This window comes from Phocoena phocoena, chromosome 2 (genome assembly GCF_963924675.1).
Source record: "Phocoena phocoena chromosome 2, mPhoPho1.1, whole genome shotgun sequence".
Taxonomy (NCBI): domain Eukaryota; kingdom Metazoa; phylum Chordata; class Mammalia; order Artiodactyla; family Phocoenidae; genus Phocoena; species Phocoena phocoena.
This window is the reverse complement of record NC_089220.1, coordinates 85,504,937-85,560,154: the sequence shown is the minus strand read 5'-3', so window position 1 is coordinate 85,560,154 and position 55,218 is coordinate 85,504,937. Positions and strand designations below refer to the sequence as shown.

Sequence of the window (55,218 nt, the reverse complement as noted above, 5' to 3'; positions counted from 1 at the left end):
CCTTTACCCTAATGCAGTGGTTTTCAGTGATGGTTTGGGAATCATCCCTCAGGGAGGTTTGGAAATTTGCAGGGGTGTTTTTGGTTTCAAAATAATTGGGAGGGTGACACTGAGTTTAGTGGATGGAGATCAGGGGTGTTAGACATCCTGCAGTGTAAGGGACATCCATGTATAGTAAAAAGTTATTCCACATCTTGTGTCACTTTAAAATGTCCCAGAGGGTTTTTCACGTAGGTGAAAAATGTGTTTATGATTATCTGAGCCTAGAATCAAATTCATTTTACATATAAACACACATTATTATTATTATTTTGCGTAGAGCATAGTTATCATGTAAATCAAGAGACTGGTTTCTTTGTTTCAGAAAGTTTATCAAGAGTTGGTCACTATTTTTGGAAGGTCATATCACAGACAGCAATGTTATTCATAGTATTTTTATCAACAATAAAATACCTATATCTGTCTATATTTGTAATTGTCACACTTGTAGTCTTATTTAATATCATGCCAAAGCATTTATATGTTGAAATACATATTGTTTTATGATAAATTTTCTTTTTTATTATAGCTAGCACATTATTTTAAAATTTACATGGGTAAGTTACAGTAGCTCTGAATTTCATTTCAGGAAGGATAAGGAGGTGTTATAAAATATTTACAATAAAAAGAAGGTATAAAAAATCTTTAAAGAAAAAAATTGTATGGTGACAATTGGGAAAGGTGACTGAGGAGCACACTGGGGATTCTTATAATAATCCCTCATATTTATGTATGAATGAAAGTTCCCATAATGTTTTAGAAAAAAGAGTATTGGGTCTGATATGGTTGAGAACTGCTGCTCTACTGTCTGCCTCAGAAATAGTCATAGTTGTGATAAGTGGTATAAAGAAGGTACTGGATTTTAGGGGAGTAGCATATAGTGAGGAAATACCTAGTCTGGGAGATCAGGGAGTGCTTCCTCAGGCAACTGACATTTGGACTGAGATTTGAAGGGTGAATAGTTAACTAGATGGAAAGGAGTAAGAGCATTCTAAAGAGAGGGATCAGCATAAGAAAAAGCCCTGTGGGAGGAGCATGTTAGGTGGGAAAAACTGAAAATACCATTTTGTCTGGTGCACAGAGATCAAGGGGGAAAGTAGCTAAAACGTGTAGTACACATAAGCAAGGATCATATCAGTGGGCCTTGTAAGACTTGTTATATATTTTGGTATATGTCTTAAATAATTGGATGTCATTGAAGGGCCTTTAAAAGTGAGGGACTGAGGCATGAAAACATAAGTGTGTGTGAGAAAGGCATTTTCTTTGTACGGTTGAGGGACTTATAAATTTCATGTTTAGATGGAGGTGAAATTGAAGTAGACTGGAATGCTGAGCCACCTCATGAAAGACAACTGCCATTCAAGAGTCACTCAAACCCCGGCAGACTTCATCACTAAGCCTAGGGCCTCTTACTCCATCACAGGATTGAGGAGTATGTCTTCTTTGATCAGCCCCACCTGCTTGACCATTGCCTGGAGTTATTCAAACACAGTGAGGGCTCTTAAAAGTGCAAGCATGGGAATCCAGTTCTGGTCATGACTAAGCTCCTCCTGCAGATAACAACTGTTAAATCTGGACAGAAATACATAAAGCAACTAAAATCACTGTAGAGTTACCAAAAGCAAACAGATTCTGGAAGGTAATTGACACTTGGGGAACAGAACTACGTGATTTCTCATTTTCATGGCCTCAATTTGTGCCAAGTAGGATCGTTAAAATTCTGATAGTAAACTGCTAGACTTTGTGATCTAAAGAACCAAAAATAAGGCTCAAGACAGTCACAGGTGTTGGAAAGTAAGAGGAGAATCCTGGAAAATAGAAACATCAAATTCTGTGAATAAACTCTTCCCAAATCTTGGCACACTGTTGAGAACTATGTGTGCGTGGAGCAGACTCCAGGAAGCCCAGCTCAAGATAAAAGAACTGAATCAAGATCTCATCTACCTGAGGAACAGAGTTTTCAGTTTGAGTCAACCAATTTAGATACTTACTAGAACAAAAATAAATAAAAATTAAAATCAACACTCTTCAAAGGAATATAAAGGAATCCAGAGTCTCCACAAATAACAGTTATGTTTGTTATTTAATTTAACAATTAAATATTTACAATAGTCAGGATATATTCCAAAATTACTCATGTATAGAGAATCAGGAAAATGTAACCTATTCTCAAGTTAAAAGACAATCTACAGAGACGGACTGTAAAGTATCCAAATGTTGGGATTAGCAGGAAAAGATTTAAAACTTTTATAACTATTTATTAGTGAAGGAAAGGAAAATGATGCAAAGGAATTGTGCTCATAAAGAATGAGTATGAGATTAAGAAAAGACCAAATAGAGATTCTAGGACTGAAAAATATAATTTTGGAAATAAATTAAACTAGGTGGGCTAAGCAGCAGAATGGAGATGACTGAGGAAAGAATCCATGAAATTGAAGGTCAATAGAAATTCAATGCGAGGAGCAGAAAAAGAGTAGGAGGAAAAAAGGGCCTGAGAACAATATCAAAAAATCCATCACACATAATTGGGATCCCAGAATAGGAGGAGAAAAAGTGGGGAAGAAAAAAAAAATACTTGAAAATATAATGGCTGAAAATTTCCCAAATTTAGTGAAAGGCATATATTGACGTATTCAATAAGTTCAGCAAAACCAAGAAAAGTAAAGACAAGAAAACCTCTAGTTTATAAATGAAGAAAACCGTGACTGGATTTTTCATAGACTGCTAAAAGCCAAAAATAAAAGGAAAAATCTAGAAAGTGGCCAAAAAACCCCAACGTGTTATATACAGGGGAGTAATCATGGAGGCCAGAGTGAATAGAGAATATTTAAAATGCTGAAAGAAAAACCTGAGAACCCAGAATTCCAGATTCAGTAGAATAGCCTTCAAGAATGAAAGCAAAATAAAAATACTGTCACATAAAACCAAGATAATTTGTTTCCAGCAGATCTGCATTACAAGAAATGCTAGAGGAAGTTCTTCAGGCTGAAGGGAAATGAAACCAGATGGAAACCTGAATCTTTGTTAAGGGAATGAAGAGCATCAGAAATGGTAAATATCTGGATAAATAGAAACTGGTTTTTTTCTTTTAATTTCCTAATACTGTCTATGATTATTTTTTTAAAAAAGCATCATCTTGTGGAGTTCATCATGTTTGTAGATATAAAACATATACCATAGATCATGGAATGGGAAGTGGGGGTAAATGAACCTGTATTGTTGCCAGGTTTCTACAGATTACGTGAAGTGGCATGTTACTAACACTGAGTACAGTGTGAAAATGATAAGGATGTATATTCTCTATCCTAGAGCAACCACTGTGGAAAGAAAATGATGCAAAGAAGTATTGCTAAAAATCTAGCAGAAAAATTGAAGTGAATAATGCAAAAGAAGACAGAAACAGAGGTACAGCCAAACAAAAAAATAGGAGATTAAAAATAATAAAATGGTAGACATAATCCACCCACATCAGTAATTTCATTTACTTTAGCAGAATAAACGTTGATTCAGTGCATAAAGACAGATTGACCAAAAGTAAATGCCAAAAGATATACCTTTCAAACAGCATAAGAAGGCTGGAGTGGCTATATTCATATTAGATAAAGTAGATTTCAAGTTAAAGTACATTGCCAGAATTAAGGCAGTTCTTTCATAATAATAAGAGGGTCGGTTCATCAGGAAGACAGTCATAAATATATATGTGCCTAATATCAGAGCTTCAAAATACATGAAACAAAAATGGATACAATTAAAGGAAGAAAGAGACAACAATCACAGTGATTTTAATAATTTTCTCAACAATTGATAGACATCTAAACAGGCAAAAAAATCAGTATAGATGATGATTTCCACCCAACAACTACAGAATACATTTTGTTCCCCAAAGGTATGTATAGGCCAGATGCTTGTCTGTAAATCAAATCTTAATAAATTTAAAAGGGTTGAAATACTACAGAATATTTTCTTTGACCATAATGGGATTAAAGTAGAAATCAAGATGTCAAACAGAACCCTGCAAATATTTGGAAATTCAGTGAAACTGGTAAATCGATGAGTCAAGGAAGAAATTGTAAGAGAAATCAGTAAATATTTTGAACTGGATGATGAAAATACAACATCTAAATCTGTGGGATAACTGTTATAGCCAAGAAGAACCTAAGGAGACATGATGATTAAACGTATGTGGGATCCTTGTTGAAATTCTGGAAGAGAAAAAGAATACTAGGTGAAAAAAGAGGAAACAAAGTATGGACTTAAATTAATAATAATATATCAATATTGATTTATTAATTGTGACAAATTATACTAATATGAGATGTAAATAATACAGGAAAAGGGGTGGGCTATATGGATACTCTCCTGTTTTTTGCAACTTTTCTGTAAATTTAAAACTATTATAGTTTATTTAAAAGCGCTAAAATGTTTGTAGGACACAGCTAATGCAGTTCTTAGAGGGAAACTTAAACACCTTTAGAAAAGTAAGGTTTAAAGATAATGAATGAGCTAAATAAAGTTCTACCTTAAGCTAGTAGATGAAGAGCAAGGTAAACCCAAAGTAGATAGAAGGGAAGAGATAATAAAGACAATAGAAGAAATCAGTGAAATAGAAAAAGACAACCAATAGACAAAATTACAAAGCCAGGGTTGGTTCATTGAAAAAATTCAACAATATTGATGAACCACTTGATAGACTGATAATGAAAAACAGAGATAACACAGATTAGTAGTATCAGAAATGAAAGGGATCACTACAGATCCTGTAGGATAATAAGGGGATATTATAAACAACTTTATGCCAACAAATTTGACACTATAAATGGACAGTTCTTAAATGTCAATGTACTAAAAATGTCAATGTGCTATAATCTGAATAAGCCTATATTAAAGAAATAGAATTAATGAAAAAATAGAATTTTTTCTATATTAAAGAAATTATTATATATTAAAGAAATAGAATTAATGAAAAAAAAAGAAGGGTTTCACTGATGAATTTTATCAAGTATTTAAAGAAGAAATAACATCAGTCTTACATAAACTTTCAGAAAATAGACAAAAGGGAAACACTCATTTCACGAGGCCAAAACCTGATAAAGGTATTACAGATTGAAAAGAAAATTACAGGGACTTCCCTGGTGGCTCAGTGGTTAAGAATCCACCTGCCAGTGCAGGGGACACGGGTTTGAGCCCTGGTCCGGGAAGATCCCACATGACTCAGAGCAGCTAAGCCCGTGCGCCACAATTACTGAGCCTGCGCTCTAGAGCCCGCGAGCCACAACTGCTGAAGCCCGTATGCTTAGAGCTGGAGCTCTGCAACAAGAGAAGCCACCACAATGAGAAGAAGCCCGTGCACCGCAACAAAGAGTAGCCCCCGCTCGCTGCAACTAGAGAAAGCCCACACGTAGCAATGAAGACCCAACGCAGCCAAGTAAAAATAACAAATTATAAAAAAAAAAAAAATTACAGAACAGTATGTCTTATGAACATAGACCCAAAAAATTCTAGGCAAAATATTAACAAATCATAATATATCATGACTAAGTGACCAAAGATAGATGGATAGGTATCTGATAAAGCAAGTACTGTAGAGTAAAATGGTAACCATAGAATCAAGGTGGTGGGTATATGTATATATGGTAAACTGGGTGTGGGACATTCACTATAAAATTCTTTAAATATTTCTGTTTGAAATTTTGCAAAATACAATATAGGGAGAAAAATCAAGGGAATATTATGATCAGGTTTGCATTTTAAAGAGATTACTTCTGCTGTTGTATAAGGAATTAGGAAAGTACAGGATTACCTGAGAGTAGTTTGAGAAGGGGGTGCTGAGACCACTTAGGAGGATATTATATAGGTATACTTTTTAGGCTGATAATTTCAAGGTGAGTTTGAGCCCTGGGAAGTTTTTCAAGCTCTTGGAATACTGTACTTTTGAACAACAGCTAATTTTGTCTAAGCATATTTTTTACTGTATTGCTGGGATTTGGGATACATCATTGCCACATGTACAGTTTGCATGTGAGCTTTTGACTTTTGACATTTACAAGGATATGAGATTTTTGCAAATTCCAAAATTTGCAAATACCACTACTTTAGTAGCACATAAATTCCTTCTTAAAATCTAATAAAATATATGGTGACCTTTTCAGAGACTTAATGATTTTTTAAATACAGGACAAAGGCATTTAGAAAGCTGTTAACATAAATTAAAACTGCTAAAATAAATGCTTTACTGTAATACTGTGGTATGGTCACCCATGAACTTAAAAGATTCTATAAAAAGAAGAAATAGTGAAAATGATTGTTATTATAGTCATACTTGTATAAAGTGGATGAAGATTATTGAATGTACTGTTAGCAATAAGATGCACGGAGAACAGCAAAGCTTTTTGAGAAGAATAGTGAGCAGTTAGTAAGGCTCACTCAGCTTGCATTGATTGTAATTCATGTCATAGAATTTTACATTACTATGTGGATCTTTGGGGTTGCTTGGAAATATATATAAATGATATGTTGAATACAGGAATGCCAACTTTTTCAACTGTTAAATAAATGCAACAAGCTACCCAGTTAAACTTTTAAAACAGTGTTTGTATAAGCTATCTTTGGGCTTATGACTTACTCTGTTATATGATGACAACTTTTGCTAGTATTTTTATTACCTTGTTAGAGTTGGCATTATCCCAGTTTCTTTCTCAGTTATTTTCCCCTCTAGGACATAATGCTTCCAAGTTCCAGAAGTGAGTAAAGTATTGGGACCTGACCATAGTTCTGATTCTGAGGTAAGGAATCAGATTGTGGTCTGCCCTGTCCATTTCCTTGCCTGGTGATGGGCAATATGAACAGCTTCATCTGTTGGATGCTTGACTTTTGATCCCTTTTCCTGAGTTGCAGCCTTAACTTCCTGTCTTCGTTTTAGCCCTATGCTTACTAATAAAGAATAAAGAGTGGTGTGTGTGTGTGTGTGTGTGTGTGCGCGCGCATGTGTGTATACACATACATATATGATACTGGTGAGTGTTATGTTAGGGCAGATAATATAAAAAGTAGGAATGCTAGTGAGTAAAATGCTTATGAACTTATGCTCCATCAGAGATAGTGGATGGATGCAGGAAACCACCAATCACTTGCCTTGGGAAACAAGAGCCAGCCAGAATTTAGACCTAGTAAATAGGACAGGTACCCAGAATAAGCCTTTGAAAGTTGTGATTACAGGTTCATATGCCCCAAAATACTTCTTGACCTCTGTTGTCAGCTTACTAAAACTCCTTCCTTAGCTAGGAGCCTTGAAACTTTCTGGGGAGTCCCACTCAGCAAAGTGAGGACTTTTCGGAAGTGCCAGTCATATCTTTGTTCCATAACCTGGGCAACCTAGGGGTAGTGACAAAAACTTGTTGTATCACTGAACTGTCTCTCTGTTGCCCTGTCTTGCTCACCAGAAATCCATTAGTTTTTTGTCAGGATTAAAGTGGACAAGTTACCTGTGGAATTCAGAAAAGGGATACTAATCTGAGTACCACTTCCCCCACCCCAACAAACCAATAATTATGCTTTTTTTCTTCAGTGTTTTACAATATATTATCATATAGAGTCTCAATTGGTTTTAATTATGTCAGAGTTCAAATATCTTAAGTACTATGTGCTTATTGTAACCAGTGTTATAGGTATATGAAAAGACAGATCCCTTCCTCATGGTAAGGTCAGTGAGACCAGACATACCTACCATCAAACAGCCTTCAAAGCATGGTGAAGTACAGAATGGGGTGTCTGGGGACTAATGCAATAGTTCTACTCTGCCCACACAACTGTATTTCTTTTTATTAGTAAGCTGTGTGGGTGATTCTGATGTACTGCTTGGATTTAGAACTTGTTCATTTATTGGGAGCAGGAGTCAAGGCAGGAAACATTAGTGAGTATAACAGTTGGGTGAAGGGAGAAGAATACATATAAAGTCATGCAGGTTTATCACACTAAAGAGTAAATAATTGTTTTTCCTCTTTTTAAAAAACTTTTTTATTTTATTGAATTACTGTTGATTTACAATGTTATGTTAATTTATACTGTACAGCGAGCATAAATAACAATTTAAAAATTGAAATCTGTCAGGACTTCGTGACTAAATATGAGAATCTGAAAGAAAAGAATCAGTAATATAGTTTTGCCTATGAGAATGATAATTGTATTAATAGGATAGTAATTAAGATATTGAGAAAAGGTACTTATTGTAGGATTTTTTAGACTTATGACTAAGAAATATCACAGATATTTCTCACAGTTATTTGGGAAAAATTTGAAAGATTTCATAATGGGTATATTTAAATGATATGGGGGAAAATGTAAGGTGGTTAAAGTGAGGACAGCAGTAGTTGAATTGACTTACTTGGCTTGTATAATGTAACCTCTCAAGCATTTTGAGGTTGCAAAGTTGGATGGTTTCTATTTCCTTGACTTCTAATCCTTGTTAAGACCTTTAAAGAAGGCTGTGAGCTAATTTCAGTATTTCAGAAAGCTTAATGGAAATTATATTTTTACCCAGTTTAAGGATGTACAAATTAAAGTTCTTTTGTCTTTAGCTGTAATCATATCAACTCAGTATTTTTATTTTTTATTTATTTATTTTATTTATTTATTTATTTTTGTGGTACGCGGGCCTCTCACTGCCGTGGCCTCTCCCGTTGCGGAGCACAGGCTCCGGACGCGCAGGCTCAGTGGCCATGGCTCACAGGCCCAGCCGCTCCGCGGCATGTGGGATCTTCTCAGACTGGGGCACAAACCCGTGTCCCCTGCATTGGCAGGCGGACTCTCAACCACTGCGCCACCAGGGAAGCCCTCAACTCAGTATTTTTAAATACTAGGTCTTTCTTGATTAAATACTTTGCTAGCAGTTTACACTTTTTATGAAAGTGAAAATTTTTACAGAAATGAAACTTAATATATGCAGATTAGAAACATGGAGCCCGTGAAAAGAAAAAATAAAAAGAGGGAGTCTTTGGTTAAAAGGTTGATAGAGAGTATTTTTATTATATGACTTTCTTTATCCATTTACTACAAGTTGATGGCTTTATTAAATAGAAACACAGTTGGTATTTTAGTACTTAGTTTTCAATTGAGTAAATATATAAAAACCCCACAGCAACTGCTGTTGCTTGTGCCAGGAAGTCTCACTTCTTCATTGCTTTCAAGTTTTTTGTTCCTGTTTTGCTTTAATGGGTAATCATTTGAAGCAGTATTAAAAGCGTTTCTGGATATATCATCTTTATCACTGATTTTGCAGCTCTTAGAACGATGCTTGCTGAATGAAATAACAAAATACTGCTTGCAAATAGTAATTAAAGTTAATGTTAAGAGATAAGGGAATTAAAAGAATAATTGTGCTTTGACACTTAGCACCACAGTGGTTTGTGTTAATTTTGAGATTTAGGATAGGTTAGTAATACTAGAAGCATAAATAATACTATACCTATCCATAAAGGTATATTTCTTTGTTTTATTAGCTAGTTAACATTCAGCTTTCTCAAATGGTCAAAATTTTACCCACAATCTTGTTTTGGTGCTTTGTAATTTGTTATTGAATAGAATTATTTCAGACGTTTAGTAGTGGTATGGAGTGGGTTGCAATAGCAAGGAAACTGAGTGACAAGAGAGGTAGAGAACCTTAGGCTTCTTTCTCATTGGTTTTTCCACCATGTTGTGTAAGGGTTAAAGATTAAATTAGGGCAGCTTATAACTTCATTACATCACAATTTTAAGTCCCATAAGGAACAAGCCCAGGCAAGGAAGCAGATAAATCTATTAGAGTCTGGTGTGTGTGTGGAGGAAAAATAATTTTGCCTGGGGAATGGAATTAAATTCTCAGATAGGGCATCCTTGCAGGGATGCAGGAGGAAAGTATGGTAGTGCTAGAGGATTGTAGAATAGAGACCCTTCTGGTCTTAACCCAAACCTCAGTATTTATCCAGTTATCTCTGTCTTACATTTAATAACCTAAGATAGTTCTATTTGGAACAATTCAACAAATAATTATGGAGTGCCTACAGTATGCCAGACACTGTTCTCAGTGCTAGACCTATACTAGTGAACAAAATATACAGTCTCTGTTCTTGTGAAGCTTAATTTTTAATTGGGGAAACAAAGAATAACAAATATATACTATGTTAGGTAGTAAAGGATGCTTGTTTCAGATATTTCTTGCTGTTTAACAAGCTGTCCCAGTATTTACTGGCTTAAAACAGCTATGTTGTTTCTTACAATTCTGTGGGTTGAAAAAGGCTCATTTGCATGGTTCTTTAACTGGTCCCACTTAGGATCCCTCATTGGCTGTTGTTTGGGTGCTCAGCTGGGGCCTCAGTTTTTTTCCCCTTGGCCTCTCCATGTGGCTGGGTTCTAAGAGGGAGTGTTCTAAGCGTGCAAAGGTTGAACTGCAAAGTTTTTAAGGCCCGGCCTCAGAAATTGCATCGTCACTTCCATTGCATTTTATTGGTCAAAACAGGTCACAGGGAGGGAAAATAGACTCTATACCTTTTGATGGGTGGTGATGACAACGTCACACTGCAAAAGAGCGCTTGGGGTGGGAGATAATGTTGTGGCCATCTGTGGAAACAATCTACCATAGTACTATTAAAAAGTAAAAAATTAAGCAGGTTATTAGGGGGATAGAAGAAACGGAGGGCAGGAAATACAGTATTTTATAGGGGGTCAGGGAAGGCCTCCCTGATGAGGCAGCATGAGAGAGTGAGCCTTGAAACCCATAAATACATTTTTTTTTGTCTGAAGGATTTATTTAAATATTTTAAATGTCAGCATAACACAGAGAAAAGGCTCTTAAACCAGAAATAAGAGATGTGGGGTCAACTCTCTGCTGTGCCATAGGTACATCCTAAGGAAGAATATTCCAGGCAGAGAGAACAGGAAATATAGAAACCCTAAGGTGGGAGAATCCCTGGTGTGATCAAGGAATAGCAGGGAGGACAGTGTAACTTGAATGGAGCAATACAGGGAGAGTGATAGGGCGTGGAGTCAGAGAATGAGAGAGAAACAGATTTTGTAGCCCGTGACAAAGGACTTTGGATTTTCTGTGAGTGAGATGGGATTCTGTTGGAAGATTCTGAGCAGAGGAGTTAAATGATCAGACTTAAATTTTAAAAGAATCCTGTTCTGAGAATCTTTGGTTGCTAATTTGAGAATAGACCATGAGAGGACAGACAAGAGTGGAAATAGGGAGTCAGGTCAGTAGGCTGGTGCCATGTGAGATGGTAGATATGCTAAGCAGTGAGGGGTGGTTGGATTTCAGATGTACTTCAAGGTGGGACTGGCAGGATTTGCTGATGAGGGTGGATATGGGGTGAGAAAGAGGGATCAAGGATGACTCCCAAAGTTTTTGCCCTAGGTACCTGGAAACTTGGAATTTTCCTTTACCAAGATGGGAAGACTGGGGGAGCAGGGTGGAGGTGAGGGAGTTGCAGGATTTGTATTTCGGGCTATGTTAAGATGAATCTAAAAAGACATCTGGGAAGAAAAGGTTACTAAATGTTACTTCCTCATTGCAGGTATGACGTTGAGTGCTTCAGATCTGGTCACTATGGCACGAGAACGAAAATGCATATTGTGCCACATTGTGTACAGCTCAAAAAAGGTAATAATAGAAGAGGGAGAATCTGAGGCTTTTATGACTGATCATTTTTTCAGAGACATCATGTGGAATTTATAGATGGGTAAAAACTTTTAACATCTTACTTATGCTTCTTTCCTAAACCTTAGTCTTATTTCACTGGTTTTTTTCTCATTACTGCCTCATAAAACCAGTAACTATATTATTAAACCTCTACCTGGAATTTGAGGATACTCAACAGTATGATAAAGAGATATTCAGTTAGTAACCAGTTATAGAGAAAAGACATTAAAATTCAGGTTGAGATTATAACAACTTTCTGATTAGCTAAGGTAACAGCATTGATACGTAGCAGAGTTCTCTTTCTGCATATTCTTGTGAAAAGTGCAGCACGGCAGCAATGGTACTAACTATATTCTTAGACGTCCACAAGGTGGGGATGTTGCTCAAAGAAAAACACATTTTTAAGAACTAAAAGAATTTACCTTTGCTTTATAGAAATTGGCTGCAGTTTGTCTCACATTTTGCTTTTCTTTTTTTTTTCTTCTTTATTCTTGCTTTCCAAGAGTGCTGCTAGCTTAAATACTGAGGAATTTTTTCTCCGTGTTTTTAAGATGTTCTTGATTGTCATTGGAAGTTCAGAGAACTGGGAAGATTATCATGAGTGAGGTTAGCCAGCGAAGTCTGAGTAAACCTTGAAAGACGTTTGGGTGTAAAATGGCTTAAAAGAAATGGAGAAGAGATATTTTAGGTGAGAGAAAAATACATACAAAGGTATAGCGGTAGAATGGAGTATAACAGTTCTAGGAGTTGGTAAGAAGGCTTACCTGATTAGAACAGTTTCATCTTGGGAGTAGCGGGACCACAATTTAATTTGTAATTTAAGTGAAGATAGTTAATAAACAGTGTTGAGTGCTAGACTGAGGGGTTTGATTGTGATCCATCTAGTAGGCTGGGGTGAGGAATGTTTTTTTTCCTATTTAGGATTTCTGTTAGTGATGGAAAAATCAGCTGAGATTTTTAAATCATGTTTAGTAATATACTTGCTGCCTTTTACAAAAGGCTCTTCCAATTAAAAAAATTTAGACCAGGGTTAACTCAAATTTTCAATAAGGCTACTTTCAGATTAGAGGGAAATTGAGAAGGTATGAGATGGGTACTCAGAGGTGTGGTGTCAGATCTTCATGGAGTAGCAGGCCTATCTTGTTATATTCCCATAATTTTGCTACTTTAAGTCTTTTTGGCATTTCTTCTCTGGATTAAAACATGTTTCGTCTCTTCATACTTTTCCATGGGTCACAACAAAGTTAAATAAGGACTGGGGTTATTTACTCCTGCCTTAGGGACAGCCACCTATAGGTTTTTAAGCAAGGGAATGGCGTGATTTAAGTGTTAAGATATGGGGTAAGAAATTAACGGAATGGGTTAACTGAAAGGGATAAACTCAGACACTTATTTTTAGATAGACTATGAACAACTTATGTTGATGTGCTTTCCTCTAGTTTCCCCAACTAGTATTACCTTGGTTTCTCCAAATACACTGTGAAGGAGAAAAGAATCTAGGGTGACTGTGTATTATATCCCTGAGTATCCTGATGCTTATTAACTTATGAAAATCTGAGAAGCCCTGGAATTAAAAAATATTAAAATTTTTTTCTGTTACTCAGTGTTTTCCAAATCTGTTCAACCCCAAATCCTTTTTTTCTCCCTTTTTCCCCCTCCTTTTAACAACATAATACTGACGTAAGGGACTAAATAGAAGCTTGGTAACTCTGCAGGTATGCATTTGGAACTGTGCCTGTGGATCTTTCTCAGTTATTTTGAAAACTCAGTTGTCTCATTATTTGCATTCATTCCTTATAGAAGGATGGAAGAGGATTTCACATTGTAAATTTAGAGACAGATTATTGAAGTATTTTAAATAATCAGAAGTCACATTAAGGGAATTCCCTCGCGGTCCAGTGGTTAGGACTCTGTGCTTCCCCCGCAGGGGGCACGACTTCGATCTCTGGTCAGGGAGCTAAGATCCCGCAAGCCATGTGGAAAAAAAAAAAAAATCACATTAAAACTAGTTTTGAATGATAACATTTTTTATAACTGAAATAGAATACAGAATTGGTTTTTACATCAGAGAGAGTAACCTATTTCAATGAATACTCCCTTGGTTAGGAATAGTTTCATTGCAAGAAACAGTCCCACTTAAATTTAGCTCAAGAAAAGGAGATTTGGCATATGTTAAATCTAATCCAAGGAAAAACTGAGCAACAGGAAACAAAAACTGAACAACAGGAAGCATAGAGATTTGAGCAGGTGTTGTATATTGTCCATGGATTTTTTCATTCTGTATCCTGTCACTAACTCAACTTAGTTTTCCGCTCTATAAATGTTCATTCTGGTTAATGGCCAATCAGTTGTATCTAGAAGGGGTCACATGTAAAACTATCCCTTCTGGATGAAGCATTTGTAGAGATAGGAAGGAAATGGTGGTCATCTTCAGTAAAATTGCCATTTAAAGGAAGTGTTTTGAATCATAACACTGTGTATCACACTGTGTGTAGATAACTTAAAGAAGAGGTTGTTGTACTCATTTTGACGAATGAATTGTATATAATAAAAAAATCTCAATGCACTAGATGTTTGCAACATGGCATGGTGTTTGAAATGTTGACTTTGGTGTCGGATCTGCCAGAGTTTGAGTCCTACTTTCACCACTTGATAATCTGTGACTCTGAGAGGGCAAGACTAAATATTTTCACACTTATCCCTTCAGTGCCTAGCTCTGTACTTGGCACCTAAGAAACACTTGATAAATATTTGGTGAATAAACAAATTATCTTCTTTACACCCTTGTGTCCTTATGATGTTAATAATCCTCCCTAAAAAAAAAAAAAAAAAAAAAATAATAATAATAATCCTCCCTTAGCAGTGTTTTGTGGTTCAAATGAGAAAATGTTTGAGGCATTTATCACAGGGCACAGTTAATAGTAATACTCAACAATTGTAGTAGCCCTTTTATCATATTGGTAAACAGCCATTCTCTATTATGGCATACTGGCTATTATATATACTTTGTGTGACAGACAGAGAGACAGACATTTGCAACTTTGAGTTTTTTGAGGGGTGTGTGCGTGTGTGTCACGCTTACACTTATAAGTGGAAGCTCTTTCCACAGATTTTATTTCCTTCCCACCAAGGGTGGGAGGGAGGGAGGGGAGAATCTAGTATATTTTCAAACTTTTCATTGGAACCAAACAAATCAATTGGTGTGGGGAAGGGAGTGGGCAGTGAAGGTGAAGCCATGATTGAACTGCCGTGTTCAAGGCATTTTTTGACTTACCATAGGAAAATTCTGTTATATCTGTAACTTCTGTGTAGAATTGATGTATCCATCTGTTCATTCAACAAATATTAGTAACTGTATGTCAGGCCCTGGCCAAGATATGGGTAATAGTTGTAACTAACTCTTGAGAAACTCTCAGTTGAGTGGGGAAAGAGAGTATGGTGAAAAGTAGCCAAGTAGTTGAGAAGTTATGTGATTTCAGGCAGTTTTTTAAATTTTTAATAAACTTAAGTAAATTCCTTATATTGGGATATAATTTAACATATTTGTTTATTATTTACTCTTTTGCCTCCTAAATACAATATACTTTCAAACCTTTTTGAAAAGCCACTTAAATAGGTCTTTCTTAACTATTGCTTTATTTAAAAATGAAATATGTCAAAAAACAAGCTAAAGAGTTACTTAATAAAGAACTGATTCCAATATTGAATTGAGAGTGGTAACCGCAAACACGACTTTGATACAAGGAGCTTGAGCCCCAATTGTTGATTGAACAGGACAGAGGAATTTTTTTCCCCAAAGCAATCCCCCTTAGTTTAACCTGCTTTCTTTAATTTTGAAGGAGATGGACGAACACATGCGGAGCATGTTGCATCACAGGGAACTTGAGAACCTGAAGGGCAGGTATGGGACGGCTGTCTTCCATAAACTTCTGGATGTGGGGGGATCTGAGGGCTGATGGTGCTTGTCAGCTTATTTTATAGTAATCCTTCATAAATGAATGTTGTCTTATGGCATAGAACTATCTTTTGGAATTAATAACAAGTACAATAGATTTTTTTTGCCTTCAAAAGGGATAAATCTTTGTGCATCTCAAATGTGTAGAATTCACAGCAACTCTAGCAAATAGGTTACAACAAAGGTGGGTGGGGATGAGCTAGTTCTCTCATTAATAAGCTTTCTTATTCCTACACAGCAGCCTTGCAACTAGGACATTTCATGTTATTGCCTCAGCAGTGTTCAAATTATTGCAGGCCATAAACCTTTACTGTTGCTGGAATAGTCTGAAAAGTCCAAAGTCTTCTAAATAGCACTGAATCTCATTAGTGTAAATAAAATAGATGTATAAACCCTGAGTATCTAAGAATGCTATTTTGTGAATTAAAGCTTGAGATGTTTAAGGAAAGAAAATCTAACAAATAAGTACCTTTAAGACATTAAATGTAGCATGTATGTATACCCTATGTCTTTTTTTCCAACTGAGTTTCCTCTTTTGATGTTTTGGACATGTGTGAATTTGAAGTTTGGAGACAGTATGGAACAGAGAAACTTTGGGAAACAGAAATATGCATTATACCTTAGTCCATGAATAATGGTTACAGTAGGTCCCCTACATATGAACCTTCAAGTTGTGAACTTGCACAGATGGGAATATGTGTTCCCATGTCCAATTATGTAATGTAAGTTAGTTCATGTGTCTAGCATACATTGTCATGTGCGTGCATCCTCTGCAAGTGGTTGTGCTTTTGTGTGCTTTACTGTAAAGTACTATAGAGAGTACAGTAGTACAGTATTTTTATTTCAAGTCCAGGATGTACAGAAGCAAGCTTAAAGCAGCAGTGAGGTAGCTGGTACTGCTAAGAAGCGCCAAGCGATAACGACGGAAACAAAGTGAAAATAATTGAGAGAGTGGAGCAAGGCGAAAAGATGGTAGATGTCGCTTGTTCTTATAACATGAATTGTTCAACCATCAGCATGATTCTAAAGAAGAAGGACGAAGGCTTCCCTGGTGGCGCAGTGGTTGAGAGTCCCCCTGCCGATGCAGGGGACGTGGGTTTGTGCCCCGGTCCGGGAGGATCCCACATGCCGCGGTGCGGCTGGGCCCGTGAGCCATGGCCGCTGAGCCTGCGCGTCCGGAGCCTGTGCTCCGCAACGGGAGAGGCCACAGCAGTGAGAGGCCCACGTACCGCAAAAAAAAAAAAAAAAAAAAAAGGACGAGATCATGGAACAGCAAAGTCTGCTGGGCCAATGATGCCGACAGTAATACTGAAGAAGTGTGGAAAAGTGATGGAGGAGATGGAGAAGCTTCTCAATGTGTGGATGTAGGATCAGCATCAGCGTTGAGTCCCACTCAGCCTAATGTTGATTCAAGAGAAAGCTAAAAGCCTTTATGAAGACTTGAAGAAGAAACGCGGCAAAGAATCAGAGGGCGTGTCTTTTAATGCCAGCCATGGCTGGTTTCATCGGTTCAAGGCTAGAACCAACCTTTACAATGTAAAAGTAAGTGGTGAGGCAGCGAGTGCAGATAGGGTAGCTGTCCGGGAACTTCAAGAAACACTTTGAGAAATTATTGATGATGGTGTGTATTTACCCAGCCAGGTTTTTAATGTGGATGAGACACAACTCTACTGGAAGAGGATGCCAGACCAAAGTTATATCAATAAGGAGGAAAAGTGGTTGCCAGGCTATAAAGCAGCAAAGCACAGGCTAACTGTTATTTGGTGGCAATGCTTCTGGTGATATGAAGCTGAAGCCTCTCTTAGTTTATCATTCAGAGAACCCAAGAGCCCTTAAAAAAATAGCCAAGGGCTCTCTTCCTGTTGTGTGGAAGAGTAACCCCAATGCCTGGGTTACACAGGCCATTTTCCAGGACTGGTTTTTCCACCACTTTATCCCAGAGGTAGAGGAATATCGCTTGGAGAAGGACGTCCCATTCAACATTCTTTTGCTTCTTGACAATGCTCCAGGCCACCCCCATTCATGGACAACTTTCATCCCAAAGTCAAAGTAGTGCATCTGCCACTGAATATATGTCGCTCATCCAACCTACAGACCAGGGAATTGTAGCAACTTTCAAGAAATATTATTTATGTCACACTTTTCGTCAGGCAGTAAAGGTGAGTGACGAATCAGGAGCAACCTTGTGACAATTTTGAAAGGACTATAACATCTACAAGGCCATAGAAAACATTGACTTTGCTTGGCATGAGGTTACGGCTGTCACCATGAATGGGGTTTGGAAGAACCTTTGCCTGCAGTTTGTTCACGGTTTTCGTGGATTTGTGGAGGTGGATGAGTCCAAAGAGGTCTTCAGCAACTTAGTGACCCTCAGCAAGAAGCTGGAGCTTGATCTGAAAGAGGACAACTTCATTGAACTCTTTGCTGTGCAACAAGAGGAGGTGACTAATGAAGACCTCGTGGAATTGGAGGCCCAGAGAAAGGACGAAGAGAGACAGGAGGACGAAGAAGTAACTGAAGAACCGAAGAGATTCATGACGCAGGAAATATCTAGGGGATTTTCTTTATTTGAGGAGGCACTGTTAGTTTTTGAGGCACAGGACCTGAACGTAGGATGGTACATGAAGGCTGCAGCGGCCGTTCAGAATGCAATCCAGTGCTACCGTGTTATCTATGACAAGAACAAAAGAGCTACTACTCAGACATCACCGGATCGTTTTTTCAATATGGTAAATAGAATTGAATCCAGCAAGGAACCAGAACCTGTGCTGTCAGCGTCAGGTGTGACGATCAAATAATTAAGGTAATCCACGTATAGGGAATCAGAGGTTGACGGTATTTCATAGTTTCCAATGATAATGAGTTAAAGATCATATATATTCAAGGTATTATAAGGGCTCTCCACATTAAATCTGAGTGAACGCAAGTTGCAGCTTGCGATCCTTCAGCTCTACCATCTCCATCCTCCTCTCCCTCCTCCAGTCAGTAACTCTTCTTGCCTGTTCACTTGATGCCAGCCCCTGTATGCCAGCTGGTGTACTGGACTACTGTACTTTTCAAGGTACCGTACTGTAAGGTTAAAAATGTTTTCATTATTTTTTGTGTTTTTTATGTATTATTATTTGTGAACAGTACTATATAGCTGATTGTATTAGTTGGGTATCTAGGCTAACTTTGTTGGACTTACGAACAAATTGGACTTATGAATGCGCTCTCGGAATGGAACTCGTTCATATGTAGGGGACTTACTGTGCAAGATTTGATCAAGATGCCAACCTAAGTCATTTGGAATTATTTGTGTTTTAAGTAATATAGTTTTAGGTTGTGTGGGCAAATTAATATGTTATTAAACTTTCAGCATCTGTTTAGCATATTAGTGGAATTTTTCCATGGTCTCAGTCTTTTACTGTGTGAAGGTTAGGTCTTAGCAGCAGTATAAAAGAGGTGTTCACTCAGATTTAATGTGGAGAGCCCTTATAATACCTTGAGTATATATGATCTTTAACTCATTATCATTGGAACCTATGAAGTACAGTCAACCTTTGATTCCCTATATGTGGATTATTTGATCCCATTTCCAACATACTTCTTTCTGGAATTCACCTTTTTCTGGGCTTCTTAGTGACCTGTACTGTATTATAAAATCAAACAAAACAAATGAGGTTAGTAAATCTAGTCATTAGGAGAGAAACTCATTTTGTTCTAAGACTAATGCCTTATTTTATTCAAAGATCACTAATTAGCTAATTAAAACATTAAAAAAACAAATTTTGATAACTTAAGATTCATGTTCACAGTCAGTGCAGAATCATAAAAAGTAAAAAACGTGGAGGTCCTTTCACTCTCTCCCCTACTCCTACTCCCCTCTTAGAGGAAAGTCAACAGTTTAGTGTATATCCTATCCAAACCTCTTCTCTGTGTGTATACATAGATTTATATTTATATTTACACACATTTTGTTTTGTCTTACTACCATAACTGAACCACATGCCATATATGTATTGTTCTGTAATTTGTTTCTCCTTTCCTCCCACTCATCAACTTAATTGTGCCATGGAGATTTTGCCTACTGTTTTTAGTTATTTGGAGCATAATCAGATAGTTAAGGAATAAGCATTGGAAGCCTCTGAACTGACAATAGTAATGTCAGTGTTAACACCCAAACTCATTTTATTTAGAGGAGAGCACTTTGGTACTTAATTTACTCATATTTTAGATATAGTACTATAAGGTTTGGTATGGTTTCCTGGCCAGTACAAATTATAAGGGAGAAGGCAAGCAGGTAGCAAGGAAAAACAGCTGGCAAAACTATAAAAAACAACACAATCTTAAAAATCATTTACTGACTTGGAACATTTATTGCCATGACAGTCATCACTAGTTTGTACCAAAGGGACAAATAGTTATCAGTCATTATGTTTTTTCTTCCTATCCTCAGTTTGTGATTATTTCCTCTGGATTCCATGTTTAACTACTGGCTTTCTGATATTAAGTATCACTATAATTTTTGGTTGTGATCTGGTTAAGAAATGTAAAGAGCATTTTTTTAGGTTTTGAATGCAAGCTTGATTGAGAAGTGAGTAACTTATTTAGTTCACGATTGTAGACATCTGGAACATTTTCCTGTTTTTTTCTAATGTACTTACTTGTTCAGATGTATGGCCTGTAAGTAGTTTCTACAGATAGATGCTATTAAAAGGGCACAAACCTTAATTTATCAACCAGCTGTTGTGGTATAGTTAGAGCAAGCTTAATAAAGAGGAGCTTATGGATAGAATATCTGAAGGCTTTGCCTTTCACACATGAGAGGAAATTGTGTGGTAACAGGATGAAGCTAATTTGGGCCCTCTGTTAAAATGCTCTGAGGAAAATTATTGCCTTTATTAGTCAGGAAGTAAACCAGTACATTTTACCAACAATTATTTATATATTTATACAAAGTAGTATTTTAACTGGTTATTGATAAAAAATTGGAAAATAGCATCATTCAAATATTATTTAATTTGCTATTAGCTTTAAAGAACATGTGGTTTCCCAAACACCCTATTTGGGAGCCTGAATGCATATTGTAATATGCTTGACTCCAGACACAGACACATTTGAATTTTCACACGATGTGGTTGACCTATCCTGCTCTTCCTCAGTATAAATGTAGATTCTCTCTTTTCTCTTTTTGAAGTTTCTTGTAAAGCTTATCTTTAAAAAGAAAAAAAAAAAACTAGATTTCATGTATAAGAAAAATGTTAGGGATTTCTGTGTTTTGATAAATCTGTGTTTTTAGTGTTAACTTTTATGTTGCACTTATTGCTATACCCTTCTGGGTAGGATCTTGAGGTATTTTTCTATCAAGTAACTTTGGAATTATGGTTAATACTCTTTCTTGCAATGAAAGCAAAAATGTTTAAAAAATCTGTGTTTGAGCGTTTGATACATGTCCAACATATACTTGTGCTTTGGAAATTGCAAAATATGTGGGTTTATGATTATGGATATTTATTTTTAACAGAGTTAGTTACTGTCTACTTTATACTACATTCCTTAATATTTTAAAAAATCAGTGTCATCTTCCAATTATGTCTTTTAAAGAGGGATTTTGATGGTTTGGACATATGAAAAATTCCCCGTGGGAATTCCCTGGGGGTCCAGTGGTTAGGACTCGGTGCTTCCACTGCAGGGGCCACAGGTTCCGTCCCTGGTCGGGGAACTGAGATCCCGCATGCCAAGCGGCACAGCCAAAAAAGAAAAAGAAAAAAATTCTCTGCATTTTGGAACTAAGGATAAAATCAGGGATTTTATTCAAGAATACCTTTTAGAATGATGTCCCTGGTACTGCAATATATGGTTTAGCATTCTATAAACTTTGAGGTAGAAAAGTGGACTAAAAACATTTTCCACAGTTGTAGAGAGTTTAAAGCCCAAAAGATTTTCTAACCAGAAAATTCAGTTGATTTGAGTTGTTATTATAGTGTAAATTATGTATGCCAAGTTTGTTAGTCTTCAGATTCTTCTGATGCTGCCCATTGGGGATAGATTTCTATTTATATATACATTTTAAAAAATTTATTTATTTATTTTTGGCTCTGTTGGGTCTTTGTTTCTGTGCGTGGGCTTTCTCTAGTTGCGGTGAGTGGGGGTCACTCTTCATCGCGGTGCATGGGCCTCTCACTGTCGCGGCCTCTCCTGTTGCGGAGCACAAGCTCCAGACGCGCAGGCTCAGTAGTTGTGGCTCACGGGCCTAGTTGCTCCGCAGCATGTGGGATCTTCCCAGACCAGGGCTCGAACCCGTGTCCCCTGCATTGGCAGGCAGACTCAACCACTGTGCCACCAGGGAAGCCCTATATATACATTTTAAACTTCATTCTGTGTTGCTGTGAGAAAAGGCTTGCTTTCTGTTACAAGTTAACATTCACTTTGAATGAACTACCTTAATTTTAATTGCTTCAGAGAAGAGTGTGGATATGCCAGGTAAACTGAAGAAAGTTGAGGATTATTTTTCTTTAACTATATAGTTGTAGTAAAATACAGTTGAAAACTCTCAGCGAAAATAATGTATTTAAGTTCCTGGAGGATTAGAATGAATTAAACTATCGATATTCAGGGTAATTCAGGGAATCTGGTCAGAACTCATTAAAATGAATCTTAATGTCAAAGACTATATTGCCTCCAGAGCATTTGAGGTACAAAGTCAAGAAAAAAGATGGAAACTTATGAAGTTTCTCCGTTTTTCTGAGGTGTTTTTCATGATTCGTACAAAGTAAAAAACTGTGTTTTGTTTACTTACTGGGCATTGTTTGTTTGTAATTTGTCACCATTAACCATATACTTAGCTTGTTTCCTGGAATTTAGTAGTTGCTCAGTAAGTTTTTTGTTTTTAATGAATATTCAGATGATCTGTAACAGAAACCATCTTCTAGTAAATGAGGTGCTTAATTTTGAGGGTCTCTTCTGGCTAACTGATGTGAATTCTGCCCGTGTCTTGTTGGATGTATGTGAGGGGAAGATGAAGCAGTGTTGTGTATGTATTTCTTGTGTCTGTCTGTCTTATCAAAGGCAGCATGTCTTTGTATGTGTGTTTTTATAGAATGGCATAGGACGTGCAAAAATATCACTAGTATTAACCCAAGACAAGTGATAGAGTTAAGCCAATTTGGACTATTGAGTGGATATTACTGTCCATTTATTACACATGTGCCCATGGTGTTCAGGTGTTTCTCATCAATGACTGCATAGATTGCTGAACCAGTCAAGGGACTCAGGAAGCTAAAAAAGCAGTTAAATTATTCATCTACTACAGCTCTGGACATTGATTCAAGACTTTGGCTTCTTAAACTGGCCAAGTATGAGATATACCATTAAGTGTGTAAAGTAAAAGGCCTGCCCAATTATCTTTCTTAACCGAGAACCTGATTATACTTCTCTCTAAGTGGTGTTCTTTTCTGAAACCTGAGAAAAACCATTTGCCTAGCACAGCTGTTAACTTCCTACAACTGAAATGCTTTCCATTCCCTTTAAAATAAGCCCTTCTGAAGCAGAATGTAGATCACATGTATCATCCGACCAAAAAAGTTTGCTGAGACTACTAGTATCATTTGCCCTGGGGTCCGGAATCTTCACATTCCAGGCAGAGCTCCAGCTGCTCTGATTTAGTTACCAGGTTGTGATTGGCTACACCGCCTACCCTTTTCTCCACCCCTTAATTTTCACTGGGAGAAAGCTTTTGAGCCAGAGATTAAATGTAAGAGCTGTCGCCAGGCTTTCTGAGTGCAGCTGGCACCATGGGTGTGCTCGGGAGCAACTTCTGTTTGCTCTGAGCCCCCCGCCCTGCCTCCCCTTTCACCACGTTTCCTCTGGCAAGGTTTTAAGTACAGCAATTCAAGAAGATTTATCCTCCTAAACTATATTATTCTAAAGTGTATTGCCTCTTGATTGCTGGAAAAGAATCTTTAATTCATTTCAAAAGTAACTTATGAACAAACTTATTAAAAGTGATGAAAGGAGCACTGAAATTGATTAGAACTAATTTTTCACTGTGCCAAAGTGTGCAGTGTCTTTCAGAGGAAACTATAACAGATCTTGTGAGTGTGCCATGCCAGTGGGGAGAATTGAATGTCCCTCATCTGCCTCTTTCCCTAGGGACAGTAGTCATGAGTGCCGAGTGTGCGGGGTCACAGAAGTGGGTCTTTCTGCGTATGCAAAGCACATTTCTGGCCAATTGCACAAAGATAATGTTGATGCCCAGGAAAGAGAAGATGATGGAAAGGAAGAAGAAGAGGAAGATTATTTTGACAAGGAACTCGTTCAGTTAATAAAACAAAGGAAAGAACAAAGTCGGTAAGTAATAATTTTGATATTTTCAAAAGCCTATCTGATCGCTTCTCGGCCTTTTGGCTAAGGTCAAGTGTAGTATCTGTTCTTATCAGTTTAAAAAGCCTATCTGAAACAGAATGTAGTAGAGAATACATTTTCCATTTACATTCTGTTCAGCCTATAGCATTCAGACTTATCTTTTTTTAAAATTAAATTTTTTTTATTGAAGTGTAGTTGATTTACAAAGTTGTGCCACAGACTTATTTATCTTAATTATAAAGTTTACCTTGAAGTTGCTATCTTATTTATAAAAGGCAATGGAATGCTTTCTTGAACTACTGTATTAACTCCTTAAAAAAAAAACCCAAAACTCACTATTGACCCTACCTAAAAGCTAGGCTATGTATCTGAATTTTACCATGTTGATAACTATGTTTAGAACTGTTTTTATTAGTTCCAAATTGTTTTGGATACCAATAAATTCTTATTTGGTATCCATATTTTCTAGTGGAAGGTATTAGTGAATAAGCTTCATTTGAATATATTAGATGGCATTTCTTATTTCATCCCTTAGGAAAAAATTGTTTTGCCTAATGTGAATTAACATGGTGCTTCTACCAAATTTGATTTATCCCTTTATTATTAATTTCTTCAGTAAATATTTATTGAATAAATTTATATTCAGTTGGACACTGTCAGGATCATTTCAGCAATAGAAGTTTTATAGCTTGTACTACATAATTTCATACCTAAATCTATAATTCAGGTATTAGCGTTTTGTATTTTAACATTACTGATTTGTGGTCTGAAGAGTTTAATTAATGAAGCAGAAAATTTCAGATATGAGTAAAAGAGATATAGAACCAGTTATGAGGTAGGTTAATTTTTTAAGTCCTAGAACATGATAAAAAAAATTTCAAATTATAAAAATTTTAAAGATCCTTCTTGAATACTAGTTATCCCTGGTCTGTATTTCATTTTCAGTTAGAGGTTTAAATATAAAAAAGAAGTAGTTTTTATTCTATATGCTAAACGTTTTTTGAACACGTCCTTGAAGGAGACTTTCTTAGTTTTAAAGTGTCCGTAGCAACATGGTTCTTAAATTATTTAGTTGCTTATCCTTCAAATGACATTCTCACTACTTTCAGTATAGCTGTAGTTTACTCTTGTTTTAGGGTGTTGGAGCCTCTAGGAGACTAACTTCTATTTTTGTTCTTACACTCTTGTGCCACTATTAGCTTATCTGTGTAAATGATTAAACATTAAGTCAGAGGGTAAAAGACCTTCTCAGTAAATTAGACATTCATGTTGTAGATACTATTCTTTGATCATTTTTATATGCCTCTTTGGTGACCTATTTATAAAGTCATCTACTTATTTCTTCATGAGGTTTTTTTCTTTTTTCCTTCATGAGGTTTTTAGTTTATATTATTCTTTCTGGGCTGTGGGTTTAGCTGCATGCTAAACCCACATACTAGGTCATGTCCCCCTGACCTAGCCAATTCATGATGATCTAGGAATTTTACTTTGTGACTGACTTAAATTTCCCAATTCTCCTCATTTCTGGATCATAATTAGTAGAGCCAAGTCAGTGATCTCCTTGGATGTCATAAGTTTCATACTGCCTAGAAACAAAAAAAAAATTTGGTTAATGGTGGTATAAAAATCTTCCAAGTATCTGTAGTAGCACTTGTCACTTGGGGACTTAGGGTCTCCTGTTTAGAAATAGTTGTAATTCATAATGTAAGTGGATGTTTGAACTTTTAGGTAAATTAACTTTTAATTCCGTCTTGTGAAAAAGGAGGAAATTCCAATTTGTGTCCAAAATCTTACAGACATTCGAAGCTTTTAAAGCCAGTTAAAGTCAATACTGAGTTAAAATTTAAGGAGGGAACCCAACTGCCGAAACTTTGAGATTTTTATTCTATCAAGGTCTAGTGGTTAAGAATGTGGGCTCTAAACAGACTTGTGGTTGCTAACGGGGAGGGGAGAGTGGGGGAGGGATGAACTGGGAGTTTGGGGTTAGCAGATGCAAACTATTATATATAGAATGGATAAACAACAAGGTCCTACTGTATAGCGCAGGGAACTATATTCAGTATCCTGTGATAAACCATAATGGAAAAGAATATGAAAGAGAATGTATATATATATTTGTATACATATACATATATGTGTATAACTGAATCACTTTGCTGTATAGTAGAAATTAACACAGAATTGTAAATCAACTACACTTCAGTTTTAAAAAAAAGAGCTCTAGAGTCAGACACCAAGGTTCAGATCTCTGCCGTAACACTAACTAGCTATCTTGCTCTAGGCAAGTTACTTAACCTCTCTAATCCTCAGTTTCCTTATCTAAAAAGTAGGAATAATGCTACTTGCTGCAGAGTTGTGAAAATTAAATGAGATAATCTGTGTAAAGTGATTAGCACTAAATGCCTTATGATAAGTAGGTACTCAATACATTTTAATGAGTATTATTCAATTTTTTGATCACATACCACATGCTAAGCACTGAGCTAGGCATACTATAGGCGCTTTTTAGAGAAAAATGGTTTTACGCCTATTCCTGTGATGTTTGCTTAAATTTATTCACGTTTCTGTGAGCTCCTTGTGTAACATGAATAGTTGAAACAGCTGTAGCTTCTTTATAAAAACCTCTAGCTCATGGAGCTCCTTATAGCACTTACTGTGGGTGCTACTTCTTCCGTGCTATTTTACTCCTGTTTGTGACCCTGCTTATTTCCTTAGCTAGATTATAAGCCCTTCAGGAAGAGGAACTATACATAAAAGTTTTCTTTTACCACTAACAGTCACTGAATGTGTACTTAATAATAAAGTGTTTATTAATGAAAGTGATTATGCAAAGTAAAATCTTACCATTTAAAATAGGTTAAGAAACTGGGTTTTCAGAAAGAACCAACTATTGAAGAAATCATGGTATTAAGAGCAGGTGAATATAAATTGTATTAACTATGATAACTAACCATAGCTACAAAATATACTTGTTCTTATTTTCAAAAAATTGTATAATATAAAAATAATAATTGGATGATAGGGACAAAATCCCAGAATATGCCGAGAGAAACAGGAGCAGGAGAGGGAAGACAGTATAAATGTGTCAAGTTTTTAATATTTGGGGGGTGATAGGAGACACAAGATGTTAATTTCTAATCAATAAATTGTGAAATATAAGTTTATATCATTTAAAGATATGAAAGCATCTACTATTTGAAATAAAAGTAGTCTCTGTTACATATTCTAGGTAACAGAGGAGGAAGGCAGAGCGGAAGTTTGGTGGGTTATGCCTTTAGAGGGACCAGGAGAACTCTTTTAAATCACTAATGAAAGACTTTTTTTTCCAGGCAAGATGAACCTTCCAATAGCAGCCAAGAAATAAACTCTGATGACAGGCGATCCCAACGGAGACGAGAAGACCGAATTCCTTACCAAGACAGAGAGAGCTACAGTCAGCCAGCATGGCATCATCGTGGACCTCCTCAGCGGGACCGGAAATGGGAGAAAGATGGCTATAATAATACTAGGAAAAACAGCTTCCCACATTCTTCGAGGAGTAGTGGTGGATCAAGAGGATGTTCTGGGTGGCATAAGGGTGTTGCAGGAGGCTCCTCAACTTGGTTTCACAACCATAGTAATTCTGGAGGTGGTTGGCATTCAAATAGTGGAATGGTAGATTGGAATCATAATGGTACAGGAAGGAATTCCAGTTGGCATTCTGAAGGAACAGGTGGCTTTTCCAGTCGGCATATGAACAGCAGTAACGGAAACTGGAAATCCAGTGTACGTAGCACAAATAGTTGGAATTACAGTGGCCCCGGAGACAAATTTCAACCAAGCAGAAACAGAAATTCTAACTGTCAAATGGAAGATGTGACTATGCTATGGAACAAGAAATCTAAGTCAAACAAATATAATCAAGAGAGATATAAGTGGCAGCGGCAAGAAAATGACAAAGTTGGTGCAGTCGCCACATACAGAGGTCCTTCTGAAGGATTTACAAGTGATAAGTTTTCTTCAGAGGGCTTACTTGACTTCAATTTTGAGCATCTGGAAAGCCAAGCCACTAAACAAACAGATACCTTAGCTTCCAAAATTGGTGGGAAGAATAGCAGTGTGGCAAGGGAAAAGCTCCGTCGCTGGACTCCTTACCCCTCCCAGAAGACTCTGGATTTACAATCGGGAGTGAAAGAAGTCACTGGTAACAAGTTGGAAACGATAGATAATGATTTTAGCTTGATAACCACAGGAATACAAGAGCCCCAAACTGATGAAAGAAATAATTCTCCAACACTGAAAACACAAAAAGAAACACATACTAGATCTCTTAATCATAAAGCCACTTCTGACTGCACTGCTTCCTATGAGGTAGTGAGAGAGGGCCCCATTGTAGAAAAACCTGAACAAGAGCATACCTTAAATAAGATGCCATTGCTAAAATCCCCACTCCTTCCAATTCCAATCACTAAATCAGCTCCTCAAAAGCAAGATTCAAAGAATCCCTCAAAAAACACCAAAACGAATTCTTTTTTTCCTGGAGAACACTCAAACCCCTTGAACAAACCCACAGTGGAAAATAATAAGGGTTCTTACATATCCAAATTGCGAAATTCAGGTCCTCGTGTTTTAAAAGGGCATAAAAGTACATTTGGAACTCACAGGGAACCTGATGAAAATTTAAGTGATACGTTACAAAAAGCCAAAGATGTGCTAGAGTGTAATGAGTCATTGCAAAATCCACTTCTTAGCGCTTCTAAAAGGACCAGGAATTATGCAAAAGCAAGTAGGAATGTAGAAGAGTCTGAAAAAGGATCTTTGAAGATTGAGTTTCAAGTAGACGCATTAGAAGATGAAAGTGATGGAGAGATATCTGATGCAGAAAAGGATGGAACAAAAATTGGAACCCTGGGTTCTGCAACTACAGAAGTTTTATCCTGCAGTACTCATGCTGCTGATGAGAAAAGGGGGGATGACCAAAACCTGAAAACATCTAGAAAACCATCGACTTCCCCATGTAACTCAACAGTTCACCAGAAGGAATCTGAGTTACAAATGACATCTGTAGCCAGCCCACACTCTGACTTACTGCTAGATTTGAAAACCTCTCTAGAAGATGCACAGGTTGATGACCCTGTTAAATCTCATGTATCTTATGAAACAGAAGGCTTTGAGACTACTAGCTTGGATGCTGAGCTTCAAAAAAACGATATAGGTCAGCCCTCAGGCCCTCTCCTGCCTGAACTAAGTAAGCTTGGCTTTCCTGCCTCACTCCAGAGAGATCTAACCCGTCACATTAGCTTGAAGAGCAAAACTGGAGCACACCTTCCTGAGCCAAACCTCAATAGTGCTCGCCGCATCCGCAATATCAGTGGTCATCGAAAGAGTGAGACAGAGAAGGAGTCTGGGCTCAAGCCAACCCTCCGGCAGATTCTAAATGCATCTCGGAGAAATGTCAACTGGGAACAGGTCATTCAGCAAGTAACCAAGAAAAAGCAAGAGCTAGGCAAAGGCTTACCCAGGTGTGTGCCTCTTTTCAGTATCCATTTCCCTTTTTTTCCTTTAAACTTACCCTTTGACTCTGGTCAAGAGAATTCTCCTTGTTAAATTTAATTAAATGTCTGCAAAAAATATACGTTGTAGATGTCTGGTTTAAATATCCAGGAGTGACTACTTGCCTACTCTATAACCAATGGAATAAAGTGTTTCCTAGCAGGGAGTTCAGGTTAAAAAGAAGCACACCTCCTTCTGAGAAATGAAGTAGGGACAAGGAAAAAACTTAGAAATCTAGCACTTTGGTGATAGGGGCCATAAAGTGACAGCATAAAAAAAGTCAATCTATAGCTCTGTATCTATCTATAGATCTTAATGAGTGGTACATCTTTTAGGTATAACTGTTCTCATTACCTTTTACTTAGAACGTGTGGATGGTTATCCTTCTGTATTTGCTCTGGGCATTTGTATTTGTGATCACAAAATACTTTCTCCTAAGTACTTGTGTAATAGTTTGGCTATTCATCTTATGTTGAGGCACTAAACTTTTCTGAATGGTAAAGCAGCATTCAGCATAGGTTTGCTACTTGAAAATCATCCTGCTTTATAATTACATAGCCCTCTAGGCTTAAATTTCTATCCTTGTCGAAGTAACATACTTATTGTGCCCCCTTTTCTTTTCCTGTAACTTGTGAGTATCATTGAGATTATAAAGTTCTTAGCATGGTGTCTGCTGCTTGTAAATGCTTAATAAACATTTTTGTTTATTTTTTATTTGTTTGCTGTTAAAAATTACGTATTTATTGTTGATTTAGAGTTCCATATTAAATAAAACCCTCAGTTTTTATTCCCTCCTTTTGTATATAGCTGTATACAAATATCTAATTTGGTACTTGTTACATTATAATACTTACAATAGAGTTAACCTGCTTTATGTTTAGAACTCTTAATGCTCCTTGAGGGCAGAAACCATCTATTTATATTTGTAACCTCAGTGCTTAACAGAGTCTGGCACATTAAGTGGTGCCCCCTCTCCCAACCATGTCTGATTAATTATTTTTCCTTTTCTTTCTTTCTCGAGGTTTGGCATCGAAATGGTGCCTCTAGTTCAAAATGAACAAGAGGTCTTGGATTTGGATGGGGAGCCTGATCTGTCCAGTCTAGAAGGATTCCAGTGGGAAGGTGTTTCCATTTCTTCATCCCCTGGGTTGGCAAGGAAGCGAAGCCTTTCAGAGAGCAGTGTGATCATGGACAGGGCTCCTTCTGTGTTTAGCTTCTTCAGTGAGGAAGCTACAGGCAAAGAAAATGAGCCCCAGCAGATATTTTCACCTAATAACTCATTGAGGTCTGCACAGAGTCAAAAAACAACCATGGGCCTTAAGCAGGAAATGACACCTCTAGCTGCCTCCCTAAGAACAGGTGAAAGAGCTGAAAATGTTGCTACTCGAAGGCGACATAGTGCTCAATTATCATCTGACCATACGATACCTTTGATGCATTTGGCAAAAGACCTGCACAGCCAGGAGAGCTCTACACCACTTTCAGAGAGTCACAATGCCCAGGAGAGTAATGGAGAAGGAAACTCTTTATCATCAAATGCATCCTTAGCCCTTGCAATCTCCAGTTTGACAGATGCAGCCACAGACAGTAGCTGTACTTCTGGTGCTGAACAAAATGATGTCCAGAATATTAGAAAGAAACGAAGAGCCACTGGAGTGAGTATGATTCCTGTGCTTTTTGTAGAACATTTCATGTGGTGACTTGGCCTTAATTAGAAAGACTTAACTGTTTAATTTTTCTTGGGTATCTGGGGTTGTGGTTCTCCCTACTCTGGAATAAAAGATTTCTGAAGCTTACTCTTACTTTCATATTCTTATCCTACTGGATTCTTTAACTGAGTAACTCTAGTAAGTTAGATGTAATTGAATATGAATGTATAGTACTAGGAAAATATGAAGTCATCTCTAAAACTAGTATCTAAGCCAATGATTCTTTGTATCACCTGACCAAGGAATGAGCCACATCTTCAGCTGTAACTTTATCTGTTTTCATGATGCATTCTGTACTGCTGAAGAAAGGTACTCTAGTGTTGTATTTGTAGGGCATGTGTGCTTGTCGGACCCAGGACTACTAGGCTTAACACTAAGGTAGTTTTATACTATGAGAGTACATCTACATGAGCATAGTCTTAGTCTCTGTTACTCTATCTTTTGTACTTAAGTTACCCAGCCTGGTCTTTTTAGAATCCATTACTTCACTGATACTTCTCTTTTGGCACCTCTGATGTTAATATTGCCTAACCCTTTCAGGAACCCTTTCTGAAAAGAAAGAGTTGCTGGTGGTAATATAGTCTGGAATCTGTCACTGTGAAAATGGGCTGTTTCCTTTAATATTGGGACAATATAACAAAGTAGTTATTCCAGCTCTGCTCCTTTGAGCTAGATGCTGTAGTGGATATTATTGGATGAGAGATTGTCTTATGACAAAGCTAATGTCTTGGGGCTTGTCTCAGGCTGTTGAGTTTTTGGTTGTAAAGATTTTCTTGCTGAATTCTAAAGTAGAAACTATGAAATCAGATACATGTATTATTAGCTTTTACCAAGGTGATATGCTTTGCCTAAGCCCTGTGGGATTAGCATCCCTCTAGGTTGCTAGGGAGGTACTTGACCTTGGATTGTATTTTTTTTTTAATCAGATACATTCATTCGACTAATATGAGTTCATACCATGTTCATGAGACTCCTACTGCCCTGTTAGAGATGGTAGCAATAATGACGAATAATGTATGACTATCTTAGAACTGGTTCTTTTTTTCCCCTCCTGGATAATGGCCTTTACATAGTTAACATTATTCAATTTTCTTTATCTCCTTAGGATGGATCTTCTCCTGAACTCCCAAGTCTTGAGAGAAAAAATAAAAGAAGGAAGATTAAAGGAAAGAAAGGTATAGTATAGAATATTCTGGCAGAAAGAAATTGTTCTTACAACAATTCAGCCTTTTTACAACTTGATACAGAGTGTAGCTTATCAAACATGGAATGCCCATTTATTTATATTTGATATTTTTGTCATCTTGCTTAAGGGCATAGAAAAAGTTTGATTTCCTACTATCCAGTTGCAGCTGTAGAAGAAATATATGATGCCACCTAGACCTGAAAGCTAAAGTTAATATATATCTTGGACAAACTGAATTCAGTGTATAGCTAGAAAGTGTCACTGGGCCTTTTCAGTGGGGTGAAGAGGAATAGGACATTTAGTAAAAATTTTATCCCTCTTGGTCATTTATAGCCATTTCTCTCACTTTCCATTTTTGAGGCATCTTGGTTGCTCTCCTCATGTGAGTTAAGTAGAGAAGTTGTTAGTGTGGCTCCCTGACTGATATGCTTCTATGACTCTTGCCTTACACTGACTCTAACACCGTTAGGGTATAAAGGCTAGTGCAGGAAGTGATTGGATGAACTTTCGGTGATTGGATGTGATAGGTAAGGTGGGAGTCAAGGGTGACCTCATTTTCTGGCTGTGGCAGTTGGGTGGATGATGGCATTATTTGTAGAGCTAGAAAATTCCATGAGAGTTTCAGGTTGAGGATAGAGGAAGATGGTGAGTTCCCTTTTGGATCCCTTGAGTTAAAGGACTTTAGAGACACCTAGGTAGAGGTATCAAGTTGGTAGTTGGATATGTGGGTCTGGAGTTTAGGGGAGAGGTCTTGGAGTATTGAATGGGAAAGAGGCAAACATAAAGATGACAAATACGTGCACATAGTAGAACATTTTATTTAAAGTAACTTAAGTGTACTGTTTTAAATCTACATTTTCTTCAGGATGCCTTTTGTAATAAAGAGAACTACTTTAAATTAACAGACTAGAAAAATATGAATCGGGAAGAGAGTGCAAGCAGTTCAGGTTTGGGGCCCAATCTAAGCCAAAGCCTTGGGTGAAGAGGGTAGTAGATAAAGGAACATGGGAAATGAAACCTACAAGAGTTGATTTGCCTGGGGCAGAGATTTTGCTTGGAAGGGTCATGGTGGAAGATGGTGATTTGGTAAATTGGTACCATGTGGTGGTACACTTGAAACCATGAGGCTTGGTTTCTGACAGCATCAGGCTTGACTACATGATTTGTAAAATTTGATGAGTCTCCTTCCAGTGACCTAGTGGGGAGAAAATAAAGGCCTGTCCTAGACAATTGATGCAGTTCCATCTTCTGAGGAACTGTATTATTAATGAGAAGTCTCCAGTATTAAACTGAACCTTATGGTTTCTTTTGACAGAACGTTCTCAGGTTGACCAGCTGCTGCATATTTCTTTAAGGGAGGAAGAACTAAGCAAATCATTGCAGTGCATGGATAACAACCTTCTGCAAGCCCGTGCAGCTCTTCAGACAGCTTATGTTGAAGTTCAGAGGCTACTTATGCTCAAGCAGCAGGTAGTAGCAGATGCAATGTCTAGTGAAAATGGATCACCTTGAAGTTGGATTTAAAAATGCTTAACAAAATACTTTATTTTTAGATAACTATGGAGATGAGTACCCTGAGGACCCATAGAATACAGATTCTACAGGGATTACAAGGTATTCAGAGAATCTGATGGATTGGACCCTCTGTAACTTGTTACTTTTTGGTTCTCTGTGGAGGGGAATTAAAATGTTATGAAAAAGTTACTATGATTTTTCTCGTGTCTCCTTGGTTTTATCCTTCTATAGAAAGGCCTGTGAGACTGTATATCCCCAAAATGCTTATGTTACAGAAAGAGTCCTGGGTTAGGAGTCCCAAGACTAGGGTTCACATTTTGGCTCTTCTTTTAGTACCGATGTGACTTTGGATAAGTCACTTAAAATCTGAAAAATTGGAATATTAATGCCTGTTCTTTGGTAGTTATATATATATAATATAATATATATAATATAGCTTATATAATAATCTATTTTAAAGAATTATGAGGGTTTTTAAAATTCTCTTGTAATCTTTAAAAATACAAATTGGCTCAGAAATGAGTGGCTTTTCAGGTAACATTTTTGCATTTGTGTATGTTTCCCATTCTAGAAACATATGAACCTTCTGAGCGTCCAGACCAGGTTCCCTGTAACCTTACACAAGAACAAAGGAACATTAGATCTCAAACATCTGCTGATGCCACACTGCTGCCTACTCCTTTTTTCCCGGTTTTCCTGGAGGCTTCATCTTCCCATGTGTCTCCGTCATCCACTGGAGCCCCTCTCCAAGGAATCGCATCTACTTTCCAAGCCCATGGCAGTGTTCCTGCTCCAGACTCATCAGTTCAGATTAAACAAGAGCCCATGTCTCCTGAACAGGATGAGAATGTGAATGCTGTGTCACAAGGCTCTGCTTGCAATGTGTCCAAGGAATTACTGCAAGCTAATAGTATGTAAACTTTTCTCTGGGTTAAGGGCAACCCTGTAGTGGGTCTACGGCAATTTTATATCAGTGATGTAACATCATACTTGCCCATTAAAACTGAAGTTATTACAGTTTTTCTTGAAGTTTTCTTATTTAGGAAGATTATTTAAATATTGGTAACCTTTTTCTAATTTTCTCTAATGTAGGATTACTGAAGTGACTTTGGATTAGCACTTAACAGGTTTCATTTATTAGGATTGGTGCAGAATTATTTGGTTTTTGTGAGATAAATGGCATTGAAGTTGTTTAGTCAATTTTCTAGATAAGATATATCCTCTGAATTTCTCATTACTTAACTATCTTTATCATTTCAAGTACAAACTAGGGTTAATGTAGACCTGAGGAGCAGGTGGCCATGATGAAAGGCAGAGGGCTCTGGGGTTTGGAATCATCTAATAGAAACTTGGGTGTTTTTGAGAAATAGCCAGGGTTTTTACTCTCTTCATAAAATAATTCTTACCTAGTTACCATTTGAGAATAACTTCCAAGCTATTTAAAATCTCATCTGAAGTTTGCATAACCACAGTGGTGCTACATTGAAAATTAAGTAAGAAGCAAACAGGGACTTCCCTGGTGGTCCAGTGGGTAAGACTCCACCCTCCCAATGTAAGGGACCTGGGTTGATTCCTGGTTGGGGAACTAGATACCCTATGCATGCCGCAACTAAGAAGTCTGCATGCTGCAACTAAGAAGTCCGCATGCCGCAACTAAGAAGCCCGCATGCTGCAACTAAGAAGCCTGTGAGCTGCAACTAAAGATTCCACCTGCTGCAACTAAGACCCGACACAGCCTAAATAAACAAATAATTAATAAATAAATATTAAAATGAAAGAAGCAAACTGATATTGTGTGATTTTTTTTTTTTGAGCAAAAACAAAAAGTCTGAAGAATTATCCTACATTTTGCTATCTGTTGCAACACTAATTGATATCTACATCAAATGTATATTATCTTTCATATTGAATTATGTTATTTTTATATGGATACTATTTAGTATTTTTTAAAAACTAGTAGTATTTTTTTCAAAAATAGCTTGTATTTTATTTCCTTTTCTGATTGCAAAACTAATTCATGTTCATTGTAAAAAATTGGGAAATTATAAAAATGTGGATTTGTTATTTTGTTATATATTTCAGTCTTAAAATTATAAATGCTTATGTGCTTACATGAGACTTTATACAAAGGACAAGTCATAGTCTGTTATAACTTGATTTTTTTCCCACTTAATTATCATGATCATTTTCCTGTGTCATAAAAATAATTCATCTAAAACACTATTTTACTAGTTGTATAATATTTCAGAAGTTGCATAATATGAATATACAATAATTTATATAATCTTTGAATATTTACGTTTTTTCCTTTTTTTGTATTCTGTATAACGCTGCATTGTATATGTCTTTGAGTATGTCTGTGATTATTTCATCAGTTTAAATTTCTAGACATGAAATAACTAAGTCAAAGAAAATAGACATTTTAAGTCAGCTGACTTTTTAACTGCTAGTATGTAGCTAAATTGGATGATATACAGGTAAAATGCATAATGAAAACTTCTATGAAATAAAGGTGAAAGCACTTTAGCTAAATAGATATTTGTGTCTACTAAGAATAAAACACATTGTTAAATATGTGGACATTTCAAACAAGAAAGAAAAAAGATCAATAGAAACAATCCCTGCCCATAAAAGGAGCTTTTGTAGGGTATAAGACATGCATGTAATTTGTGAGATTAATGCAAGGCAAAGTATATAAATACTGTAATAGAAATATGTGTAGGTTATGGGAAGCTGAGGGGTGAGATAACTAAACCATGACTGTTAAAGTTGTTAACATATCGAAATGTCATTATTTGGTAGAAGTTCAATCAGTGATAACTGTAGTTTATGACTACAAATACCAGACACAAAAACGATGGAATAATTCTTTTTTTCCTTCTCAATTCAGGAGAGATCAGTGACAGTAGTCCAGTTTATCCAGTTATCACTGCAGCATTGTCCTTATCAGAGCTAACAGAGAGATTCCATGAGCCTAGCCAAGAACTGAAGTTTTCTGTGGAGCAAGGAAATACCAGAAACAGAGGGAACAATCCCTCTTCCCAATCAGCTGGTCTTCTTAGCATAAATAAAGAAGGTGAAGAGCCAAACAGAGGCAACAGCGGGTCTGAAGCCTGTACCAGTTCTTTTCCAAGATTGTCCTTTGCTTCAGAAACCCCTTTAGAGAAAGAGCCCCACTCTCCAGCTGACCATCCAGAGCAACAGGCAGAGTCCACTCTGACATCAGCTGAAGCTAGGGGGAACAAGAAAAAGAAGAAACTTAGGAAGAAGAAAACTCTGCGGGCTGCCCATGTTCCTGAGAACAGTGACACTGAACAGGATATATTTACTGCTAAACCTGTAAGGAAAGTAAAAACTGGAAAGTCCACTAAAGGGGGGAAAGTGACAACCTCCACCTGGGAAGATAGCAGAACTGGTCCAGAACAAGAGAGTGTCAGAGATGAACCAGATAGTGACTCGTCTCTGGAAGTCCTAGAAATTCCTAATCCTCAGTTAGAAGTGGTAGCCATTGATTCTTCTGAAACTGGAGAAGAGAAACCAGACAGCCCATCTAAAAAGGATATTCGTAACTCCACAGAGCTAAACTCATTAGAAACTTCTCGCTCTGGTTGTGATGAAGTTAGCTCTACCAGTGAGATTGGCACCCGTTATAAAGATGGCATCCCTGTAAGGTAAGGACACCGTGTTGGTCCAATCAGAACAGCTTTCACCATTCTATTCTTGAAAAATAGAACTTTTTTTTCTGAATCAGAAGTTTTTTAAAGAGTCACATTTATAGAAAATCACTAGGGATAATGGGTATGGAAGAATCAAACCTTAGCAATGGAGATTTTCTGTTTTCTCATTTGTGTTGTAAATATTTACTTTTATTTCCTTTCATATAGAAATTTCAGATGGAAAAACCGATCTCTTATATCATTGCTATTTTGTCCATTGTTTAGAACAATCTTTTGAGTCAGGAAAATATAAGTTTTACTGCCTGGCCTGTTCACACAGATGCTAAGAAGACTTTTGCTATTATTTTGTAGTGTGGCAGAAACTCAGACTGTGATCTCCTCCATAAAAGGATCAAAGAACTCTTCAGGTATTTGGTTGTTCAGTTTTATTTAAATTAATCACAGAAAAAAAGTCTTGTAAATGTTAGAGCCAGGGTTTAAATCTACTTAAATATGCTTATACAATAGGGGACGGATACTGGGCTTGTTACCAAGAGGATTGCTTTGACCAGCAGTTATGGTATTCCTAAATCCTCAAATCCTGGCATTTCAGTTTCTTACTCCCATCTCTCTTACCTGGCTGTCTTACGTGTTCACCTAATTAGTATAGTTGGCCTTCTGTATCTTCGGTTCCACATCTATGGCTTCAACTAACTGCAGATTGTGTAATATGCATTTATTGGGGAAAAAGTGGACCTGCACAATTCAAACCATGTTGTTCAAGGGTCAGCTGTAAACAGGAGGATGTGTATAGGTTATATACAAATACTACACCGTTTTATATAAGGGGCTTGAACATCCGTGGATTTCAGTGTGGGGGGGGTGGGGGAGTTCTGAAACCAGTCCCCTTTGGATACCAAGGGACAATTGTATTAAGGCTTTGTTGGCTCTGGGGGGTTTTGCTTTGAGAAGGAACTACTTAAAAATAATGCCTTGGGCTTCCCTGGTGGCGCAGTGGTTGGGGGTCCGCATGCCGATGCAGGGGACACGGGTTCGTGCCCCGGTCCGGGAAGATCCCACATGCCGCGGAGTGGCTGGGCCCGTGAGCCATGGCCATTGGGCCTGCGCGTCCGGAGCCTGTGCTCCGCAACGGGGGAGGCCACAACAGTGAGACACCCGCGTACCGCAAAAAAAAAAAAAAAAAAAAATAATAATAATAATGCCTTACTCAACAAGATAACTGGCAGCAGAGGAAACTGGATGTGGAAAGATACTTGGTGCCTTATGGGTATCACTCAAAGCTCACTATATAAGTATCTTGTTCTGAAGTGAAAGGTCTTCCCTGCCTTTATTATGAAATCTTCATAATGAAGATCACTAATGAAAATGTGGTGTTTTGCTGGGGGAACTAGGCTTTAAGGAGAATCCAGAGACCACTTTTTCATAATGGTTTAAATTTTTTAGTATCTTTTGAGACACAGGCAGACATATCTCTGAAACATACTCTTGTTTTCTAGAAATATCTTCAGAGCCAGGAGATGATGATGAGCCCACAGAAGGGAGCTTTGAGGGGCACCAAGCTGCAGTGAATGCAATTCAGATATTTGGGAATTTACTGTATACCTGTTCAGCAGATAAAACTGTCCGAGTTTATAATCTCGTGGTAAGTTGATACATCAATTTGAATATTTTTGCTTGGTTGCAGATTTTAGAAACTCCAAGTAACTCTCTCTTAGACTAGGAGTTTATTTGCTGTCCAGAGATGGAGTGGGCTTTAGACTAACTTTAGATACAGTTGATCCAGCGGCTCAGTGGGGTCACTGGAGACTTAATTTCTTTCTTTATTTCCATTCTGCCTTCTCTGATACCACCTTTTACTAAAGCAAGTTCTCCTCCTGCTCACAGATAGATGTCAGTAGCCACAGGGGTTTCTTTTCTCTCCCACCACCAAAAAAGCGTCCTGTGCTTTCCTCTCTGAACAATCACTTGGCAAAAGGAAATGGGATGATAACAATAGGCTCCCGACAGTCAGGTCCCAGCCCTGGAGTTGATGCTGAGGTCTGTCACATAGCTGCTACATAATAGAGAAGGGATAGAGTGAGTACTGGGGAAGTAGTCAATATAAGAGGAGGCGTTTTCCCTGAGAGTTGATTAATTATCCCGGTTATTAAGAAGAGCAACGGTCTTCCACTACCCCACACTTAGGATAATCTGATGCTCATTACTCTCAATTTTTGTAGAATGGACTTTTGAGTTTTGAGTCTGGTATGCGTCAAACTAATTCTGTTTATCCACAACGATAGCCAAGAAACTTTAGGAACACTATGTTTGAACAAATATGGTGAAAGTGTTTGAAACTGATGAAGTCCTTGAAAATCAAAAGATTAGATAGATGATGGACTGAGAAAATGTTTGCTGTAGGCAACAGGTATATAGGTTCCTTTAGCCTAATAATGCGAGGGCAACAGGGATGACTGAAGGAAGGAAGCAATGGTACCAGGAGGTGTGACTGTAAGATTTGGGGAATTGGCTCTAACTCTGAACTGAAAGGTAAGTATAGGTATATATGTACATTCTAAATATATAACAGTATGTACACAGAGACAACAGGATGTTCCATTATGAAACCACACCTGGAACACTAGACCTGTGATGGCACCTGACATGTCTTTGAATATTGTGGCGCATTCTCTGCATACTGATCAAATGCAGGAACTTACTGGGTAATTAGCTATAGTTTGGATTTGCTAGCTTTTTGGTCCATATGTTGGAGAGCCTTGCCCTAGATGTTAACTAAAATTCTGATATGTCTTATAGCAAATTGCCCTAAGTATTGGATTGGCCAAAAAGTTTGTTCAGGTTTTTCTGTAACATCTTATGGAAAAACCCAAACGAACTTATGGCTCAGTTAACATATAGTTGCAGGTACCTCAGTACATGTGACTGTTTGCTGGGCATTCAGTGAACAGGTATTTACTGAACACCTTTTGATACCAGGTAATATTCTAGACTCTGAGGCTACAACAATGAACTGTATGTTTTAGCATCATTTTTTTTTTTTGAGGAAATGCATTATCTAATCCATTTATATCCACAAGTAATGATCTGAACTGTGCTTGACTTTAGAGTCGGAAGTATATTGGTGTCTTTGAGGGCCATACCTCCAAAGTGAACTGCCTCCTGGTTACTCAGACCTCTGGGAAGAATGCTGCCCTTTACACTGGTTCCAGTGATCACACCATTCGCTGCTATAATGTTAAGGTAAGTGGGTCCAGCAAAATCAAACGTGATAATATTGAAACACTTTGACTGTATTTACTGTGTAGAGTGGAGACACTGAGACAGATGCTTCATTCTGTTCACTTTCTTGCTTCTGAACTTACTCCAGTACCCTGTATAGCCTTTGGAAGAAATGAGGCTTAGATCTAAACCATGTTTTCTGTCTCTCTCCACCAGTATCTTTTCACTTACTACTATTAATAATATACCTCCTTTGATCTTTTCAACAATTACTCTTGATTTTTATTTTCATATCATATGCCAAAATTAATACTGGAGAGAAAACAAAATGTTTAACTTTTTTAAACCTGAAAACATAGAAGTAGATATCTCCTCTGAGAAAGAATTTTCTAAATGTATTGTAAGAAATGAGAGAAAATCATTAGCATTAAATATATGTATTATAGGACTTCCCTGGTGGCACAGTGGTTAAGAATCCGCCTGTTAATGCAGGGGACACGGGTTTGATCCCTGGTCTGGGAAGATCCCACATGCTGCGGAGCAACTAAGCCTGTGCACCACAACTACTGAGCCTGTGCTCTAGAGCCCGTGAGCCACAACTACTGAGCCCACGTGCCACAACTACTGAAGCCCATGCTCCTAGAGCCCATGCTCCACAACAAGAGAAGCCACCACAGTGAGAAGCCCACACACCGCAAAGAAGAGTAGCCCCCGCTCACCACAACTAGAGAAAGCCCGTGCACAGCAGCAAAGACCCAGTACAGCCAAAAATAAATAAATAAATTTAAAATATATATATATACACACATATATTCTTTAAAAGATTTGATTATTTAAGACAAAATTTATAATACCAAAGATTAGGTTTTTAACATATATAGATGGAATGTGTGGTAACAGGAACACAAAGGAAAGGGAGGATGGAATTGTGCTGGTGCAAGGTTCTTATATTTTATTGGGGATAAGTCAGTTTTACTTTGAACTAGATTGTTACAATTTAAAGAGGTAATCTCCAGAAGGCTGCCTCACAGCTTCAGTGTGCGTCAGATAGACCTGGAGAGCTTGTTAAAACACATATTACTGGACCCCACTCCCAGGGCTTCTGATTCAGTAGGCTTCGGATAGGGCCCAAGAATTTACATTTCTAACATGTGATACTGATGCTACTGGTGTAGGGGCCACACTCTGAGAACAGCTGCCCTGGAGCAACCACTAAAAGAATAAAGCAAAGAAAGACAGCTAAAAAATTTAATAGAGGAATTAAAATGGCATACTAAAAAACACTTGTTTAATGCAAAACAAGGCAGAAATGGGGGAACAGAGAAATAAAAATGAGACAAATAGAAAGCAAATTGGAGTCTAAATCTAGCCATATTTAATAATTATATTAAATGTGAATTAACACTAAAATCAAAAGGCAGAGATTGACTAGCTAAAGAACAAACATCAAAATCTGTGCTGTCGGGCTTCCCTGGTGGCGCAGTGGTTGAGAGTCTGCCTGCCAATGCAGGGGACACGGGTTCGTGCCCCGGTCCGGGAAGATCCCACATGCCGCGGAGCGGCTGGGCCCGTGAGCCATGGACGCTGAGCCTGCGTGTCCGGAGCCTGTGCTCTGCAACGGGAGAGGCCACAACACTGAGAGGCCCGCGTACCGCAAAAAAAAAAAAAAAAAAAAAAAAATCTGTGCTGTCTACAAGACATACCTTTTAAATTCAGACACAAGTAGGTTGAATTAAAAGAATGGAAAAAAATGTACTATGCAAATAATAACAAAAAGAGCTTGAGTGATTATGTTACTATCAGGCAAATAGACTTTAAGACAAGGAATACTACTGAGAAAAGGGTGGCATTCCATAATGATAAAAATGTCAATATAACAGGAAGATAGAACAATTAGAAATATATGTACGTAATAACAGCACCAAAATATGTAAAGTAATACTGATAGAACTACAGCGGAGAAATAGACAAATCCACAATTATAGTTGAAGACTTCAACACCTCTCTCAATACTTGATAGAGTACTGGACAGAAAATCATCAAGGATGTAGAAGAACTGGACAATACCATTAACAAACAAGATCTAATTAATATTTATAGTTAAAAAAAAATTAACATTCATAGACTCTGCCACCCGAAACAGCAGCATACACATTCTTTCCAAGTGCATATGGAGCATTCACCAGTATAGACCATTGCTGGGTCATCAAATAAGTCTTAGTCTTATTGAGAATCTTAATTAAAAGGATTGAAATCATTTAGAGTATGTTCTCCAACCACAGTGGAGTTAGAGATCAATAACAGAAAGAAATCCACCAAAAAAAAAAGAGAAAGAAATCTTGGAAGTCAGCAAGTAAGGGGTAATGAAACAGCATACTTCTAAGTTACCCATGATTCAAAGAAGAAGTCACAAAGGAAATTAGAAAATATCTTGAACTAAATGAAAATGAGCATCCAGCTTAACATTTGTAGGATAGCTAACGCATTGCTGAGGGGGAAATTTCTAGTTTTAAATGCTTATATTAGAAAAAAAAGAAAGTTTAAAATCAATTATCTGAGTTTGTAAGAAAATAGAAAAAGAAGAAAAAGTTAAACCCGAAATAGATATATAAAGGAAATAATAAAGAGCAGAATGGAAACCACCAATTTATAAAACTGACACACAATAGGGAAAAATCAGTGAGACCAGAAGCTAGTTTTTTGAAAAGATAAATTTAAAAAAACTTTTAGCTAAATTGATCAAAACAAAGAGAAGCCACAAATTTCAAATATCCTGAATGTAAGAAGGAACCTCATAACAGCGTTATTAATCAATACATCCATCAACTGATAAATGGATAAATGTGGTATATAAAACGTGGAATAATACTAGCAACAAAAAGGAATAAACTTCATACATGCAGCAACATGGATGGATCTCAAAAACATCATGCTAGGGGAAAGAAGTCATATGTAAAAGACTACATACTGAATGTTCTCTTAATATGGAATTCTAGAAAAGGCAAAACTATCAGAGTTGCCTGGGATGGCAGTGGGGACTGACTGAAAGAGGGTACGAGGTAACTTTTTAGAGTGCTAGAAATGTTCTGAAAGTTGATTGTGGTAATGGTTGCATAACTGCATACTTTACTAAACTTAATGAAACGTATATCTAACATGGTGAATTTTATTATATGGAAGTAATACTTAAGTCTGTTGAAAATTGTAAACAGATTTTGGCAAGAAATTGTCTTAGGTAAAAAGGGAAAAATGGTTGTAACAGGACAGGGTAAACGTAGGGTTAATATATGTTGTAAGGAGCTTACACCTTTGAGAAGAGAAATAGTAAAATCCCTACACATGAATTGAAAGACAGAAATTCTTTAAAAAGAGAATATACAAGTAACTATTTGAAAATAACAGTCTTGTCAATAAATGGAAGTTAAAACAGAAGTTCAGTACCATTTTGACTTATAAAATTAGCAAAAACTTTTAAAAGAGTTTTCAATGTTTTTAAGGGTTCTAACCCGCAGTAGTGTTTGGCATAGTGGGACCGTATGTTAGTGAAAAAAATTCTTAGTTTTTGAAATTGAGGTGTAACTTTATATAGTAAAGTACATAAATTTTAAGTATACATTAAGTATTGATGAATTTTTACATAGATACACATTTGTTTAACCACCACCAAGATTGAAACACAGATCATTTTCATCCCCCTGAAGCTTCCCTCATACACCTTCCACTCACCACCCCCAGCCAAAGAAAACCATTGTTCTGATTTCTGTCATTATAGATTATATTTGTCTGTGCTTGAACTTCATAATAAACCATACTGGATGTATTCTTTCACATTAGCTTTAGCTCGCTATAATGTCTGAAATTCATCTTTATTGTTGCATGCACCAATAGTTTTTTTATTACGGCAACGTATTCCATTTCTCCTATAAAATTACAAAATGATCTCACATGGATGGGTTAGCCAGAGGCAACATATATCTTATCATTTGAGCATATTCACTGTCTTTTCCTTTATTTTACAATTGCATATGCAGCATTTATATTTGTAATTTTATGCGGGGAAAGTAATTTAAAAGACTGACTCTTTCAGGTATGAAAGAAGGTTGGAAGAGATCAAAGACTTTGATAGTCTACAGCTTTTATCATCCAACCTATAGGTTGTCCCATCCTACTTATAGGATGGGACAAGTAGGTCCTACTTACAACTGTCTTGATTTTAATGTCTGTATCCAGACCTCTTTAAAAAGCTAAACTTGGGCCTTTAGTCACTTAGTATCATTCAACAGCATTCAATCTTGAGCACTTACTATGTAACTGGCCCTGTTCTAGGTTCTAGGTAAGTAGATTTTATCAGTATAACCCAGTTCTGGAGATTCATGGAAATAGTTTCTTAAAGGTCAGCTCAAACTGTGTTTGTATAACCTGGATATGCATCAGAATTATGAAGGAAATTTTTAAAAACACATATTCCAGGGCCTGAATTAGAATCTCAGGGACTGGGGTGAAGCTTGGGGTTCTATATATTTTCAAAGCTTCTTGGGTAATTGTAGACCGGCTAACCTGATACTGGTTTGAAGGAGGCATTTGGGAGCTATTAAAATAGAGAATCAGTTGCAGGAAAGCGCATATTTGATTAATGCAATTATCAGATATACAACTATAATCTTTATTTTCCTTTTTAAATGTCAAGTGCAGCTTTAACTTTATCTTTGGCTACTTAATTTAAGAGGCTAGAACCCAATCCATAGTGCCCTTTGAAGAATTTCTACATTCCAAATTAGAAACATAGGTAACATTAGAAGTTTACTATATTACCTACTTACCAAATTACTATTTGTTTACTATATTACCTACAGCTTGAGGGTATTTGGCTACATATTTCAAAGCAGAAAACAGTCTAAGATAGTCTTCTACAAATTAGAGGACACTACATTTTCTTCCTCATAAAAAATCATTTCACACTGTTCTCAGGAGGATTGTTTTCACATCTTATTTGCCTTTAATCTCTGCTGATCAGGTGTTGTGTGCTTTTATCAGACTCGAGAGTGTGTGGAGCAGTTACAGCTGGAAGACCGGGTTCTCTGCCTCCACAGTAGGTGGCGAATTCTCTATGCAGGACTGGCAAATGGCACTGTGGTCACCTTCAACATAAAGGTTAGTGGTTGGGGAGAGAAGGCTGAATTCCCATGCCACTTGAAAATGGTGTGAGTGTGTGTGGGAAGAAGTTGAAGGCAGATGTTTTCCTGTTTTTGTGTGTGTTTGAGAAAGCAACAGAATTAGCCGCTACTCAAAAATTTATCTTCTGTTGTAAGTGAAACAAGATGCTGCATTCTGTCTGCTCAGGCCCAAGTGTGCCAGGACCAAAGTGTAACTCTACTAAATTAAACCGGGCCTGATGATTTGGGGCCAAATAATGAGTCATAGGTTAAACTAGTCTGTCTCATTTTAAGAATGACACCATGAAATGAGCTTAAATTCCTTTGAGTATGACGTTGATGTGGTTTGGAACTGATTTAGGGTTTCATGAGGGTAGCTTGTTCTTGACTTGAACTAAGTCAAGGTTTGCCTTCGTGCCTGTGGGCCTCATTCTTTCCTGACCCAAATATAAATCCATTTGTTGAGCAAACCTTTATGGAGCACTATTACATGCTAGGTCTCAGGATAAGGCTTAGGAAATGGAAATACGGACCAGTTCTTAATGGCCCTGTGTGCTTTGTTAATGTAGTTGGACTTGTAAGCTTTAAAGTAAGAGAGACATGATCTAATTTGTATTTTAGAAAATGTCAGTCTGGAGTTGAACAGGATGGAAAATACTGGTACTAGTAGAAGCTTGGAGACCATTTAGGAGGCTTTGTTATGGCAGCTGACATGAAAGATTAGACTAAGGTGAAGAGAAAATGGATAAAAGATGTAATTGGAGGTAGAAGTGATAGGTTTGGTTACTAGTTAGTTGTAGCATTCTATCCCGAGGCCATCTGGTCATCTTTTAACAGTGTGTTAGAATGTTATTGTGTTATGCCTTGTTATAGTATCATATATTTAGTTAGTACCTACTATCTCTTCTTCTACCAGCTAGCTGGAACTACTTACAAGGAATGCAATAAAATATGTCATGGTTTCTGCCTTTAAGAAGCTTAAAATCAAATTAGAAGAAACTAGCACATATATAATCAAGCGTCAGATTATTTGGTTCACTAGATATGAATAGATCACAGAAGGGTAATTAGTAAAGGTTTTCGCATTCTAAATGCAAAGTGCTAACAACCTAGATTAGATTTGGTTAGGGCAATACAAATGAAGACAGAATAGATTTAAAATATTTTAAAGGATAAAACTTGATAATTACCTAGTTCTCTTCTATTTTGTGAGATTAAGGTAATCAAAGGTAGGTAGAAGTTTTGGGGCAAGATGATGACAAATTCAAATGGGAATGGTCTTTACTTTTATTTTTTTGAAATGGTCTCTAAATGGTTGAAAAGCCCCAGTAAAGATGGACTTTGAGACAGAGATTTGAGAGTTTCTGCAGAGATATGAATTTTGAAGCCTTGTTAGGGCTGGACCTTTTCTGTTTTGCCCATACTCCTGGAACGCAGTGCTTTCTGGGGCTCAACAGAAAGCATGGGCTGTTTACCTGGGCCTTCCCGCCACTGGGCCCTGAACTCCATTGATCTACCTCCCCAGCATCTCAAGATGACTGAGATTGATGCTCAGCTCTGTAGGCTCCCAGCTGCTGCTCTTGCCTAGTTTCTAGGAGTTTTATCTCATGCACGCACCTTAAACTACCTCTTTAGAGTTTTGGGGAAGTAGGAAACTTTATGAACAAGTTTGGTTTGGGAATGAGGGAAGCAAGTCTAAAATCTGAGGTAAAGGAATGTTTGGGAATTCAGGATGTGACCATGCCACTCTGACTGATACAAAGGCTTCTGTAGTTTAACTTAATGATGTCATGAGAGATAGACATAGGACCAGAAGTCAGAAGAAGGTCAGAATAGCAGAAAGGTGGAGAATGAGAGACTCAGATTGTCTAAGAAGGTAGTTCTCAAAGAGAATTTTGGAAACAATCATGGCAGAGTGCATAAATTTTGGATGACAAAAAAACAGTGAGAGTTCTTGGGTCTGTGGAAAGTGTATTCAAATATGAAAAAAAGGTTTATCATTCATTATCATTAACTTAAGGGAAGTGAGAGAGGGCATAAAAGAGAACCAAATTCTAATTATGATCAGGATAGTGCGGGTCAAAGGTAGAAATGAGTTTATAATGTGAGACTGTCCCCACTAGAATCAGGAAGGAAGGAGTCATGAATGCAGAGTGTTGGAATAGAAATGGCAGAGGTTGGGGAGTTAGGGATAGGGAGTAGATGTGAGAACTTATTGGTGTTAGAATTTGGAGTTTGTATCAAGGTAGTGATTTGGGTTAGTTGATGTTGAGTTTTTCCAACTAAGTTGCTTTTACTTCATATAATGGTGGTGTATTTTTCAGAACAACAAACGACTTGAAATCTTTGAATGCCATGGCCCTCGGGCTGTCAGCTGTCTTGCCACAGCTCAGGAAGGTGCCCGAAAGCTGCTGGTTGTGGGGTCTTATGACTGTACCATTAGTGTGCGTGATGCACGGAATGGACTGCTCCTTAGAACTCTGGAGGGCCACAGCAAAACCATTCTCTGCATGAAGGCAAGTATAGTGCAAAAAATAGGAGTTCATTGTCTGGTACAAATAGAAGGGTTTGAATGAAATTTACCATGTTGTCTAATGCCTTATTTAGAATACAGATTGCTATCCTTTTTTATTTTCTTTTTTTAAAATATTTATTTATTTATTTATGGCTGTGTTGGGTCTTCGTTGCTGCGCACGGGCTTTCTCTAGTTGCAGTGAGCACGAGCTACTCTTCCTTGTGGTGCGCGGGCTTCTCACTGCGGTGGCTTCTCTTGTTGCGGAGTACGGGCTCTAGGTGTGCGGGCTTCAGTAGTTGCGGCACGTGGGCTCTAGAACGCAGGCTCAGTAGTTGTGGCGCACAGGCTTAGTTGCTCCGCAGCATGTGGGATCTTCCCGGACGAGGGCTCGAACCCATGTCCCCTGCATTGGCAGGCGGATTCTTAACCACTGCACCACCAGGGAAGTCCCTATGACCCTTTTCTTTAGGCTTGGATTACCACAGGACATACTGTTTTTTAATATATTAACCAAGAGACAAATAAAATTGTATCTTATTGTAGAATGTAGATATACTCGAATGCCCTTCTAGGCTGCTTCGTAATCATTCCGAAGAAGCAACAAAACCAGTAGTACATTGTCAGTTCATCAGAGTACTTGGTGGCAGCACATAAGTTTCAGTTCAGAAAATTTGTCTGAGAAACTTATTTCATACCTCGTTCATGCTCATCTCAAAATAGGGTGGGAAATAGAATTTGCTAATGTGTATTACAAGTTAAAGGAAACTCAGAACATTATATCAAATCTCATTAACTTAATTTTTTTTCTTTAAGGTGGTGAATGACCTTGTGTTCAGTGGCTCCAGTGATCAGTCAGTCCATGCCCACAACATTCACGTAAGCCATGTTGGTGTGAAGAAATCTATAGTAGAATGATGATTAAAGCTTGAAGGATTCCTCAGACCTCTTGCAATTTAAATTAAGCCCTTTTTCTAGTGAAAGGCTTAATAATAATCCCTGCGCATAAGCTCTTGGATAATATTAAGTACTGTAGAAATTCTGACCTCATCAAAATTCTTAGTGGGGAATAGACTCAAAATTTACGTAAGGTTTAGTTTGAATGCCTCATCTAAACATGAGATAAATTGAGCATCTGAGGCTCTAAGAAAGTAGATATGATACATAGTTTAAAATAGCACAAGTAAAAACAGCCAAGAGACTCTGCTCAAGTCATAGAGGCTGCTTTTGAAGCTCAGTCCTTAGTCTGTAAACTTGGGGGTTAATCCAGCCTCAGGGACATGTCCAGATGCAGTGAAATGATAAAAGTGAATATACTTCAAAAGCTATAAAATACATACACACATAGCTGTGGCCCTTCTCTTTCTGTGACTTGGGGTTCTCTCCATCAAGATACAGTGCAGGGCTTCCCTGGTGGTGCAGTGGTTAAGAATCCCCCTGCCAATGCAGGGGATATGGGTTCAAGCCCTGGCCCGGGAAGATCCCACATGCCGCGGAGCAACTAAGCCCGTGCGCCACAGCTACTGAGCCTGCGCTCTAGAGCCCGTGAGCCACAACTACTGAAGCCCACGCACCTAGAGCCAGTGCTCCTCAACAAGAGAAGCCACAGCAATGAGAAGCCTGCTCACCACAATGAAGTGTAGCCCCCACTCGCCAAAACTAGAGAAAGCCTGCGCGCGCAACAAAATCCCAACTCAGCCAAAAATAATAAATTTATTTAAAAAAAGATACAGTGCATACATTTTGTAAAAGTAAAAAATGCTTGTGGGAGTACTTCATCTGTTAAAATTAGTACAGCTACGTTTGTACAAGTGGTCTCAGAATTATGTCTTCTAGAATTACAGAATTATAAATCTCAAAAGTCGGAAGGAATCTTTAAGGTCAGTCTAGTGACTCTTATCTCTCTTCTGATGCAGACTGGTGAGCTTGTACGGATCTATAAAGGTCACAATCATGCAGTGACTGTGGTGAATATCCTAGGAAAAGTGATGGTGACTGCTTGCCTGGATAAATTTGTTCGTGTCTATGAATTACAGGTAGAATTTAGACCCAGTATTTTGCTTGAATGACTTGGGGAGACTGTCTATTTGGATTTGGTGTTGATTTTTCTATATGGAAAGGCTGGGGTGGAACTCAGGAATCTGAGTTCTTCACAAGTGCTACAGATAATTATGGTCCTTGGAGGATGCTTTCAGGCGCACAGGCTCACACGTGTTAAAAATTAAATGTTGGACTTCCCTAGTGGCGCAGTGGTTAAGAATCTGCCTGCCAATGCAAGGGACACAGGTTCGAGCCCTGGCCCGGGAAGATCCCACATGCCACAGAGCAACTAAGCCCGTGCGCCACAACTACTGAGCCTGAGCTCTAGAGCCTGCAAGCCACAACTACTGAGCCCACATGCCACAACTACTGAAGCCTGTACAACTAGAGCCCGTGCTCCACAACAAGAAAAGCAATGACAATGAGAAGCCCGCGCACCACAACTAGGGAAAGCCCGTGCACAGCAACAAAGACCCAACACAGCCATAAATAAATAAATTTATTTTAAAAAAAAATTAAATGGTTTAAAAAAAATTTAAATGGTTTTTGGAGAGCAGCTGTAGTCTGTAACACCTGTCTGATTCTCTTTGTGTGCAATTTCAGGTTTGAGACTTTGACACTACACAGAAATTTGTTTTATTTTTTCCAGTTACCAGCTCTTCCCATGAGGAGAAGGAGTTGTTAGATTATGTTTCTGTTAACATGCTACTGGTACTTCAGCTTGGTACCTCAGGTGTAGTTTTAAACCTTTCAAAGGCCTTCAGGGACTATGCCTGTTAAACACAAGGTATAAATAACCTTAATTCTCTCTCTCTTTTTTTTTTTTCCCTCCACCCAAGTCGCATGATCGATTGCAAGTTTATGGAGGACACAAAGACATGATTATGTGTATGACCATCCATAAAAGTATGGTGAGTATAATTTGCTGTGCCACATATTTGCCTTTGAATGTGTTTACTAAAAATTGTACAAACTATTAATAATGTTACTACTTGTCACTTCCAAAAATGACATCTGTTTTTGATATGCCTCGTTACTGAATGTCTTTCTATCTCTTGGTATTATAATATTGAAAACCCAGTAATGCTGTTGAATATTCCTTTTTTTATTAAGAGCTAAAATAATTACAATACAAAATATAATACCACCATTAAATAGAAGGTAAATTTAAGATGTTTCCAAAAAAAAAATTGAGTGGTGCTTTTTTCAGAGACATTATGATCTGGACAGTACATTGGAATAGAGTCAGGAGATTGGGCCAGTGTGGCATAGTTATAGCAGACCTAAAAGTAGAAGCTAACTCATGTAACCCTGCTAATCCTTGATTTATTTTATTTTTAAATTTTGAGGTTGAACCAGAATGGATGTTTTTCATACTTTAAGCAGTAGAACCTTTTGTTCCAATGAAATACAGATGCCTAATATGCAATGCCCAGTAGAAGCCAGAGCTACACCAGTTAAAAAGTATAAGTGGTGCCTCTGATCCCTGCCACTTCCGCTCTCAGCCACAATCCCAAGAGTGGCTCTCTAAGGAGCACAGCTTCAAAGTGTCCAGACTAGAAGATCTATAAGATACTTTCCCATTATGGTACAATGGGGCTGGTTTGGGTTTAGGTTTATGTTTTCTTGTTGTTGTAGCTGCTACCAGTAACTTTTGACTCTTATTTTGAGGATGATTGTAGTAGTTTTATTGTGTGTTGTTTTGGTCTGATGTGATAAACCTTTTTCTCTAGATTTATACTGGCTGTTATGATGGCAGTATTCAGGCCGTGAGGCTGAATCTGATGCAGAATTACCGCTGCTGGGTAAGCAGTGAAACTGTTCTTGTCACCAGACTTAGATGTTGCACAACCCCAGGCCAATTTGTAGATCTTCATTGTCATCGGTTTAGCATTTTTATATTGAGCATCTACTTTTGCCTTCCACTGTAGGACAAATAAGCTTATTTTTTAAAAACTACATAAAATGCTTCCATACTTCTGTAATGAAAAGTCTTATCTTAGGATTAGATATAAAGCATATTTAAGTATCCACTCAGTTTATCTCTTTTGTGTTTTTTATTTTGTTTTATTACTCTATTGATACATGCCTTCAAAAACATCAACAGTACAGAAGTGTGTGAAAGAAAGGTGTAAGTGCTTATTTTCATGACTTGCCCACAATACTTTACCCATTCCTCAGGCATTACATTTATAGTTTGGTTTGTTCCTCATTGGTTTTTGAGGAATAGGCAGATAAAAATTTGCATTTTTGAAATTTTAAACCTCAGTTTACTAGGCTAAATTGAGTGGTTTTTATTTTTGGGTGGGAGCTGGTGATTAACCCTCAAAACTTTCACACTGTTTCTTATAAACCTTAATTTGTTTCATCAGTTCTAATAGTTAGTTGTGACCAGAGAAAAGTTGATGGCACTGAATTTTTTTTTCCCTAAACCCCGACCTCCTTTTTCAGCATTGATGAAATGAACTGGATGCTCTCCATTTTAAAATTTGATTTTGGGTTTGTCTCTGGCCTAATTACTTTTCAGCGTTTTACACATCACTATCTTTGATTTTTAGTCTTCTCAGTGAAGACAAGCAAAATCTAGTACAACAGGCTCCAGAATATACAAATAGACTTAACTTATCTAGAGAAAGGAGGAAAATACCTTCTGGTTTTAAAGCTGGGGGGATGGAATAGTGCTTACAGAGGAAAAACTCAAATTTGCATTACTTTTTAGAAAAGAACACGTTAGAATGAGAATCATAGGATTTCTTACAAGCCTGTAGGGAAAAAAAGCCAAGACAAAGAGTCTTTATGTTTTCTGACTAACAATTGAAACATAGCCACATTTATAATACAGTAAAAAAAAAAAAAAAATAGGTGATCACAAGACTTGATTCAAGTAATAAAAATTGTTAGTAAAGTCAGGCTTCCTTGGCAGTTTTCTACAAGTATTTCCACAAATGTAGTTTTCTTTATCAGACATTTGTATTTTCAAGTTTACAAGTCAACAGTTCTTAGAATTGTTAAAAATAACCCTTTAAGTATTGCAGGAAAGCTCTTTGCCTTTCTTAAATAAATGGACTAAGAAACTCATTTTATGATGGCAAGATAAAGCATAAGTATGGTTTAAATTGAATTTTATGTAACTTGTCTGTCAGTATTTGCTAATAGCTTCCTTATCTATGATGTAATGGCTGCCTTAGTGCTTTGCCTTCTCAAAATATTGCACTGTCAAAAGACTTCCCAGTCTTTTCAAGTTTCTCATTAAATTGATGATTAATTTGGTTACCTCTGGCTTTGTTGAATTTCCTAGCCAAGAATAAATTAAAGAATAGGGACTTACTTACAGGATGCAAGTGAGGAATATTCTCATTGCATGTTTCCTATGCTCTTTAAAAACTTACCCTTTCATTCTGTTTCCCTCCAGTGGCACGGTTGCTCTCTGATATTTGGCGTCATAGATCATTTAAAACAACATTTGCTGACTGACCATACAAATCCGAACTTTCAGACTCTGAAATGTCGCTGGAAGAACTGTGATGCTTTTTTTACTGCTAGGAAAGGATCCAAACAGGTACATCAGTGGGATTTGAGGTCAACCTGCGGTCATTTGACTGCTCAGAGCAGGGTTCAGTAAACCTTTTTTGCCTTATTAGAATGTTCACAATTGCAATAAACAGGGAGAGTGTAGGGATTTTTCTTTTTATTACTATCCAGGGATTTGGTGTATAGCTTAATGAGGTTTCAAATGAAGAAATGGTAGTTTTTGAGAAATAGCCTAGAGAGAATGTTTTCACATGTTTCCAGTCCAGTAACTGAACCTAGAGGTTTATTACAGTGCTCTTGTTAAGAACTCATCTTTAAGTGCGCAGTTCCATGTAAATTAGAGTACTGGGTCCTAACTGCCTTTCGTGTATGGATCTTAGAATGTACCTGTGAAGCTCCCTGGCTTTGACTTTCTCTTGCCCTACTACCATCCTTTCTCTCATGGGCCCTTTTCCCTTTATTCCTAGGATGCTGCAGGACACATTGAACGACATGCTGAGGATGACAGCAAAATTGATTCATGAAGTTTTTTGCCTCCCATGTTGGGAAGTCTTTAGTTGAACTAATTTCACATCAGCCCCTTACACAGGCCAGTGTCTTCCCTTCCCTAGTGAATCAGGGAAGGAGAGAGTGGTTACTAGCCAGACTTACCACTAGCATAAGTCTGGGCAGCTCTATGGGGTGATAGGTTACACTTCTAAGTTCTTGCTGGAGGTTTGTCAGATTTAAACAGATTTTTAAGGAACCATACTCTTCTGGGACAGCATGGCATATAGTAATTTATGCTACTGGTGTTCTCCAGATGATTATTAAAATACAGATCTTAATTGGCTACCCGGTTTGACCCTAATCATATGTATATTTTATTGATTTCAGTCTGTGATTTTTAGTTTCTGTTCTTATGATGGTTTAAACCTATAGGCAGGCTTTTAAGTACAAATTTGTCCAGTGCTAGATTTTTAGGATCAGTTTTAATTTCTCCTTAATTATTATAATCAGTTAATTGTAACAGCTGGATATTTAAATTGGAAGCAAATAGTTCCCTTAATTTTTTTTTTTTTTTTGCGGTACATGGGCCTCTCACTGTTGTGGCCTCTTCTACTGTGGAGCACAGGCTCTGGACGTGCAGGCCC

At 37.4% G+C, this 55,218-nt stretch overlaps 1 protein-coding gene and 1 pseudogene across 8 annotated transcripts; both read left to right on the top strand.

Annotated features, from left to right (window-relative positions):
- Window positions 1-11,617: 11,617 nt before the first annotated feature.
- Window positions 11,618-54,609, top strand: ZNF106 (zinc finger protein 106). Of its 8 annotated transcripts, none has more exons than XM_065901435.1 (21): window positions 11,618-11,671; window positions 15,550-15,611; window positions 23,799-23,996; window positions 27,341-29,512; window positions 30,565-31,198; window positions 32,358-32,427; window positions 33,754-33,908; window positions 33,992-34,052; window positions 34,525-34,863; window positions 37,105-37,624; window positions 37,982-38,037; window positions 39,127-39,272; window positions 40,736-40,870; window positions 45,884-46,000; window positions 48,327-48,518; window positions 49,331-49,393; window positions 50,431-50,550; window positions 51,394-51,465; window positions 52,288-52,359; window positions 53,967-54,113; window positions 54,553-54,609. In XM_065901435.1, exons 1-21 carry the CDS (start codon window positions 11,618-11,620, stop codon window positions 54,607-54,609), a joined length of 5,442 nt encoding a protein of 1,813 aa, XP_065757507.1. The 8 variants fall into 8 exon arrangements, with proteins under 8 accessions (XP_065757507.1, XP_065757504.1, XP_065757506.1 ...); XM_065901432.1 differs by having other exon boundaries at window positions 36,844-37,624; XM_065901434.1 differs by lacking the exon at window positions 23,799-23,996 and having other exon boundaries at window positions 36,844-37,624.
- On the top strand, window positions 24,034-24,211 carry LOC136119549 (U2 spliceosomal RNA; annotated as a pseudogene).
- Window positions 54,610-55,218: the final 609 nt, after the last annotated feature.

Coding starts and splice junctions, on each gene's coding strand:
- ZNF106 (XM_065901432.1), top strand. CDS start 11,618: ATGGCACGAGAACGAAAATGCATATTGTGCCACATTGTGTACAGCTCA. Junction 38,038..39,126: donor AGGATCAAAGAACTCTTCAG/GTATTTGGTTGT, acceptor CTTGTTTTCTAG/AAATATCTTCAGAGCCAGGA. Junction 40,871..45,883: donor TTCGCTGCTATAATGTTAAG/GTAAGTGGGTCC, acceptor TGCTTTTATCAG/ACTCGAGAGTGTGTGGAGCA.